Source organism: Scleropages formosus, chromosome 7, assembly GCF_900964775.1.
Source record: "Scleropages formosus chromosome 7, fSclFor1.1, whole genome shotgun sequence".
In the NCBI taxonomy this organism is placed as follows: Eukaryota; Metazoa; Chordata; class Actinopteri; order Osteoglossiformes; family Osteoglossidae; genus Scleropages; species Scleropages formosus.
This window is the reverse complement of record NC_041812.1, coordinates 13,490,284-13,557,665: the sequence shown is the minus strand read 5'-3', so window position 1 is coordinate 13,557,665 and position 67,382 is coordinate 13,490,284. Positions and strand designations below refer to the sequence as shown.

General features: G+C 46.6%; 3 protein-coding genes across 3 annotated transcripts; all 3 read left to right on the top strand.

Moving 5' to 3' along the window:
- The first annotated feature begins 3,679 nt into the window (after window positions 1-3,679).
- On the top strand, window positions 3,680-5,253 carry LOC114910968 (5-beta-cholestane-3-alpha,7-alpha-diol 12-alpha-hydroxylase-like). Its single transcript, XM_029253654.1, has one exon. The coding sequence runs from the start codon at window positions 3,703-3,705 to the stop codon at window positions 5,236-5,238; it is 1,536 nt and encodes a 511-aa protein (XP_029109487.1). The 5' UTR covers window positions 3,680-3,702; the 3' UTR covers window positions 5,239-5,253.
- A 21,731-nt stretch (window positions 5,254-26,984) lies between these two features.
- On the top strand, window positions 26,985-46,092 carry LOC114910986 (5-beta-cholestane-3-alpha,7-alpha-diol 12-alpha-hydroxylase-like). Its single transcript, XM_029253808.1, has 2 exons — window positions 26,985-28,536; window positions 45,947-46,092. The coding sequence occupies exons 1-2, from the start codon at window positions 27,008-27,010 to the stop codon at window positions 45,951-45,953; spliced, it is 1,536 nt and encodes a 511-aa protein (XP_029109641.1). The 5' UTR covers window positions 26,985-27,007; the 3' UTR covers window positions 45,954-46,092.
- On the top strand, window positions 44,379-46,092 carry LOC108937621 (5-beta-cholestane-3-alpha,7-alpha-diol 12-alpha-hydroxylase-like). Its single transcript, XM_018757647.2, has one exon. It carries the CDS (start codon window positions 44,418-44,420, stop codon window positions 45,951-45,953), a length of 1,536 nt encoding a protein of 511 aa, XP_018613163.2. The 5' UTR covers window positions 44,379-44,417; the 3' UTR covers window positions 45,954-46,092.
- Window positions 46,093-67,382: the final 21,290 nt, after the last annotated feature.

The window sequence follows — 67,382 nt, the reverse complement described above, 5'->3', positions numbered from 1 at the left end:
GAGAGGTTTAATGCAGGTAGCCAGAACAGCAGACAGGGGGGAGTTGCAGTAGTCCAGGCAGGACATCATCATGACCTGGACCAGGGTGTGGAGAGTGGTAGTGACAGATTTAACATTTTAGGATACTCTTAACTTTTATTAAATTAACACCTTTATGAAAGGTGCCTTCCTGTGTTACGTAACTCTACATTGATTTATCCATTTAAGGTAATTTTCGCTGTATCAGTTCAGTATAAGTACCTTGATCAAGGCCATTATGCAACAAGGGGCATTCAGAAAGTTCAGATTTCAGATTGGAAGCAGCTGTGCTACTCAGAAGAAGTTAAAAGTACATTTTAAGTTGTTGAGCTGTGTTTTGCTTTATGGAAAATAACAGAAAAAACTGTTTTCCTAACAGAAGGATATGACTCTGAGAAATTCCTTCCTATCAGAGAGACACCGACCTTCAGGAAAAGAAAATAAGCAACAGTGAAGAGACCCAAACTAACACGCAATGAATCCGAGCCATGTATTCATTATTCTTGTGCTGCTTATCTGTGGCCAAAAGTGGAGAAAAAGCAAGTGTTTTTCAACCAGTGTTTCTTTCAATCCACCAGGGGCTTTCTCTTTTGCCCTTCTCATGTCCACCTGGTGATTAACAGTGGATTGCCTGGAGGCAGAGCAAAGTTGTAAAGGCAAAAATTACTTCAGCTTCAAAAGGGCATATCAGGACAGATGAAGAAAAAACTTTGACATGTTATTAATCTGAATAAAGGCACAGTTACCCTTCACACCACTATTACTGGAAAACGGGCTCCAAGTCCAGGACTTGCCCTCACCCACCCGATGCTGTTAACATACAGAGGGGCAAAATGTGGAGAAAAACCCAATGTAACTAGTTACATTTTAAATATTGTGTTTAGATCGCGGGGGCGCGGTGGCGCGGTGGGCTGGACCGGGTCCTGCTCTCTGGTGGGTCCGGGGTTCGAGTCCTGCTTGGGGTGCCTTGCGACGGACTGGCGTCCCATCCTGGGTGTGTCCCCTCCCTCTCCGGCCTTACGCCCTGTGTTGCCGGGTAGGCTCCGGTTCCCCGTGACCCCGTATGGGATGAGCGGTTCTGAAAATGTGTGTGTGTGTGTGTGTGTTTAGATCGCGGGGGCGCGGTGGCGCGGTGGGCTGGACCGGGTCCTGCTCTCTGGTGGGTCCGGGGTTCGAGTCCTGCTTGGGGTGCCTTGCGACGGACTGGCGTCCCATCCTGGGTGTGTCCCCTCCCCTTCTGGCCTTACGCCCTGTGTTGCCGGGTAGGCTCCGGTTCCCCACGACCCTGTATGGGACAAGCGGTTCTGAAAATGTGTGTGTGTGTGTGTGTGTGTGTGTTTAGATCGCGGGGGCGCGGTGGCGCGGTGGGCTGGACCGGGTCCTGCTCTCTGGTGGGTCCGGGGTTCGAGTCCTGCTTGGGGTGCCTTGCGACGGACTGGCGTCCCATCCTGGGTGTGTCCCCTCCCCTTCTGGCCTTACGCCCTGTGTTGCCGGGTAGGCTCCGGTTCCCCGTGACCCCGTATGGGATGAGCGGTTCTGAAAATGTGTGTGTGTGTGTGTGTGTGTGTGTGTGTGTGTGTGTATTTCAGGATAAGTACCTTGATCAAGGGTACTGCAGAAAGAGGTTGGATTCAGTCCCATGTCCTTTGTTTGTAAGGTGACAGCATTAAGCACTATGCTGCTTCTGCTGCTCTCTTTCATGCTGGCATCTGCATTGCAACCAGTCCTTCCTCTGCATGACCATAGGAAGTGGTGGTTGGTTGGGTGAGATCTCCTGTGAGGAAGCAATGGAAATTCATGAGATAGTTTAGAGGGAATGCTGGGTTCAAAGTTTGCAGCTCGGGAACTAGTATCATTATGCCCAGAAAAGCAGCAGAGATAGAGAACCAACCACAACTAACAGTGTTTCTGGCTGCTCCTTTCTTCCTCCTCAGATCTTTCACTATGTGAATTCTCACTGGCGTAGAAATGCATCTTGAACATTCCCAGATGTTGTGAAGGAAACACCCTACTGTCTGGCTGCTGAGAAACCAAAACAGAAATTTCCTGAGATTCTAAAAAAAGCAAAATGTAACTGGCTTGTGTCATTCCATCTAATTTGCTGGAGAGCTGTAAGATATTTGGTCATGTTTCCCAAAAAGAAAAAAAAATTAAACATAAAATTCTGTAATAAACTGCCAAGTGTTAAGGCTGATTTGGATGTCACGTCCAACCAAATATACACCTGGAAAAGAAATGTACACCTGGCACAAACATGGAGGCTGACTGAGGAAGAGCCCTACTGTAACAGTCATGAGCAAGTTGCCCAAGAACTTTAGTAAAATTAATGGCCTTGCCCAGCCGGAACCTGGACTACATAAATGCAACTATCACTGTAATGCATGAGTTCCCGTTAGGCTGAAAGGGAGAGTACAGGGATGTAGTAATGGGCCTGGTTTATCTCAGCTCATGCTACACAAGAAATTCATATGTCTCTACTACGCACTGGCCTGCTGCCCCAGAGCCAGCTCACACACATTACTGTCAGATGGCATCACTGCTTCTGGTAAAACCTGCAAAACACAGAGCTCAGATCATTGCATGTACTCACTGAGAATAAGAGTAAAATGGGGAATATTACATAGCATGTTAAATTGTTTCCTCTTTAGCTCATTTTGTGCTAACAAATCCACACCGAGATGGCTCTTCCCAAGTCAAGTCAAGGCAAGTCAGAACAGTACACAAGACTACATAAAGAGCAAATTCACAGCAGTGTGAAACAAGTGCAAGACAATAAATATACAGAACAGAACAGTAGATACACAGGACAATAAATTCACAGGACATGGGCTGTAAACTGTAAACCATTTTGTAGTGTGAAAGTAACATGCACCATGCTATATGCATTCATATTATATTCTCCAACCTTCAGTGGCGGATTTAGGCATGGGCGACATGGGCAAACGCCCAGGGCAGCATCTTACCGGGGGCAGCACGGGGTGCCCAGGGGAAAAAAAAAAAAAAGAAAAGAATGTGCGATCAGGTTTTTACTGCTTATTTGGACGTCACGTCTGCGCAGACCGTTCGGCGTATGACATCAAAGTTCTGCGGGAGCGTCTCACAAGCAGACTGCACCTCCATATGCTTTCGAATCGCTCTTGTAGTAGTTTTATATCATACGCGGCTCTGATTGTGCAGCACAGGAACATAGTCGAACACACACCTGTACTCTTAATAAGAAATACAAGAAGGACGGGCAGGGTTAGTTGACATCACCTCAGGGCATCCAATTGCAACACCTGAGGTAACATCTGCAAGGAGAGCAGGAGGGGAGGGGGAGCGAGCGAGAGAGGTTTTTTTGGGGGGAGAAGGGGGGCGCTGAGCAGGGGGTTCTCCCAGGGCATCATAGATATTTCAGCATTTCCAAGTTACTTATTAGCTACAGATATGACCAGTAACTTGGAAATGTCCTTTTATTGGGAGATGCTGTGCAGAGTCCTCTGATAGCTGTTATGTTAAAACCATGAAAAACAGAAAACTCTCAGAGGGGAGGGCTGTGGGTTGGTTTCACAGGATAATTTTTAATCTGTTACAAATCATCTCCGCACTATTGGAGCGTTTCATGCCAAGCAGGTGGAGTAAAGTTGTTAAATAAACAGGAGAAATTTGAACTGGAGTGGTATTGGTGACACAAGGTGAAGGAAGATGCACGTTCTGTTGCCAGTCCTTCTTGCCATCTTGGCATGCTTGCTTGGGGGACTGTACCTCCTGGGGGCCTTTCGCAGGCGTCGCCCCGGAGAGCCGCCGCTGGACAAAGGGCCCATGCCTTGGCTCGGACATGTGCTGGAATTCCGGAGGGACACCTCCAAGTTTCTCCAGAGGATGAAAAAGAAACATGGGGACATTTTCACTGTGCAGCTGGGAGGCTTTTACTTCACATTCATCATGGACCCCCTGTCCTTTGGAGCAGTAGTTAAGGAGTCCAGAGGAAAACTGGACTTTTTCAAGTTTGCAGAGCAGCTGGTGGCGAGGGTGTTTGGCTACATGGCCATGGAGAATGAACATAAGCACATGCAGCTGTCCAGCAACAAGCATCTGATGGGAGACGGCCTGGTGGTCATGACTCAGGCTATGATGGGAAACCTGCAGAACTTGATGCTATACAGCTTGGGCCAGGGTGACAACCAGAAGACCTGGAAGGAAGAGGCACTGTTCAACTACTGCTACAACATTTTGTTCCGGGCTGGTTACTTGACTCTCTTCGGCAACGAGGTTGCTTGCTCCTCAAAAAGTCCAGAGAAAGCTGAAGAGCTTGACAGGGTGACCTCCAATGAGCTCTTCTATAAGTTCCAGAAGTATGACAAGCTTTTCCCTGATTTGGCCTATGGGGTCTTACCCCCAAGAGAGAAGATGGAAGCTGAGAGGCTGAAGAGGTTGTTCTGGGACAAATTTTCTGTTGAGAACGTTAATAAAAGAGAGAACGTCAGTGGATGGATTTTGGAACATCAGCAGTTCAGGGAAGAGAATGGAGTGGAGAAGTCCATGCAGGACCGGTTCATGTTCCTACTGCTCTGGGCCTCACAGAGTAATACAGGCCCTACAGCCTTCTGGCTTCTTCTGTACCTCATGAAGCACCCAGAAGCTATGAGAGCTGTCCAGAAGGAGGTGGAGGAGGTGCTGAGGGCCACAGAGCAGACGGTGAAGCCAGGAGGCCCCCTCATTAACCTGACTCGTGACATGCTGCTCCAGACCCCTGTCCTTGACGGTGTTGTTGAGGAAACCTTGAGACTGACAACTGCCCCAGTTCTTACTAGAGCCGTTGTGGAGGACATGATCTTGAAGATGGCTGATGGACGCGAGTACAAAGTCCGCCAGGGTGACCGCGTCTCCCTTTTCCCCTATGTCGCTGTCCATATTGACCCAGATGTCCACCCTGATCCACTCACTTTCAAGTACGACCGCTTCCTCACACCAGAAGGGACCAGGAAAACAGACTTCTATAAGAATGGCAAGAAGGTGAAGTACTACAGCATGCCCTGGGGTGCCGGGGTGTCCATGTGTCCAGGCCGCTTCTTTGCCACCGGTGAGGTGAAGCAGTTTGTGTTTCTCATGCTGTCATACTTTGAGTTTGAGCTGACGGATCCAGAAGAGAAGATTCCATCGATTAATTGCAGGCGCTGGGGGTTCGGATCCATGCACCCAACAAGAAATGTCCAGTTCAGATACAGGTTGAGGTTCTAATTCTAAAGACAATGCCAGAACTCATGTTGAATATGGATTAATTTGTGATCATTATTTTCTTTAGTGCCACATGCAAACTTTGTTTAGGCCATTTCCCATTATGCAAAATCTTTCAAAGCACAATAAACATGTGAAATAGATATTTTGTGTTTTGTATGGTAAAAGATGTCCATGTAGCTTTTTCACTGATTGCTGAGAATTTATTAATTGCAAGTGACCTCAAAGAAACACACACACACACACACACACACACACATTTTCAGAGCCGCTCATCCCATACGGGGCTACGGGGAACCGGAGCCTACCCGGCAACACAGGGTGTAAGGCCGGAGGGGGAGGGGACACACCCAGGACGGGACGCCAGTCCGTCGCAAGGTACCCCAAGCGGAACTCGAACCCCAGACCCACCAGACCCACCAGACAGCAGGACTGTGGCCCAACCCACTGCGCCACCGCACCCCCCCTCAAAAAAACATTTGAAGGAAAATGCACTGAGAATAACTAAAGTCAGTTTTAATGCTAAAGTAAGTGCCTTATTAGAGCGAGATTAGTGCTTCTTGTTTCATTTGAAGAGTGCAATGCAGAGACAACCACTTGTAACACATTTTAGTATATGTTCAAATTCATTGTGCCATGCAAATATTAAATTTCCTAGAATGAAAGCTTGTCAGAAATGTCCATGTTATGCAAATTCTAGCTCTAACTTCCATAGCACAACTGTATAGTAAAGGCAACTGTTGGGAAATATGTTATTATTAAATTTCATTTTTGTTATGCTCTTGAAATTAATCAGCACAACCACCCTGTCAGCATACAAGTACTGTATGTATGCTGTGCCCTTTTGATCCTAGTGTCATGTTTCCAACTGGGAAGTGAGTCGTCAGACCCAAGTGCAGAGCTGAGGCATCCTTGATTGGGGTCAAGTTGTGGTCAGGAATACAGGCGGGGGTCACCGAGGAGGGATCGTTGTTAACAGGAGAACGACCGGTACATCGCTAGAGCCGGGTTGTCATGGAAACAGCAGGGGCTGGTACCCTAACACGCACTGAAATGGGGAACAGCCAGTGAACACATGAGGCAGGGTGTTATGTGCACATTCGGACCGTGGTAAAAATCTCACCTACTACTGTGGCTTCTCTGTGCAGTAGCTTCGCAAGAACCTGCTGATATCCTGTTGGAGCTGTTTCACTTGCCCATTCGCCTGCAGATGGTACCCCGACATTAGGTTCATGGATACTCCCAGCTTCTGCCAGAACGCTTTTCGTAGCTGGGAGGTGAACTGTGGCCCCCGGTCAGACACTATGTTTTCAGGGAACCCAAAGAGGCGAAACACATCGAAAAATAAGAGCTCCACAGTTTCTAGTGCTATTGGGAGCCTGGGGAGGGGTACCAGACAGCAAGCCTTGGAAAACCTATCCACAATGGTCGTTACAGTGGTCTTACCATCCGAGGCAGGAAGGTCCACTAGGAAGTCCAAAGCGATGTGGGACCAGGGATGGTTGGGCACTGGCAGGGGTTCCAGTAGCCTGGTCGGCTTCTGGGTTGACGGCTTGGCTTGGACGCATACCCGGCACTCCTGGACACAGTCCTGGGGGTCTTTGGGTAGAGATGGCCACCAAAAGTGCTTCTGGAGGAGGGCTTGGGTTTTGCTATACCCAGGGTGCCCTGCTGTGGGATGGTCATGAGCCCACTGCAGGATGGTCGCTCGCATACTGGGGGTAGGTGCTGTTTCCCCACGGGTTTACCTCAGGGTTCTGGTTCTGTAGCTTGGGCCTGAGCGAGCTCTCGGCAGAACTTCCACTGTACCGGAGCCACGAAGCAGGTCAGAGGAAGGATGAACTTCGGGTCCTGTTTGATTGGCTCCCGTTCGTGCATGCACGAGAGGGCATCAGCCTTGGTATTTTTACTGTCAGGCCGATACGTGACGATGAAATTGAAACAGGTTAAAAAGAGAGCCTACCTGGTTTGTTGAGGGTTGAGGCGTCTCGCTGTCTGCAGGTATGTTGCGTGCCCTCGAGCCAGTGCCTCCACTCCTCGAGGGCCAGTTTTACAGCCAGAAGTTCTCTATTCCCAATGTCATAGTTTCTCTTGGCCTGGGACATCTTCTTCGAGAAGAAGACGCAAGGGTGCAACTTAGGTGGATCCCCCTGGTGTTGGGACAGTACATCTCTGACCCCGGTTTCCGAGGCATCTACTTCCACCACAAACGGCGCTTCCGGATCTGGATGGCACAGGATCGGAGCCGTCATGAACCGGGTCTTGAGGGCCTTGAAGGTGCGATGTGCCTCCTCTCTCCAGGGGAGCCTGGCTTTCTTGGTAGAGGTTAGCGCAGTCAAAGGGGCAGCCAGAGTACTAAAGGGGTGAATGAACCAGCAGTAAAAATTGGCAAACCCAAGGAAGCTCTGTAGGGCCTTTACAGTGGTTAGCCGCTGCCATTGGGGAACAGCCCTTACCTTCTCTGGGTCCATAGCCACTCCCTCTTTGCTGAGGACGAATCCCAGGAAGGATACCTGCGCCTGGTGGAATTGGCACTTCTCCCCCTTGACAAAGAGACGATGTTGCAACAGTCACTGTAGAACCTGTCGGACCAGGGCCACATGCTGTTCTTGAGATGGGGAATAGATAAGAATGTCGTCAAGATACACCAACACCCCGTGATTGACGAGGTCCCCAAGGATGTGGTTCACAAATGCCTGGAAGACACTTGGAGCATTAGCAAGACCGAAAGGCATAACTAGGTTGTAGCATGCCAGGGCAGTCTGAAGGGGGGGTGGAGTCGGGGATGGAACGACAGCAGCTGAACTTAATCAATGCCTCTATTTCTTTTCCTGCCTCGACCAGTGAGGAGAGAGAGTGACTAAGGAGCTGACACCAGAGACGACCCGAGACGTGAGAGAGAGAGAGAGAGAGAGAGAGAGAGAGAGAGAGAGAGAGAGAGAGCGAGAGAGAGAGAGAGAGAGAGAGCATGACCCCGATCACCCCCATGAAATAGCAATTCTCTGTAGCCCCGTTTCCCCCCCCTCCCCTTTTGTCTGTTGACCCTCAGAATGTTGACTAAACCCAGCCCTCTCTAGCAACCCTGGTGACTGTGCCGGCAGTTCTTTCTTACATAGGTATTCATAGTGGCCCAGGGTAGTGCTAAAAGCCATCTTCCACTCATCCCCCTTGCGGATTTTTACCAGGTTGTAGGCACTGCATAGGTCCAACTTGGTGAACCACTGTGCTCAGTGGACATGTTCCAGGGTGGCTGTGATGAGGGGCAAGGGATGAGAGTATTTCACGGTTATGCGGTTCAAAACACGGTAATCTATACAGGGGCGGAGGCCCCCGTCTTTCTTCTCGATAAAAAAGAACCCAGTGGCTGCCGGTGAGGTGGACGGGTGAATGATCCCAGCCACAAGGGCTTCCGAGATGTACTGTTGCATCGCCTGTTGTTCGGGTATGGAAAGCGGGTATACCCGCCCCCGAGGAGGTGTTGGTCCTGGGAGAAGGTCTAAGACACAATCCTAGGGCCGATGTGGAGGGAGCACCACTGCCTGCACCTTACTGAAAATTTCAGTCAGGTCTTGATATTCAGGGGGTATAGGTACCTGCGGGGGAGAGTCAGAACACTCGACCGAAGTGGCCCTGCATGGCAGCCTCAAACAGGTCCTCTTGCACTGCAGGCCCTAGGACACCAATTCTTCCGTCCCCCACTGGAAGACTGGGTCATGCAGGGCCAGCCAGGGAAACTCGAGGATCACCTGGTCTCGGGACCCACGATAAGGCAAAACTACAACCTCTCCTTGTGGCAGGTCACTACCCCCAGGTGGAGGGATTCAGTATGGGAGTTGACAAATCCTCAGCCCAGGGGCTGTCCATCCAGTGCACTCACCCTCATCCGGGTCTTGCATGGGCCCGTGGGCACGCAATGTGTTGTCGCGAACCCTGTGTCCATGAAACGCCCGCCCGCCCCAGAGTCCACCAATGCTTGGGTCTCCACCGAGTGCTTCCCCCAGGATATAACCACAAGAACAGTGAGACGGTTACATTGAAGCACACCACTAACCTGGGGCCTGGGGCAGATTGGGCAATCAATCAGGAGGTGCCCTGGGTTTCCGCAGTAAAGACACAAGCGGCTTCAAGAGTCTTCGCTGCCATTCTTCTGCAGTGAGGCGGCCATGCCCCGGCTGCGTGGGTCGAGGTTTTTTCCGCGATGGGGAACATGTCACCAGAACGCGTCTCAGGTGGGGCTCGCGGTCCTGGGTGAGGTTGTCAAGTGTGACGGCAGTCTTGATAAACTGGTCCAGCATCCACCTCTTTCCCCAGAACGCGAGCTTCTTTTATAACCTGGGGTTCAGTCTGCGCCAAAAGCAGGCGAGCTGGGCAGTCCTAAATTCCGCCGCATAGTCGGCGGCCGAGTAGTCGCCTTGCTCCAGGTCCAGTAGGTGCTCGCTGGCAACCTGGTCGCAGTTCGGGAGCCCAAACACTGCCTGGAAGTGGGCTTTGAAGTCCTTGTAAGAGTCCTGGAAACAGCTCCCTCTGGCAGCGGTGGCCCAGTCCAGATCCCGGCCCATCAGGAGGGAGATCAGGAAGGCCACATGGCTCCGGTCTGAGTGGTACACCTGTGGCAGGCTGCCGAAGACAGCCCGCACATCAGGATGGGGTGCCATCATACCTCGCCCGGGTGGCCAGGCAGGGCTCATGTTCGGGAGGTGGTGCTGGTGCGATGGCTGCTGCGGGGTTCTGGTCCTCTGGGGCCGGGCTGGCTCTTGCAATCCGCCCCTGTATCTGCAGTGCGTTCACCAGGTCCTGGAAATCGCAGGTCAGGCGGCTGAGAGCCTGTTCGTGTGCTCCCAGCAGCTCTGTCTGCGAGGGAAGCGCACGCTGGTAGTGCGCATGCTCTGCTGGGTCTGTGTTTGAGGCGGAGCCATCTGTCATGTTTCGAACTGGGAAGTGAGTCGTCAGACCCAAGTGCAGAGTTGAGGTGTCCTTGAACGGGGGCAATCCAAAAGTTGTGGTGAGGAACATGGGGAGTGTGGTGGCATAGTGGGTTTGACTGGGTCCTGCTCTGCAGTGGATCTGGAGTTTGAGTCCTGCTGGGGGTGCCCTGGGACGGACTGGCATCCCAGCCTGGATGTGTCTCTGGCCCTATGCCCTGTGTTGCTGGGTTAGGCCCCATGACCCCATATAGGACAAGCAGTTTCAGATGATGTGTGTATGGCCAGGAATACAAGCGGGGGTCACCGAGGAGCAATCATCATTAACAGGAGAATCCAAAACAGTAAGTCAAAGCATAAGCTAAAAGGTAAGGGACATGAGGAGGGAAACAGGGTACAACCCACCTTTTCCAGATCCACTTCACCTAAGATCTCTCCAGCTCATACAGGGTGTAGCTGTTCACGCATCGTAACTCCAGAAGCATCCCCAGATACAACCTTCATTCAGCCATTACTCTGGTATTGTACTGCTCATTTGTGTATCTTATAATATTTAATTTAAAAAAAAAGTTAAAAAATAAATTAATAAAAAATTGGTGTGAATATCGGGATTTGTCTATCCTGTGTTTTATGCACCTACTTGAACAATGAACCTCGGTGCAGCAAGTGGTGGGGAACAAACTAGGTTTGCTTGAGATTTTCATGTGCGTAGCTATGTCTGCTTCTCTCAATGTAATGCATAAATTGTACTTTTACTGAGATGTACATTGCTTTGGACAAAAGCTTCTGCTAAATGAATAAATGTAAATGTAAATGTACAGGAGAAAGGGCGAGGAGTGGAAACAAGGACAGGAAGGTCAGGAGAAGAACAGAAGTCTTAGAGAGATGCAAGCGAGTAGTAAGGCTGAACGTGGTTTTCTGTTTGACTTCGCACCGCGCCTCCCTTTTATGTTCTGGTCCCCTGATCCGCAGCAGGTGTTTCTCTTTGCGCCGAGCCAGAGGGCACGACACCTAGAGATTAACAAACCAGCTTTTTAATGTTTGATAACCAGTTTTTTTGCTGTGAACAAACAGACCACGGTTGAGCAAAAACTGAAATATTTTTAAATAACTTTTTGTGTGTGCCTGAAGTGGCACAAGTAAGATGTTGCCAAGTGGGTTTCTTTTATCACCAGGTCAGCATTTAGTGCTTATAATTTAACTAAAATTGCAATAAAAAAACTACAGGGGCTAACAATTTAGGGCAGCAGTTAGTGGTCATGGTTCATTTTTCCCTACAGCTAACCCTTCACTATTGTCACGCAGAACAAAAGATGCGGGGATGGCTGGACCCAAGTGCGGGATCGTTCGGCAGTAACCAAGGGGTTTGGTCAGTTCTTGCTGTCATGGAAGGGCGATGAGTTGGTCGATCAGCGGTGAGAATGCGAGCAAGGATCCGTGGATGTAGTCAGGAGACGATGCGAATGGTCTGAAGCCAGGAAACGAAGAACTGGTGCTAGGACTGAAGGAGGTCGGGACATGAGCGAAAAAGGGGAACAGTTGTCTCAGGGACATTCTGTGAGAGTGAAGGGGCTGAGGAGGGTCTTTTAAAGGCGAATGCTCTGATTGCCGTCCGGTGCTTCATTGGCGTCGGGTGCTGTTGGTTGTGGTGTGGGCATGGACGTGGACGTTGCAACTATTGGTTCTGTCCTGCTGCAGGTGGCCAGTATCTCGTCTTGCTTGTGCTGATGAGCTTCTGCTGTGATTGATACCCCAAAAGGAACTTTGAGCCATCATTTTCTCAACATGAGGTCCATGATGTTGTTTTATAGCTGCTCTCCATATACAGTCTGCATTAAAAACAAATCCATTTCAAGCTCCTGCTCTTGTGAACACTCTTGCATTTGGAAGCTTGTATAATTTCAATACACCTTATGCTGGCATGATGCAGTTTGCCCTGAGCAAATCTTTTTTACGATACTCCACCTTCATCTCTAAGATCATCAACTCCTCGCTCTCCTCTGGCTGTTTCCCAGCTGCCTTCAAAACCGCTCTAATTTCACCTCTGTTAAAAAACACTCTCTCTGGATCCCAATCTGGTTGAAAATTACAGACCGGTCTCTCTCCTCTCCTTCCTGTCTAAAATCCTACAGTGGGTAGCCTGTGATCGCCTGTCTGATTTCCTCACCCAGAACCATCTCCTCGATGGTTATCAGTCTGGTTTCAAAATTAGTCACTCCACTGAGATGGCCCTTCTGGTGGTGTCTGATGCTCTCCAAGCCGCTAGAGCTGCCTCCCTCTCCTCGGTCCTCATCCTCCTCGATCTGTCTGCGGCATTTGACACAGTCAACCACTGGATTCTACTCTCTCCTCTCTTAACCAGCTTGGGATCAAAGGTGTGGCACTAAGATGGTTTGAGTCCTACTTATCTGACAGATCATATCAAGTGGTCTGGCAGAGCTCTCATTCTTCTCCTCTGCCTCTCTCAACCAGGGTCCCACAGGGCTTGGTATTGGGTCCTCTTCTTTTCTCGATCTACAGCTCCTCCCTTGGTCCAGTCGTAGCCATGGATTCAAATACCACTGCTATGCTGATGATACTCAGTTCTTCCTCTCCTTTTCACCTGGTGCGTCAGACATCTCCGCACGCATTGCTGCCTGCCTGTCTGACATCTCTTCATGGATGCCTGATCACCACCTCCAACTCAACCTTCCTCAAACAGAGATTCTTTACCTCCCAGCTGGCCCATCCTCCTATCACAATCTATCGATCAAACTGGACAACTCACTCACCTCGCCTATCTCCTTGGCTAAGAGTCTAGGAGTAACAATAGACTCGAGTCTGTCTTTCTCTCAGCACATCAAAGCCACAACCCGGTCCTGCAGATACATCCTGCATAATATTCGTAGGATCCATCCCTACCTCACAATTGACTCTGTCCAACTACTTGTCCAGGCAATGATGACTTCCTGTCTGGACTACTGCAACTCTCTCCCATGTGGCCTTCCTGCTACTGCCATCAAACCTCTGCAGCTTCAACAAAATGCTGCTGCATGAGTTGTGTTTGATTTGCCAAAGCGTTCCCACGTATCTCTTCTTCTCATTACTCTGCACTGGCTTCCTATAGCTGCCTGAATCAAATTCAAGACCCTGGTTATTGTCTACAAATGCATCAACAGATAAAGCCTTTTATCAGCCACTACTTCGGCATTGTATTTGCTTGCTTGTCTATCTTAATATAATTTTTTTTTAAAAAAATGGTAGGAGGGTATCAGGATTTGTCAATCCTGTGTTTTATACACCTACTTGAACGATGAACCTCGGTGCAGCAAGTGGTAGGTAACAAACTAGGTTTACTTGAGTCACATGTCTGCAGGTATGTCTCTTTCTCTTAAGGTAATGCATAAATTGTACCTGTGCTAAGATGTATGTCGCTTTGGACGAAAGCGTCTGCTAAATGAATATATGTAACGCACCAGGTGAAAAGGAGAGGAAGAGCTGGGTATCATCAGCATAGCAGCAATATTTGAATCCATGGGAGGCTATGACCGGACTGAGGGAGAAGGTGTAGATGGATAAAAGAAGAGGACCCAATACCAAGCCCTGTGGAACACCGGTTGAGAGAGGCAGAGGAGGAGAACGAGAGCTCCGCCAGAACACTTGATAGGATCTGTCAGAGGTAGGACTCAAACCATCTTAGTGCTGCACCTTTGATCCCAAGCTGGTTAAGAGAGGAGAGTAGAAAATTCAAAACCCTGGTTACTGTGTACAAATGCATCAATAGAACTGCTCCCAGCTATTTACAAGACTTAATCAACAGCTACACCCCAGCCAGGCCCCTTCGCTCGTCTACTTCTGCTCACTTGGTGGTCCCGCACACGAAAGGTAAAGCTCGGAGGTTCTCGGTTCTGGGTCCGTTGTGGTGGAATGACCTTCCCCTGTCATTCAGTGGGCAGTCCTTAAAGGTGTGACCTTACACAAAGTTTTAGAGGTGATACCTTCAAACAAAGCATCAAAGGCAAGGAAGCCTTCATAGGAATCAATCCCCAACTGCTAGCTACCCCAAACTTCCTTATCACCAAATGGTTTGACCACCATCTAGTAACAAGAACTGGGATATGTCAGCATTCTCACACAGTTTCATTTAGATGCAAATAATCACAAGTAATCACTGTCATCACATTAACAGACCCATTCAACTGTATATTGATCTAATCTTCCAACAGATGTTGTCTTGAATGCCCATAAGCAATGTGTATTACCCTGATGTTTTCATATGATAATATGGGATAGACAGACGATCAATTGATCTTAAAGTTACCCTAGATTGTGGATTCCTACAAGTTCTAACAGCTGCTTCTACCACACAAATATACATTCAACATGTCATCCAAAAATATTTGGATTTATTTGGGAGTGTCAGATGAATTTCAAAGCCAGGAATGCAAAGAAATTTTCTTTGATACTGTAACGACCCCACATTACTGTTTTTGGAGAGAAACTCCTAAATGTAAATGGTTGCATATGGGGAATAATGTGAAATGTGGGTGTGCAACCACTGGGGGCACTTCTGGGGAAAATGATGGGGTGACTGTGTCTACGAGTCTCTTAAGAGAGAGCCTGGGGATGCTAAGCAAGCTGGGAAGGCTAGCTGTAGGCAGAGGTCCTGAAGGAAACAAGGTCCTCAGACCAAAAGCATTATTTCTCTAGTGCTGATGTTCAAATAAATTGCTTGCAATGAAGCGAGCCCAGCAATAGTGCTGACCACTGTGTGTTAACATGTTCCTTCTTCCTCCCTGTAGGCCATCAGGAAGGGCTAGCAATGAGCCTGGTGCAGTCAAACCCAGGCCCGTTGGCTTCCTGGCTCAAAAGTTCATCATGTTGTTCTCCGATGCCATTTATTGCACTGCAGGGTGTTTCTGTGCACCTTGCATGCCTGCTGCTCACACAGAGACATTTCACCTGTGTGTCCTTTATCTGTACAGTACAGTGTGGTCCTGTGCATTATTATTTCTATGATTATTTGTTTTTTTGGCTGACACTGATATCCCACTTATACAGTTGTGTATTTTGCTGAAATAATTCCAGGTAAGTGAAATTAATCCAGCAACATTCTAATGGAACGGAAAGGCCTGAAGCACTAACTACTCGCTGATCTCTGTAATTCATGCTGTAAACATACAGTCATTTCCTTCCCCATGAAAAAAAAATTAAAATGGCCTGTGTGTGTTTCCAAAAACTTGGTTTATCTAGTCATTTAGAATTACCCTGGCCCCTCGCGTTGCAAATGGTCAAGTTAACAATGTTTAATCGGATTTTCTTCACTTGTCTGTTTTGTAATTAGTTTATTGCCCAGCAAACATCATTGGTGTTTCCATCTCCAGGCATTTGTTGGCAGTAAAGCAAACACAAACAAATCAGAAGTTTTGGATATGTTATGCTCACACTTGCACTGTTTACAGCACACGTCTGCTGTTCCTAAGTGTTTACAATCAGTAAGGAGATGAGAAATGTTGGTTTTTATTATGTGTAAAAAGAGTCAACGGTGAGTATTAAAGAGGAATCAGAGTAGACAGCTTATTTCTGTTTTCTGTCATTTTTAAGGTTGGCGCAAAGATAGAAAATGTAAAAAAAAAGTAATTCATATTGCTTCCAGGAGAGGGAGACAGCAACCAATTCTTAAGTCTTTCCACCCTTTCCAGCTAAAACAGCCAGCTCTCCAAGTTATGTCGTTACATACATTTCTAGTTTAACATTCATAATCTTAATCATCTTAAAACAGATTTACAAAAATCTGCAGTCCATACCAAGTCATTCGGAGAGTTTCACAAAACCACTCACTAAAATCTTAGTGTCGGCGTCAGTATAATTCAGACAGATAGAGGACGTTTCGTCAAATCGCTACTAGGTTGAACATGAAGAGGGAGAGTCATTCGGTCTGTAATAGAAACATCCGTCCTGAGCGAACAAGTATTTTCCAAAAGCGGTGAACTTACATAAAAAGAGGCGCTAGTCTGAAGAGCTCTTATATCAAACCTATTGTCAGGCCCCCAACAATGAGCAAAGCAGCAACACCTGCCGACAATCAAGGGGACGCAGGATAAAAGGAGGTCTGCATCCACACACAGATGTGGATTCTTGCAATTGCCTCGTGCTTTGCAGGATCAGTGGCCTTGCCAGGTTCCTGGCCGTTTGCTTGTTTTTCCTTGACCACGACTTAGATTGCCCCATTTATGATGTTTGCGTGTCTCAGACCTTTGCCTGTCCCTGATCTTGAGTTCACCTTGTTCCCGGAACCTGATTACCTGAATAAAGACTCACCTGCGCTGGGGTCCTCCACTTGCCTGTACCCAGTGTTCCTCCCTGACACCTATATTGTTCTTGCTTTGTAATTCTGTTTCAAGCGTATGCATCTGTAGCACGCTGTTGATAAGAACAGGCAATAATTTTGACATTGACCTTGTACATGATCTTCCATTGATTGTAGGTATTTGACTCAGCAGGTTTGCTGGTCAAATCAAGGTCCTGTTCTTATGGAAACTGTGCTATATATTCAGTACTTAGAGATACTGCAAAATTTTTGACTTATCTCTTTAAATATTCCTTATTAACCCTTTCCAGGCAGCCATTGGAAATTAGCATTAGATAGTAATTATTTTTCAACTGTCAGTATTAATACTGGCCTGAAAAGGTTAAACGACACATGTCTATGATGAGGTATTCAGTATGTATGTATACAATTCTAATGGGTATATGTTTCCAGAAGTGCAAGTTAAGAAATGTGATTTATTGAACGGTATAAAGATCCCTTGTCATTCTCAATAAACTGAATTGTTTGTTTTACAATATTGCTTTTCCCCCATTTTTGAGCTTTTGGAATCGACTTGACGGTTTAAGACTCTGTGTGTGTGTGTGTATACTTTCTTTCTTTAACAACATACAAAGCTCTTATTGTAATACTGTAACTTTTTGCAAAAGGAATGCTTGGAAATCTTAATTTTAAGGAATTTTTGGAATTGAACAGTTTTAGAAATACATGGGGACACTTTGAAAGGTCAAAGACAATTCATACCAGCAGTATTTTGTATGAAGGGGGGCGCGGTGGCGCAGTGGCGCAGTGGGTTGGACCGGGTCCTGCTCTTCAGTGGGTCTGTTGTTCGAGTCCCGCTTGGGGTGCCTTGCGACGGACTGGCGTCCCGTCCTGGGTGTGTCCCCTCCCCCTCCGGCCTTACGCCCTGTGTTACCGGGTAGGCTCCGTGACCCCGTATGGGACAAGCGGTTCTGAAAATGTGTGTGTGTGTATTTTGTATGAGCTGGAGAGGTTTAATGCAGGTAGCCAGAACAGCAGACAGGGGGGAGTTGCAGTAGTCCAGGCAGGACATCATCATGACCTGGACCAGGGTGTGGAGAGTGGTAGTGACAGATTTAACATTTTAGGATACTCTTAACTTTTATTAAATTAACACCTTTATGAAAGGTGCCTTCCTGTGTTACGTAACTCTACATTGATTTATCCATTTAAGGTAATTTTCGCTGTATCAGTTCAGTATAAGTACCTTGATCAAGGCCATTATGCAACAAGGGGCATTCAGAAAGTTCAGATTTCAGATTGGAAGCAGCTGTGCTACTCAGAAGAAGTTAAAAGTACATTTTAAGTTGTTGAGCTGTGTTTTGCTTTATGGAAAATAACAGAAAAAACTGTTTTCCTAACAGAAGGATATGACTCTGAGAAATTCCTTCCTATCAGAGAGACACCGACCTTCAGGAAAAGAAAATAAGCAACAGTGAAGAGACCCAAACTAACACGCAATGAATCCGAGCCATGTATTCATTATTCTTGTGCTGCTTATCTGTGGCCAAAAGTGGAGAAAAAGCAAGTGTTTTTCAACCAGTGTTTCTTTTAATCCACCAGGGGCTTTCTCTTTTGCCCTTCTCATGTCCACCTGGTGATTAACAGTGGATTGCCTGGAGGCAGAGCAAAGTTGTAAAGGCAAAAATTACTTCAGCTTCAAAAGGGCATATCAGGACAGATGAAGAAAAAACTTTGACATGTTATTAATCTGAATAAAGGCACAGTTACCCTTCACACCACTATTACTGGAAAACGGGCTCCAAGTCCAGGACTTGCCCTCACCCACCCGATGCTGTTAACATACAGAGGGGCAAAATGTGGAGAAAAACCCAATGTAACTAGTTACATTTTAAATATTGTGTTTAGATCGCGGGGGCGCGGGGGCGCGGTGGCGCGGTGGGCTGGACCGGGTCCTGCTCTCTGGTGGGTCCGGGGTTCGAGTCCTGCTTGGGGTGCCTTGCGACGGACTGGCGTCCCATCCTGGGTGTGTCCCCTCCCTCTCCGGCCTTACGCCCTGTGTTGCCGGGTAGGCTCCGGTTCCCCGTGACCCCGTATGGGATGAGCGGTTCTGAAAATGTGTGTGTGTGTGTGTGTGTGTGTGTGTGTGTGTGTGTGTGTGTGTGTGTGTGTGTGTGTATTTCAGGATAAGTACCTTGATCAAGGGTACTGCAGAAAGAGGTTGGATTCAGTCCCATGTCCTTTGTTTGTAAGGTGACAGCATTAAGCACTATGCTGCTTCTGCTGCTCTCTTTCATGCTGGCATCTGCATTGCAACCAGTCCTTCCTCTGCATGACCATAGGAAGTGGTGGTTGGTTGGGTGAGATCTCCTGTGAGGAAGCAATGGAAATTCATGAGATAGTTTAGAGGGAATGCTGGGTTCAAAGTTTGCAGCTCGGGAACTAGTATCATTATGCCCAGAAAAGCAGCAGAGATAGAGAACCAACCACAACTAACAGTGTTTCTGGCTGCTCCTTTCTTCCTCCTCAGATCTTTCACTATGTGAATTCTCACTGGCGTAGAAATGCATCTTGAACATTCCCAGATGTTGTGAAGGAAACACCCTACTGTCTGGCTGCTGAGAAACCAAAACAGAAATTTCCTGAGATTCTAAAAAAAGCAAAATGTAACTGGCTTGTGTCATTCCATCTAATTTGCTGGAGAGCTGTAAGATATTTGGTCATGTTTCCCAAAAAGAAAAAAAAATTAAACATAAAATTCTGTAATAAACTGCCAAGTGTTAAGGCTGATTTGGATGTCACGTCCAACCAAATATACACCTGGAAAAGAAATATGTGTTGCATCTGTTTTTGGTTCTCTAAGCGCTTTGAAATATCTGTTTTCAAAACTCTGGTCAAAGGATGTGCACCCTGACACATACAGGTCACTTACTACAGCTCAGAAAGAGTCTCAAGGTGTGTAGATTCTCAGTTTGGTCTCCAATGAGCTCCCTCTGTCCCTCACGCCTCCTCCCTGGGTGGCTGGGAAGGGAGCAGATAGAGATCAGGAGAGGTGAAGTTGAGTGAATGATCAAAGGGCCATCAGTCATAAAGACCATGTGTGATTTTCAGCCTATGCTCATGACAGACAGTGTGAGAAGAAAGAGGGAGGGAGATGAGTCAGTCAGCATGAAGAGAAAATTGTTCATAACCATCTTCTTATCTTCAAGCCTATATGATCCCTCGTAGTTCACCCACAGATGTAGCTGGGTGTGTCTGAGTTTTATTTCAGGGAAAAATATCTACAGAAACCACAAATCTGCAATGGAGCTATTTTGGTCAAGGTTCAAATTTCAGCAGCCAGCTTGGATACCATCCAGCACAGGCAGTACACCTATGCCACACTTTACCCTATGCTATCAATGGACATTTTTTCAACGTAGACTCTGGGGTTGAGTAATGCAGGAACCTTAACCACCAGATCTAGCACTGAAAATTGATTATGGATTTCAGAATTAGATTTCCTGAAGCAGGTCATTCAAGAATTTTGCCACCTTTATTAATGTAACTCATGGTCTAATTTTTTGTTCTGGAGAGTCTGTAGTACACTGCACTGTTCCTGAGACTGAGCAACAACTTCCAAGCCACAGCTAAATTTCCAGCAGTACAGCTCATTTTCTCTGCTCCATTGTCATGTCCGAAAAGAACAGAACTCCAAGATGAGTAAACCACACAGCAAAACTACATCTGGGCCTCATTTGTGATGCAGTTTGTTGGGAATTTGCAGAGAAGACCAGGAGACCTGGAAGTATCTTCAGCAGGATTCTTTACTGCAGATGAGAGCATCAGTTTACAACATCAGAACGTGCTGTTTCGCGCTGTAGTCATCAAGTCTAACTAAGGGAGACATACATTGTAGTTTTATAGACATTCAGTGGGCAGTCCTTAAAGGTGTGACCTTACACAAAGTTTTAGAGGTGATACCTTCAAACAAAGCATCAAAGGCAAGGAAGCCTTCATAGGAATCAATCCCCAACTGCTAGCTACCCCAAACTTCCTTATCACCAAATGGTTTGACCACCATCTAGTAACAAGAACTGGGATATGTCAGCATTCTCACACAGTTTCATTTAGATGCAAATAATCACAAGTAATCACTGTCATCACATTAACAGACCCATTCAACTGTATATTGATCTAATCTTCCAACAGATGTTGTCTTGAATGCCCATAAGCAATGTGTATTACCCTGATGTTTTCATATGATAATATGGGATAGACAGACGATCAATTGATCTTAAAGTTACCCTAGATTGTGGATTCCTACAAGTTCTAACAGCTGCTTCTACCACACAAATATACATTCAACATGTCATCCAAAAATATTTGGATTTATTTGGGAGTGTCAGATGAATTTCAAAGCCAGGAATGCAAAGAAATTTTCTTTGATACTGTAACGACCCCACATTACTGTTTTTGGAGAGAAACTCCTAAATGTAAATGGTTGCATATGGGGAATAATGTGAAATGTGGGTGTGCAACCACTGGGGGCACTTCTGGGGAAAATGATGGGGTGACTGTGTCTACGAGTCTCTTAAGAGAGAGCCTGGGGATGCTAAGCAAGCTGGGAAGGCTAGCTGTAGGCAGAGGTCCTGAAGGAAACAAGGTCCTCAGACCAAAAGCATTATTTCTCTAGTGCTGATGTTCAAATAAATTGCTTGCAATGAAGCGAGCCCAGCAATAGTGCTGACCACTGTGTGTTAACATGTTCCTTCTTCCTCCCTGTAGGCCATCAGGAAGGGCTAGCAATGAGCCTGGTGCAGTCAAACCCAGGCCCGTTGGCTTCCTGGCTCAAAAGTTCATCATGTTGTTCTCCGATGCCATTTATTGCACTGCAGGGTGTTTCTGTGCACCTTGCATGCCTGCTGCTCACACAGAGACATTTCACCTGTGTGTCCTTTATCTGTACAGTACAGTGTGGTCCTGTGCATTATTATTTCTATGATTATTTGTTTTTTTGGCTGACACTGATATCCCACTTATACAGTTGTGTATTTTGCTGAAATAATTCCAGGTAAGTGAAATTAATCCAGCAACATTCTAATGGAACGGAAAGGCCTGAAGCACTAACTACTCGCTGATCTCTGTAATTCATGCTGTAAACATACAGTCATTTCCTTCCCCATGAAAAAAAAATTAAAATGGCCTGTGTGTGTTTCCGAAAACTTGGTTTATCTAGTCATTTAGAATTACCCTGGCCCCTCGCGTTGCAAATGGTCAAGTTAACAATGTTTAATCGGATTTTCTTCACTTGTCTGTTTTGTAATTAGTTTATTGCCCAGCAAACATCATTGGTGTTTCCATCTCCAGGCATTTGTTGGCAGTAAAGCAAACACAAACAAATCAGAAGTTTTGGATATGTTATGCTCACACTTGCACTGTTTACAGCACACGTCTGCTGTTCCTAAGTGTTTACAATCAGTAAGGAGATGAGAAATGTTGGTTTTTATTATGTGTAAAAAGAGTCAACGGTGAGTATTAAAGAGGAATCAGAGTAGACAGCTTATTTCTGTTTTCTGTCATTTTTAAGGTTGGCGCAAAGATAGAAAATGTAAAAAAAAAGTAATTCATATTGCTTCCAGGAGAGGGAGACAGCAACCAATTCTTAAGTCTTTCCACCCTTTCCAGCTAAAACAGCCAGCTCTCCAAGTTATGTCGTTACATACATTTCTAGTTTAACATTCATAATCTTAATCATCTTAAAACAGATTTACAAAAATCTGCAGTCCATACCAAGTCATTCGGAGAGTTTCACAAAACCACTCACTAAAATCTTAGTGTCGGCGTCAGTATAATTCAGACAGATAGAGGACGTTTCGTCAAATCGCTACTAGGTTGAACATGAAGAGGGAGAGTCATTCGGTCTGTAATAGAAACATCCGTCCTGAGCGAACAAGTATTTTCCAAAAGCGGTGAACTTACATAAAAAGAGGCGCTAGTCTGAAGAGCTCTAATATCAAACCTATTGTCAGGCCCCCAACAATGAGCAAAGCAGCAACACCTGCCGACAATCAAGGGGACGCAGGATAAAAGGAGGTCTGCATCCACACACAGATGTGGATTCTTGCAATTGCCTCGTGCTTTGCAGGATCAGTGGCCTTGCCAGGTTCCTGACCGTTTGCTTGTTTTTCTTGACCACGACTTAGATTGCCCCATTTATGATGTTTGCGTGTCTCAGACCTTTGCCTGTCCCTGATCTTGAGTTCACCTTGTTCCCGGAACCTGATTACCTGAATAAAGACTCACCTGCGCTGGGGTCCTCCACTTGCCTGTACCCAGTGTTCCTCCCTGACACCTATATTGTTCTTGCTTTGTAATTCTGTTTCGAGCATATGCATCTGTAGCACGCTGTTGATAAGAACAGGCAATAATTTTGACATTGACCTTGTACATGATCTTCCATTGATTGTAGGTATTTGACTCAGCAGGTTTGCTGGTCAAATCAAGGTCCTGTTCTTATGGAAACTGTGCTATATATTCAGTACTTAGAGATACTGCAAAATTTTTGACTTATCTCTTTAAATATTCCTTATTAACCCTTTCCAGGCAGCCATTGGAAATTAGCATTAGATAGTAATTATTTTTCAACTGTCAGTATTAATACTGGCCTGAAAAGGTTAAACGACACATGTCTATGATGAGGTATTCAGTATGTATGTATACAATTCTAATGGGTATATGTTTCCAGAAGTGCAAGTTAAGAAATGTGATTTATTGAACGGTATAAAGATCCCTTGTCATTCTCAATAAACTGAATTGTTTGTTTTACAATATTGCTTTTCCCCCATTTTTGAGCTTTTGGAATCGACTTGACGGTTTAAGACTCTGTGTGTGTGTGTGTATACTTTCTTTCTTTAACAACATACAAAGCTCTTATTGTAATACTGTAACTTTTTGCAAAAGGAATGCTTGGAAATCTTAATTTTAAGGAATTTTTGGAATTGAACAGTTTTAGAAATACATGGGGACACTTTGAAAGGTCAAAGACAATTCATACCGCAGTATTTTGTATGAAGGGGGGCGCGGTGGCGCAGTGGCGCAGTGGGTTGGACCGGGTCCTGCTCTTCAGTGGGTCTGTTGTTCGAGTCCCGCTTGGGGTGCCTTGCGACGGACTGGCGTCCCGTCCTGGGTGTGTCCCCTCCCCCTCCGGCCTTACGCCCTGTGTTACCGGGTAGGCTCCGTGACCCCGTATGGGACAAGCGGTTCTGAAAATGTGTGTGTGTGTATTTTGTATGAGCTGGAGAGGTTTAATGCAGGTAGCCAGAACAGCAGACAGGGGGGAGTTGCAGTAGTCCAGGCAGGACATCATCATGACCTGGACCAGGGTGTGGAGAGTGGTAGTGACAGATTTAACATTTTAGGATACTCTTAACTTTTATTAAATTAACACCTTTATGAAAGGTGCCTTCCTGTGTTACGTAACTCTACATTGATTTATCCATTTAAGGTAATTTTCGCTGTATCAGTTCAGTATAAGTACCTTGATCAAGGCCATTATGCAACAAGGGGCATTCAGAAAGTTCAGATTTCAGATTGGAAGCAGCTGTGCTACTCAGAAGAAGTTAAAAGTACATTTTAAGTTGTTGAGCTGTGTTTTGCTTTATGGAAAATAACAGAAAAAACTGTTTTCCTAACAGAAGGATATGACTCTGAGAAATTCCTTCCTATCAGAGAGACACCGACCTTCAGGAAAAGAAAATAAGCAACAGTGAAGAGACCCAAACTAACACGCAATGAATCCGAGCCATGTATTCATTATTCTTGTGCTGCTTATCTGTGGCCAAAAGTGGAGAAAAAGCAAGTGTTTTTCAACCAGTGTTTCTTTTAATCCACCAGGGGCTTTCTCTTTTGCCCTTCTCATGTCCACCTGGTGATTAACAGTGGATTGCCTGGAGGCAGAGCAAAGTTGTAAAGGCAAAAATTACTTCAGCTTCAAAAGGGCATATCAGGACAGATGAAGAAAAAACTTTGACATGTTATTAATCTGAATAAAGGCACAGTTACCCTTCACACCACTATTACTGGAAAACGGGCTCCAAGTCCAGGACTTGCCCTCACCCACCCGATGCTGTTAACATACAGAGGGGCAAAATGTGGAGAAAAACCCAATGTAACTAGTTACATTTTAAATATTGTGTTTAGATCGCGGGGGCGCGGTGGCGCGGTGGGCTGGACCGGGTCCTGCTCTCTGGTGGGTCCGGGGTTCGAGTCCTGCTTGGGGTGCCTTGCGACGGACTGGCGTCCCATCCTGGGTGTGTCCCCTCCCTCTCCGGCCTTACGCCCTGTGTTGCCGGGTAGGCTCCGGTTCCCCGTGACCCCGTATGGGATGAGCGGTTCTGAAAATGTGTGTGTGTGTGTGTGTGTGTGTGTGTGTGTGTGTGTGTGTGTGTGTGTGTGTGTGTGTGTGTGTGTGTGTGTGTATTTCAGGATAAGTACCTTGATCAAGGGTACTGCAGAAAGAGGTTGGATTCAGTCCCATGTCCTTTGTTTGTAAGGTGACAGCATTAAGCACTATGCTGCTTCTGCTGCTCTCTTTCATGCTGGCATCTGCATTGCAACCAGTCCTTCCTCTGCATGACCATAGGAAGTGGTGGTTGGTTGGGTGAGATCTCCTGTGAGGAAGCAATGGAAATTCATGAGATAGTTTAGAGGGAATGCTGGGTTCAAAGTTTGCAGCTCGGGAACTAGTATCATTATGCCCAGAAAAGCAGCAGAGATAGAGAACCAACCACAACTAACAGTGTTTCTGGCTGCTCCTTTCTTCCTCCTCAGATCTTTCACTATGTGAATTCTCACTGGCGTAGAAATGCATCTTGAACATTCCCAGATGTTGTGAAGGAAACACCCTACTGTCTGGCTGCTGAGAAACCAAAACAGAAATTTCCTGAGATTCTAAAAAAAGCAAAATGTAACTGGCTTGTGTCATTCCATCTAATTTGCTGGAGAGCTGTAAGATATTTGGTCATGTTTCCCAAAAAGAAAAAAAAATTAAACATAAAATTCTGTAATAAACTGCCAAGTGTTAAGGCTGATTTGGATGTCACGTCCAACCAAATATACACCTGGAAAAGAAATGTACACCTGGCACAAACATGGAGGCTGACTGAGGAAGAGCCCTACTGTAACAGTCATGAGCAAGTTGCCCAAGAACTTTAGTAAAATTAATGGCCTTGCCCAGCCGGAACCTGGACTACATAAATGCAACTATCACTGTAATGCATGAGTTCCCGTTAGGCTGAAAGGGAGAGTACAGGGATGTAGTAATGGGCCTGGTTTATCTCAGCTCATGCTACACAAGAAATTCATATGTCTCTACTACGCACTGGCCTGCTGCCCCAGAGCCAGCTCACACACATTACTGTCAGATGGCATCACTGCTTCTGGTAAAACCTGCAAAACACAGAGCTCAGATCATTGCATGTACTCACTGAGAATAAGAGTAAAATGGGGAATATTACATAGCATGTTAAATTGTTTCCTCTTTAGCTCATTTTGTGCTAACAAATCCACACCGAGATGGCTCTTCCCAAGTCAAGTCAAGGCAAGTCAGAACAGTACACAAGACTACATAAAGAGCAAATTCACAGCAGTGTGAAACAAGTGCAAGACAATAAATATACAGAACAGAACAGTAGATACACAGGACAATAAATTCACAGGACATGGGCTGTAAACTGTAAACCATTTTGTAGTGTGAAAGTAACATGCACCATGCTATATGCATTCATATTATATTCTCCAACCTTCAGTGGCGGATTTAGGCATGGGCGACATGGGCAAACGCCCAGGGCAGCATCTTACCGGGGGCAGCACGGGGTGCCCAGGGGAAAAAAAAAAAAAAGAAAAGAATGTGCGATCAGGTTTTTACTGCTTATTTGGACGTCACGTCTGCGCAGACCGTTCGGCGTATGACATCAAAGTTCTGCGGGAGCGTCTCACAAGCAGACTGCACCTCCATATGCTTTCGAATCGCTCTTGTAGTAGTTTTATATCATACGCGGCTCTGATTGTGCAGCACAGGAACATAGTCGAACACACACCTGTACTCTTAATAAGAAATACAAGAAGGACGGGCAGGGTTAGTTGACATCACCTCAGGGCATCCAATTGCAACACCTGAGGTAACATCTGCAAGGAGAGCAGGAGGGGAGGGGGAGCGAGCGAGAGAGGTTTTTTTGGGGGGAGAAGGGGGGCGCTGAGCAGGGGGTTCTCCCAGGGCATCATAGATATTTCAGCATTTCCAAGTTACTTATTAGCTACAGATATGACCAGTAACTTGGAAATGTCCTTTTATTGGGAGATGCTGTGCAGAGTCCTCTGATAGCTGTTATGTTAAAACCATGAAAAACAGAAAACTCTCAGAGGGGAGGGCTGTGGGTTGGTTTCACAGGATAATTTTTAATCTGTTACAAATCATCTCCGCACTATTGGAGCGTTTCATGCCAAGCAGGTGGAGTAAAGTTGTTAAATAAACAGGAGAAATTTGAACTGGAGTGGTATTGGTGACACAAGGTGAAGGAAGATGCACGTTCTGTTGCCAGTCCTTCTTGCCATCTTGGCATGCTTGCTTGGGGGACTGTACCTCCTGGGGGCCTTTCGCAGGCGTCGCCCCGGAGAGCCGCCGCTGGACAAAGGGCCCATGCCTTGGCTCGGACATGTGCTGGAATTCCGGAGGGACACCTCCAAGTTTCTCCAGAGGATGAAAAAGAAACATGGGGACATTTTCACTGTGCAGCTGGGAGGCTTTTACTTCACATTCATCATGGACCCCCTGTCCTTTGGAGCAGTAGTTAAGGAGTCCAGAGGAAAACTGGACTTTTTCAAGTTTGCAGAGCAGCTGGTGGCGAGGGTGTTTGGCTACATGGCCATGGAGAATGAACATAAGCACATGCAGCTGTCCAGCAACAAGCATCTGATGGGAGACGGCCTGGTGGTCATGACTCAGGCTATGATGGGAAACCTGCAGAACTTGATGCTATACAGCTTGGGCCAGGGTGACAACCAGAAGACCTGGAAGGAAGAGGCACTGTTCAACTACTGCTACAACATTTTGTTCCGGGCTGGTTACTTGACTCTCTTCGGCAACGAGGTTGCTTGCTCCTCAAAAAGTCCAGAGAAAGCTGAAGAGCTTGACAGGGTGACCTCCAATGAGCTCTTCTATAAGTTCCAGAAGTATGACAAGCTTTTCCCTGATTTGGCCTATGGGGTCTTACCCCCAAGAGAGAAGATGGAAGCTGAGAGGCTGAAGAGGTTGTTCTGGGACAAATTTTCTGTTGAGAACGTTAATAAAAGAGAGAACGTCAGTGGATGGATTTTGGAACATCAGCAGTTCAGGGAAGAGAATGGAGTGGAGAAGTCCATGCAGGACCGGTTCATGTTCCTACTGCTCTGGGCCTCACAGAGTAATACAGGCCCTACAGCCTTCTGGCTTCTTCTGTACCTCATGAAGCACCCAGAAGCTATGAGAGCTGTCCAGAAGGAGGTGGAGGAGGTGCTGAGGGCCACAGAGCAGACGGTGAAGCCAGGAGGCCCCCTCATTAACCTGACTCGTGACATGCTGCTCCAGACCCCTGTCCTTGACGGTGTTGTTGAGGAAACCTTGAGACTGACAACTGCCCCAGTTCTTACTAGAGCCGTTGTGGAGGACATGATCTTGAAGATGGCTGATGGACGCGAGTACAAAGTCCGCCAGGGTGACCGCGTCTCCCTTTTCCCCTATGTCGCTGTCCATATTGACCCAGATGTCCACCCTGATCCACTCACTTTCAAGTACGACCGCTTCCTCACACCAGAAGGGACCAGGAAAACAGACTTCTATAAGAATGGCAAGAAGGTGAAGTACTACAGCATGCCCTGGGGTGCCGGGGTGTCCATGTGTCCAGGCCGCTTCTTTGCCACCGGTGAGGTGAAGCAGTTTGTGTTTCTCATGCTGTCATACTTTGAGTTTGAGCTGACGGATCCAGAAGAGAAGATTCCATCGATTAATTGCAGGCGCTGGGGGTTCGGATCCATGCACCCAACAAGAAATGTCCAGTTCAGATACAGGTTGAGGTTCTAATTCTAAAGACAATGCCAGAACTCATGTTGAATATGGATTAATTTGTGATCATTATTTTCTTTAGTGCCACATGCAAACTTTGTTTAGGCCATTTCCCATTATGCAAAATCTTTCAAAGCACAATAAACATGTGAAATAGATATTTTGTGTTTTGTATGGTAAAAGATGTCCATGTAGCTTTTTCACTGATTGCTGAGAATTTATTAATTGCAAGTGACCTCAAAGAAACACACACACACACACACACACACACACACACACACACACACACACACACACACATTTTCAGAGCCGCTCATCCCATACGGGGCTACGGGGAACCGGAGCCTACCCGGCAACACAGGGTGTAAGGCCGGAGGGGGAGGGGACACACCCAGGACGGGACGCCAGTCCGTCGCAAGGTACCCCAAGCGGAACTCGAACCCCAGACCCACCAGACAGCAGGACTGTGGCCCAACCCACTGCGCCACCGCACCCCCCCTCAAAAAAACATTTGAAGGAAAATGCACTGAGAATAACTAAAGTCAGTTTTAATGCTAAAGTAAGTGCCTTATTAGAGCGAGATTAGTGCTTCTTGTTTCATTTGAAGAGTGCAATGCAGAGACAACCACTTGTAACACACACACACACACACACACACACACACACATTTTCAGAACCGTGTGTCCTTTACAGGGTCACGGGGAACCGGAGCCTACCCGGCAACACAGGGCGTAAGGCCGGAGGGGGAGGGGACACACCCAGGACGGGACGCCAGTCCACCGCAAGCGGGACTCGAACCCCAGACCCACCGGAGAGCAAGACTGTGGTCCAACCCACTGCGCCACCGCGCCCCCCTCACTTGTAACACATTTTAGTATATGTTCAAATTCATTGTGCCATGCAAATATTAAATTTCCTAGAATGAAAGCTTGTCAGAAATGTCCATGTTATGCAAATTCTAGCTCTAACTTCCATAGCACAACTGTATAGTAAAGGCAACTGTTGGGAAATATGTTATTATTAAATTTCATTTTTGTTATGCTCTTGAAATTAATCAGCACAACCACCCTGTCAGCATACAAGTACTGTATGTATGCTGTGCCCTTTTGATCCTAGTGTCATGTTTCCAACTGGGAAGTGAGTCGTCAGACCCAAGTGCAGAGCTGAGGCATCCTTGATTGGGGTCAAGTTGTGGTCAGGAATACAGGCGGGGGTCACCGAGGAGGGATCGTTGTTAACAGGAGAACGACCGGTACATCGCTAGAGCCGGGTTGTCATGGAAACAGCAGGGGCTGGTACCCTAACACGCACTGAAATGGGGAACAGCCAGTGAACACATGAGGCAGGGTGTTATGTGCACATTCGGACCGTGGTAAAAATCTCACCTACTACTGTGGCTTCTCTGTGCAGTAGCTTCGCAAGAACCTGCTGATATCCTGTTGGAGCTGTTTCACTTGCCCATTCGCCTGCAGATGGTACCCCGACATTAGGTTCATGGATACTCCCAGCTTCTGCCAGAACGCTTTTCGTAGCTGGGAGGTGAACTGTGGCCCCCGGTCAGACACTATGTTTTCAGGGAACCCAAAGAGGCGAAACACATCGAAAAATAAGAGCTCCACAGTTTCTAGTGCTATTGGGAGCCTGGGGAGGGGTACCAGACAGCAAGCCTTGGAAAACCTATCCACAATGGTCGTTACAGTGGTCTTACCATCCGAGGCAGGAAGGTCCACTAGGAAGTCCAAAGCGATGTGGGACCAGGGATGGTTGGGCACTGGCAGGGGTTCCAGTAGCCTGGTCGGCTTCTGGGTTGACGGCTTGGCTTGGACGCATACCCGGCACTCCTGGACACAGTCCTGGGGGTCTTTGGGTAGAGATGGCCACCAAAAGTGCTTCTGGAGGAGGGCTTGGGTTTTGCTATACCCAGGGTGCCCTGCTGTGGGATGGTCATGAGCCCACTGCAGGATGGTCGCTCGCATACTGGGGGTAGGTGCTGTTTCCCCACGGGTTTACCTCAGGGTTCTGGTTCTGTAGCTTGGGCCTGAGCGAGCTCTCGGCAGAACTTCCACTGTACCGGAGCCACGAAGCAGGTCAGAGGAAGGATGAACTTCGGGTCCTGTTTGATTGGCTCCCGTTCGTGCATGCACGAGAGGGCATCAGCCTTGGTATTTTTACTGTCAGGCCGATACGTGACGATGAAATTGAAACAGGTTAAAAAGAGAGCCTACCTGGTTTGTTGAGGGTTGAGGCGTCTCGCTGTCTGCAGGTATGTTGCGTGCCCTCGAGCCAGTGCCTCCACTCCTCGAGGGCCAGTTTTACAGCCAGAAGTTCTCTATTCCCAATGTCATAGTTTCTCTTGGCCTGGGACATCTTCTTCGAGAAGAAGACGCAAGGGTGCAACTTAGGTGGATCCCCCTGGTGTTGGGACAGTACATCTCTGACCCCGGTTTCCGAGGCATCTACTTCCACCACAAACGGCGCTTCCGGATCTGGATGGCACAGGATCGGAGCCGTCATGAACCGGGTCTTGAGGGCCTTGAAGGTGCGATGTGCCTCCTCTCTCCAGGGGAGCCTGGCTTTCTTGGTAGAGGTTAGCGCAGTCAAAGGGGCAGCCAGAGTACTAAAGGGGTGAATGAACCAGCAGTAAAAATTGGCAAACCCAAGGAAGCTCTGTAGGGCCTTTACAGTGGTTAGCCGCTGCCATTGGGGAACAGCCCTTACCTTCTCTGGGTCCATAGCCACTCCCTCTTTGCTGAGGACGAATCCCAGGAAGGATACCTGCGCCTGGTGGAATTGGCACTTCTCCCCCTTGACAAAGAGACGATGTTGCAACAGTCACTGTAGAACCTGTCGGACCAGGGCCACATGCTGTTCTTGAGATGGGGAATAGATAAGAATGTCGTCAAGATACACCAACACCCCGTGATTGACGAGGTCCCCAAGGATGTGGTTCACAAATGCCTGGAAGACACTTGGAGCATTAGCAAGACCGAAAGGCATAACTAGGTTGTAGCATGCCAGGGCAGTCTGAAGGGGGGGTGGAGTCGGGGATGGAACGACAGCAGCTGAACTTAATCAATGCCTCTATTTCTTTTCCTGCCTCGACCAGTGAGGAGAGAGAGTGACTAAGGAGCTGACACCAGAGACGACCCGAGACGTGAGAGAGAGAGAGAGAGAGAGAGAGAGAGAGAGAGAGAGAGAGCATGACCCCGATCACCCCCATGAAATAGCAATTCTCTGTAGCCCCGTTTCCCCCCCCTCCCCTTTTGTCTGTTGACCCTCAGAATGTTGACTAAACCCAGCCCTCTCTAGCAACCCTGGTGACTGTGCCGGCAGTTCTTTCTTACATAGGTATTCATAGTGGCCCAGGGTAGTGCTAAAAGCCATCTTCCACTCATCCCCCTTGCGGATTTTTACCAGGTTGTAGGCACTGCATAGGTCCAACTTGGTGAACCACTGTGCTCAGTGGACATGTTCCAGGGTGGCTGTGATGAGGGGCAAGGGATGAGAGTATTTCACGGTTATGCGGTTCAAAACACGGTAATCTATACAGGGGCGGAGGCCCCCGTCTTTCTTCTCGATAAAAAAGAACCCAGTGGCTGCCGGTGAGGTGGACGGGTGAATGATCCCAGCCACAAGGGCTTCCGAGATGTACTGTTGCATCGCCTGTTGTTCGGGTATGGAAAGCGGGTATACCCGCCCCCGAGGAGGTGTTGGTCCTGGGAGAAGGTCTAAGACACAATCCTAGGGCCGATGTGGAGGGAGCACCACTGCCTGCACCTTACTGAAAATTTCAGTCAGGTCTTGATATTCAGGGGGTATAGGTACCTGCGGGGGAGAGTCAGAACACTCGACCGAAGTGGCCCTGCATGGCAGCCTCAAACAGGTCCTCTTGCACTGCAGGCCCTAGGACACCAATTCTTCCGTCCCCCACTGGAAGACTGGGTCATGCAGGGCCAGCCAGGGAAACTCGAGGATCACCTGGTCTCGGGACCCACGATAAGGCAAAACTACAACCTCTCCTTGTGGCAGGTCACTACCCCCAGGTGGAGGGATTCAGTATGGGAGTTGACAAATCCTCAGCCCAGGGGCTGTCCATCCAGTGCACTCACCCTCATCCGGGTCTTGCATGGGCCCGTGGGCACGCAATGTGTTGTCGCGAACCCTGTGTCCATGAAACGCCCGCCCGCCCCAGAGTCCACCAATGCTTGGGTCTCCACCGAGTGCTTCCCCCAGGATATAACCACAAGAACAGTGAGACGGTTACATTGAAGCACACCACTAACCTGGGGCCTGGGGCAGATTGGGCAATCAATCAGGAGGTGCCCTGGGTTTCCGCAGTAAAGACACAAGCGGCTTCAAGAGTCTTCGCTGCCATTCTTCTGCAGTGAGGCGGCCATGCCCCGGCTGCGTGGGTCCGCGATGGGGAACATGTCACCAGAACGCGTCTCAGGTGGGGCTCGCGGTCCTGGGTGAGGTTGTCAAGTGTGACGGCAGTCTTGATAAACTGGTCCAGCATCCACCTCTTTCCCCAGAACGCGAGCTTCTTTTATAACCTGGGGTTCAGTCTGCGCCAAAAGCAGGCGAGCTGGGCAGTCCTAAATTCCGCCGCATAGTCGGCGGCCGAGTAGTCGCCTTGCTCCAGGTCCAGTAGGTGCTCGCTGGCAACCTGGTCGCAGTTCGGGAGCCCAAACACTGCCTGGAAGTGGGCTTTGAAGTCCTTGTAAGAGTCCTGGAAACAGCTCCCTCTGGCAGCGGTGGCCCAGTCCAGAGCCCGGCCCATCAGGAGGGAGATCAGGAAGGCCACATGGCTCCGGTCTGAGTGGTACACCTGTGGCAGGCTGCCGAAGACAGCCCGCACATCAGGATGGGGTGCCATCATACCTCGCCCGGGTGGCCAGGCAGGGCTCATGTTCGGGAGGTGGTGCTGGTGCGATGGCTGCTGCGGGGTTCTGGTCCTCTGGGGCCGGGCTGGCTCTTGCAATCCGCCCCTGTATCTGCAGTGCGTTCACCAGGTCCTGGAAATCGCAGGTCAGGCGGCTGAGAGCCTGTTCGTGTGCTCCCAGCAGCTCTGTCTGCGAGGGAAGCGCACGCTGGTAGTGCGCATGCTCTGCTGGGTCTGTGTTTGAGGCGGAGCCATCTGTCATGTTTCGAACTGGGAAGTGAGTCGTCAGACCCAAGTGCAGAGTTGAGGTGTCCTTGAACGGGGGCAATCCAAAAGTTGTGGTGAGGAACATGGGGAGTGTGGTGGCATAGTGGGTTTGACTGGGTCCTGCTCTGCAGTGGATCTGGAGTTTGAGTCCTGCTGGGGGTGCCCTGGGACGGACTGGCATCCCAGCCTGGATGTGTCTCTGGCCCTATGCCCTGTGTTGCTGGGTTAGGCCCCATGACCCCATATAGGACAAGCAGTTTCAGATGATGTGTGTATGGCCAGGAATACAAGCGGGGGTCACCGAGGAGCAATCATCATTAACAGGAGAATCCAAAACAGTAAGTCAAAGCATAAGCTAAAAGGTAAGGGACATGAGGAGGGAAACAGGGTACAACCCACCTTTTCCAGATCCACTTCACCTAAGATCTCTCCAGCTCATACAGGGTGTAGCTGTTCACGCATCGTAACTCCAGAAGCATCCCCAGATACAACCTTCATTCAGCCATTACTCTGGTATTGTACTGCTCATTTGTGTATCTTATAATATTTAATTTAAAAAAAAAAGTTAAAAAATAAATTAATAAAAAATTGGTGTGAATATCGGGATTTGTCTATCCTGTGTTTTATGCACCTACTTGAACAATGAACCTCGGTGCAGCAAGTGGTGGGGAACAAACTAGGTTTGCTTGAGATTTTCATGTGCGTAGCTATGTCTGCTTCTCTCAATGTAATGCATAAATTGTACTTTTACTGAGATGTACATTGCTTTGGACAAAAGCTTCTGCTAAATGAATAAATGTAAATGTAAATGTACAGGAGAAAGGGCGAGGAGTGGAAACAAGGACAGGAAGGTCAGGAGAAGAACAGAAGTCTTAGAGAGATGCAAGCGAGTAGTAAGGCTGAACGTGGTTTTCTGTTTGACTTCGCACCGCGCCTCCCTTTTATGTTCTGGTCCCCTGATCCGCAGCAGGTGTTTCTCTTTGCGCCGAGCCAGAGGGCACGACACCTAGAGATTAACAAACCAGCTTTTTAATGTTTGATAACCAGTTTTTTTGCTGTGAACAAACAGACCACGGTTGAGCAAAAACTGAAATATTTTTAAATAACTTTTTGTGTGTGCCTGAAGTGGCACAAGTAAGATGTTGCCAAGTGGGTTTCTTTTATCACCAGGTCAGCATTTAGTGCTTATAATTTAACTAAAATTGCAATAAAAAAACTACAGGGGCTAACAATTTAGGGCAGCAGTTAGTGGTCATGGTTCATTTTTCCCTACAGCTAACCCTTCACTATTGTCACGCAGAACAAAAGATGCGGGGATGGCTGGACCCAAGTGCGGGATCGTTCGGCAGTAACCAAGGGGTTTGGTCAGTTCTTGCTGTCATGGAAGGGCGATGAGTTGGTCGATCAGCGGTGAGAATGCGAGCAAGGATCCGTGGATGTAGTCAGGAGACGATGCGAATGGTCTGAAGCCAGGAAACGAAGAACTGGTGCTAGGACTGAAGGAGGTCGGGACATGAGCGAAAAAGGGGAACAGTTGTCTCAGGGACATTCTGTGAGAGTGAAGGGGCTGAGGAGGGTCTTTTAAAGGCGAATGCTCTGATTGCCGTCCGGTGCTTCATTGGCGTCGGGTGCTGTTGGTTGTGGTGTGGGCATGGACGTGGACGTTGCAACTATTGGTTCTGTCCTGCTGCAGGTGGCCAGTATCTCGTCTTGCTTGTGCTGATGAGCTTCTGCTGTGATTGATACTCCAAAAGGAACTTTGAGCCATCATTTTCTCAACATGAGGTCCATGATGTTGTTTTATAGCTGCTCTCCATATACAGTCTGCATTAAAAACAAATCCATTTCAAGCTCCTGCTCTTGTGAACACTCTTGCATTTGGAAGCTTGTATAATTTCAATACACCTTATGCTGGCATGATGCAGTTTGCCCTGAGCAAATCTTTTTTACGATACTCCACCTTCATCTCTAAGATCATCAACTCCTCGCTCTCCTCTGGCTGTTTCCCAGCTGCCTTCAAAACCGCTCTAATTTCACCTCTGTTAAAAAACACTCTCTCTGGATCCCAATCTGGTTGAAAATTACAGACCGGTCTCTCTCCTCTCCTTCCTGTCTAAAATCCTACAGTGGGTAGCCTGTGATCGCCTGTCTGATTTCCTCACCCAGAACCATCTCCTCGATGGTTATCAGTCTGGTTTCAAAATTAGTCACTCCACTGAGATGGCCCTTCTGGTGGTGTCTGATGCTCTCCAAGCCGCTAGAGCTGCCTCCCTCTCCTCGGTCCTCATCCTCCTCGATCTGTCTGCGGCATTTGACACAGTCAACCACTGGATTCTACTCTCTCCTCTCTTAACCAGCTTGGGATCAAAGGTGTGGCACTAAGATGGTTTGAGTCCTACTTATCTGACAGATCATATCAAGTGGTCTGGCAGAGCTCTCATTCTTCTCCTCTGCCTCTCTCAACCAGGGTCCCACAGGGCTTGGTATTGGGTCCTCTTCTTTTCTCGATCTACAGCTCCTCCCTTGGTCCAGTCGTAGCCATGGATTCAAATACCACTGCTATGCTGATGATACTCAGTTCTTCCTCTCCTTTTCACCTGGTGCGTCAGACATCTCCGCACGCATTGCTGCCTGCCTGTCTGACATCTCTTCATGGATGCCTGATCACCACCTCCAACTCAACCTTCCTCAAACAGAGATTCTTTACCTCCCAGCTGGCCCATCCTCCTATCACAATCTATCGATCAAACTGGACAACTCACTCACCTCGCCTATCTCCTTGGCTAAGAGTCTAGGAGTAACAATAGACTCGAGTCTGTCTTTCTCTCAGCACATCAAAGCCACAACCCGGTCCTGCAGATACATCCTGCATAATATTCGTAGGATCCATCCCCACCTCACAATTGACTCTGTCCAACTACTTGTCCAGGCAATGATGACTTCCTGTCTGGACTACTGCAACTCTCTCCCATGTGGCCTTCCTGCTACTGCCATCAAACCTCTGCAGCTTCAACAAAATGCTGCTGCATGAGTTGTGTTTGATTTGCCAAAGCGTTCCCACGTATCTCTTCTTCTCATTACTCTGCACTGGCTTCCTATAGCTGCCTGAATCAAATTCAAGACCCTGGTTATTGTCTACAAATGCATCAACAGATAAAGCCTTTTATCAGCCACTACTTCGGCATTGTATTTGCTTGCTTGTCTATCTTAATATAATTTTTTTTTTAAAAAAATGGTAGGAGGGTATCAGGATTTGTCAATCCTGTGTTTTATACACCTACTTGAACGATGAACCTCGGTGCAGCAAGTGGTAGGTAACAAACTAGGTTTACTTGAGTCACATGTCTGCAGGTATGTCTCTTTCTCTTAAGGTAATGCATAAATTGTACCTGTGCTAAGATGTATGTCGCTTTGGACGAAAGCGTCTGCTAAATGAATATATGTAACGCACCAGGTGAAAAGGAGAGGAAGAGCTGGGTATCATCAGCATAGCAGCAATATTTGAATCCATGGGAGGCTATGACCGGACTGAGGGAGAAGGTGTAGATGGATAAAAGAAGAGGACCCAATACCAAGCCCTGTGGAACACCGGTTGAGAGAGGCAGAGGAGGAGAACGAGAGCTCCGCCAGAACACTTGATAGGATCTGTCAGAGGTAGGACTCAAACCATCTTAGTGCTGCACCTTTGATCCCAAGCTGGTTAAGAGAGGAGAGTAGAAAATTCAAAACCCTGGTTACTGTGTACAAATGCATCAATAGAACTGCTCCCAGCTATTTACAAGACTTAATCAACAGCTACACCCCAGCCAGGCCCCTTCGCTCGTCTACTTCTGCTCACTTGGTGGTCCCGCACACGAAAGGTAAAGCTCGGAGGTTCTCGGTTCTGGGTCCGTTGTGGTGGAATGACCTTCCCCTGTCACTCAGAACTGCGGAAACTCTGTCTATATTCAAGAAGGGTCTGAAAACTCAACTTTTTTAGATCCACTGCACCCAAGATCTCTCCAATTCATTTACGGTGAAACTGTTCACACATCGGAACTCTATAAGCATCCCCTGATACAACCTTTATTCAGCCACTACTCTGGAAGAGGTGCTGAGGGCCACAGAGCAGACAGTGAAACCAGGGAGCCCCCTCATTAACCTGACCCTTGACATGCTCCTCCAGACCCCTGTTCTTGACAGCGCTGTTGAGGAGACCCTGCGACTGATAGTTGCCCCAGTTCTTACTAGAGCCGTTGTGGAGGACATGACCTTGAAGATGGCTGACGGACGTGAGAACAAAGTCCACCAGGGTGACCGCGTCTCCCGTTTCCCCTACATTGTTGTCCAAACTGACTGATGGGGTCTCCATGTGTCCAGGTCGCTTCTTTGCCACCAAAGCAGTTTGTGTTTCTCATGCTGTCATACTTTGAGTTTGAGCTGAAGGATCCTGAAGAGAAGATTCCATCAACTGATTGCAGGCACTGGGGGTTCGGGTCCATGCAGCCAATAAAAGATGTCCAGTTCAGGTAGAGGTTGAGGTTCTAATCCTAGGGACAATAGCAGAATTCATAATGAATATGGATTCATTTGTGATCATTACTTTCTGTAGTGCCATATGCAAACTTTGCCATGCACCCAACAAGAGATGTACAGTTCACATACAAGTTGAGGTTCAAATTATAAAAGCTATTCTTGAATGTCATTAATTGGTTTGATCCAAATGATGATTCTATCCTTCTTCATACCTCGTACTTTGTTCTGCTTTGAATTTGTTTTAAATGCTTAAATGAAAATGGAAACATTACTGGTGGGGCTCTAACAAAGGGGTTTTCAAACTTTTTAATCCCAAGGACCCCCAGATATGATGATTCCATACAGGGGACCCCCTTATCTAAAATATAAAGGCAACTATATATTTTCATGTGTAAAGACTTTTATATAATGTAAAGACATATTGCAATTCATATTACAATAAACACACATCTGAAATGTTTTGTCATTTGTGAAAATGTAAATAAGTGTTCAACCACTGTGGGGACTTATGGGGAATATAATAGGGTGCCCGTGTTTGCCAGTGGAAAAGGAAGAAAGCCTGAGGAGTGCCAAGCAGGCTGGGAAGGCTGGTGTGAGGTGCAGATCCTTGCTGAAGAGGGGTTCTTGGACCGAGAGCATTATTGCCCTGTGCGCTGTTGTTCAAATAAACATTCACAATGAATGCGGCCTGTGCATCCTTTGTCATATCTGAACCCAGAACGCTGCCCACCGCAGTATATAGCACGGCTACACTAGACAAAAACAGGACGGCACAAGATTTCATGACGCTACTCAAAATGGCGGGGAATTTAAAACGTATGAGTTGTTTATTCCAGGATGCACTGGAAGGAGGACAATCCTGTAGACGTGTGATATAGTGAATTATAAGTGTGCTCAGCCCAAGACAAGAAAGGAGACCACTGATGCTGTCTCTGGCTACAGTAGCTGCGGAGGAATCGACCCAAGTCCTGGTTTAACTGCTTTACATAGCCGTTTGCCTGGGGGTGATACCCTGAGGTAAGGCTGACTGAAACCCCCAGCTTGTGCCACAAGGCCTTCCACACTCTGGACGAGAACTGCGGGCCCCAGTTGGACACTGTCTTCCAGTACACCATAAAGGTAAAAGACATGGTGGAACAAGGTCTTTGCCGCTTCCAGTGCCACAGGGAGTCATGGCAAGGGAACTAGACAGCATGCCTTAGAGAAGCAGTCAATCAGGACCAAAATGACAGTGTTACCTTCGGAAAAGGATAGGTCGGTCAGGAATTCCACCGCCACATAGGACCATTGTCTGGAGGGCACCGGGAGTGGTTCCAACAACCCGGCGGACTTCTGGTTTCAGGTCTTGGCTTGGGTACAAGCACTGCAAGCCTCCACATATTCTTGTACATCCTTGCAGGAGGAAGGGCGTCAGAAGCTACCTTGCGCTAGGGAGAGGGCTCAGTGGTTGCCTACGTGCCGTGCGAATGGTGAGTCATACACCCACTGGAGCACCGGTGCCTTCAACCGTGCGGGTACGTATTCTATTTGGGGCGGCTTGTTGGCTGGTCCTGGCTCCCCCTGTTAGGCTATCTAGAGGTCCTGCAGGAACTGCCACTGGACAGGAGCGACGAAGCAGGTGGTCTGTAAAACTGGTTCGGGGGGCACTGTGATCGCGTCTCTGTCATAAATCCTGGACGATGCTTCTGTCTTTATGTTCTTAGTCCCGGGCAGGTATGACACTGTGAACTTGAACTGAGTTAAAAAAAAGTGCCCAGCAGGCTTAGCGAGGGGTTAAATTAGCAGACTGTCCTTAAGTATAGTGGGCCCTGTGGTCGGTCAACACTAGGAACGGGTGAGTGACCCCCTCCAGCCAATTCCGCCATTCCTCCAGGGCTAGTTTGATTGCTAGAAGTTCCCGTTTGCCTATATAATAGTTACGCTCAGCAGGCAACAGCTTACGCAAAAAAATAACACAGGGGAAGAGTTTTGGTAAATCCCTTGTCTCTGGGACAGTACCGTCCCGACTCCGACCAACGAGGCGTCAACCTCCACGACAAATAAAAGAGTGGGATCAGGATGTCGCAGAATCAGAGTGGTGGTGGTGGTGAAGTACGCTTTCAGGACTCAGAAGGCTTCTATGGCCTCAGGGGACCAGGCGAGCTGGGTTCCCTTACCCCATAGCAGGGACATGAGAGAAGCAGCCACAGAACTAAAACCCCGGATAAACCACCAGTAGAAATTAGCAGAGCGTTGCAGAGCTTTCATCCTGGCTGGCCGGGGCCAATCTACGATGGCCTGAACTTTCTTAGGGTCGATGGAAACCCCATCGGGGCTCAGGATAAACCCAAGGAAAGACATCCGTGTCTGGTGGAAAAGACATTTCTCCCCTTTTACGAACAGGTTATTGGCCAACAACCGCTACAGCACCAGCCAAACATGCTGCTCCCAAGTTTTGGAGTAGATCAAATCTTGTCTAGGAAGACCAGCAAACATCTGTTCACCAAATCCCCCAATACATCACTGACAAAGGCCTGAAAAACCAAGGGCACTTTCGGAAGACCAAAAGGTATGACTGTGTATTCATGGTGACCCAGGGAAGTGCTAAATGCTCTTTTCCACTCGACTCCTTCCCTTATCCAGATGAGAATGTATGTGCTTCGCAGGTCCACTTTCGTGAATATCTATGCACCATGGACCTGCTCCAGTGCTGCCATGATGAGGGGCAAGGGATGTGGATACTTAACAATGACCTCATTTAGACCCCTATAATCAATACAGGAACGCAATTCCCCATCCTTTTTCCCGATAAAGAAGAACCCAGCTGAGACTGGTGAGGTTGAGGGCCGAATAATGCTAGAGGCCTAGGCCTCTGCGACACAGTCTTCCATGGCTTTCTGCTCTGGAAGCAACAACAGATAAATCTTGCCCCAAGGTAGGGAGGTCCCCCTCAGGGGATCTATTGTACAACTCCACAGCCAATGCAGGGGCAGGGTGGAAGCCTGGCTTTTACAAAAGATCTCCATGAGGTCATGGTACTCCTCTGGTACCTCAGGGGGGCTTAGCCGCATCCAGACTTTCTAAGAGGGTGGCTCTGCATGGAAGGGACAAACAGATCTCGAGGCACTCCGGTTTCCGGGGCACTGCCTTGTGGACAAAAATATTCAGGACAAGGCAATACTCTCAAGTCGGGGACAAGCATGGTTTAATGCGAGGTGCAAACAGGGTCCAAGGGCAGAATCCGAAGATGTAGTCTATGACAAAAAAGTGAGGTTCAAGGCCATTGGAAGCAGGGACAAGGAGACGGGTGAAGGAACAAGAAGCAAAGAACTCGGAGGAGGCCAGGTAAGGTGCTGAGGGATCGCTGTGGAAACTGGATGGATGGTTGTCTCTAAGAGATTCCACAATGGGGAAGGAGCTAGGGATGGTTTTTATAGATGAATGCTTGATTGCTGGCAGGTGCTTAATCGGAGTCAGGTGCTGCTGGTTGCGGTGCGTGTGTGGTCGTGACACAAATTTTTTAATTGTGAGCCATTCTTGGGACAAGACATCAAAATGCAGGGTTTCTACAGATTAAACTTTAACCTTCTGCATAGTAATTTTTTATCATTAAATATACAGGATTAAGACTGATTCCTATTTAATGCCCCTTCTTGCTGTCGTCCAAGTTGCAGATGTTTTGTGTCAATAGGACAAAATTCTATGATTTTTATTACCATATGCAAGCTTTGTTAAGGCTGTTTCCTATTTTGTAAAATCCCATCGTACAAAATTCTGGAAAAGCTTTAAAAGTACATATGAAGTATACATTTTGGTGTTTTGCATGGTAAAAAACCAATGTATATGTAGCTTTGGCATTGACTCTTTACAATTTATTAATTGCAGGTGAATTCAAATGAATATTTTAAGAAAAATTTACTGAGAATAATTAAATAGTCAGCTTTAATGGTAAAGTGAGTGCCTTATTGAAGAGTGAGATTAGTACTTCTTGTTTCATTTGTAAAGTACAGCACAGAAATGAGTACTTGTAACACATATTACATTTGCCCCTCCAGACTTGCGAATTTGACATTTGCAGTTTCAGTTATTTGTGAGTTAGCAGTGAATACTTAAGTGGGAATATTTTTGGAGCAGGCAACATGTAAGCCAAATATATAAACAATTATGAAAATGCTTTCTATCACATGAACTCATATAAATATAAATATTAGTGTTATTTAATATTTGTTAGTGCAAGTGCATACTATATCTTCCATATCAAAATCCCCCCCCCCCCCCCTCCCCGACAGCTAACAAGGATATCTTTGACTATTGGTTCTGTTCCGACTGAGGGTGGCCAGTGTCTTGTCATGCTTGTGCTGGTGGACTTCTGCTGTGACTGATACCCCCAAAAGGGAATCTGAGCCATCATTTTCTCAATATGAGGTCCATTGTGTTGTTTTATAGCTACTCTCTTCCTCCAGTTTGCATTAAAAAGAAATCCATTTCAAGCACCTGCTCTTGCAAACACTCTTGCCTTTGGAAACTTATACAATTTCTGTACATCTTATGCTGGCATGATGTAGTTTTCCCTGAGCAGATCTTCATTAAGTTGCTTTGGGTAAATGAGGATCCTCTTTTCTTTCAGATTGATTGCTATAACACTGTTGCTGGTCAACTACATTTACATCTATTCACTTAGCAGATGCTTTTCTCCAAAGCAACTTACAATGGATACTGTGTAATGTTACTAGCACACACACCTTATTCACCAAGGTGACTTACACTGCTAAATACACTACTTACAAAGGGGCACTCATCCATACATCAGTGAAACACACTCTCTCTCTGTCACTCACACACTATGAGGGAACCTGAACAGCATGTCTTTGGACTGTGGGAGGAAACCGGAGCACTCGGAGAAAACCCACACAGACACAGGGAGAGCATGCAAACTCCACACAGACTGAGCAGGGATCAAACCCACGTTCTCTCACACCACCCAGGTGCTGTGAGACAGCAGTGCCACTCGCTGTGCCACCGTGTTGCCCTTTTTTTAAACCGCAGTTCTTCACTTTATTTACATTTAACTACTCTAGGGGGTGCGGTGGCGCAGTGGGTTGGACCGCAGTCCTGCTCTCCGGTGGGTCTGGGGTTCGAGTCCCGCTTGGGGTGCCTTGTGATGGACTGGCGTCCCGTCCTGGGTGTGTCCCCTTCCCCCTCCGGCCTTACGCCCTGTGTTGCCGGGTAGGCTCCGGTTCCCCGTGACCCCGTACGGGACAAGCGGTTCTGAAAATGTGTGTGTGTGTGTGTGTGTGTACTCTACAGGCTCTGTCAGATGGCAGTATCAGTGTGTCCCTCTGCCCTGTACTCTCCGTTGTCTCAGGGTGAGTGAGATTTCACAACTAGAGAGCGGTGGTTCAGGGCTTTAAATCTTGCTGGTCTTGTTTGTGCTCAGGAGTTTTTGTTAGGAGAGCAGTGGAGGATGTAACACTTATATTGTTTGTCCTTAACTTTTGCGCACAACTTGTTTATGCTACATGCTGCATATTTTAGGGCTCAGTTGCTTTTCAAAAGAGGTTTTCAAACAGTCACTGGAAACAAAGATATTAGGTACTTCAAGAACATCGTTATCTCACTGTCACGTCCCCCGCAGCCGGCACATCGGCGACACCTGCCGTTTCCTAATGGGAACGGCAATAAAGAGGGAAGCCGAGGAAGCCCAGACGCGGAACCTTGTTTTACCTCCCCTCCTAGTTTCCCTTCGAGCCATGCTTTAGCGAACCTACTCCGACATCGACCTTTTACCTGTGTGTTCCTGACCAGGTTCTTTGCCTAACCTTTTGTACTACGTTTGCTGATCGCCTGACCCACGCCTGTCCCTCGACTTTGCTTTTTGGATTCTGATTTGGCTTCATTAAACATTGGTGTACGAGAACTCTGCACTTGAGTCCGTCCTCGCTACGCGCAACCATGACATTCACGCTCCACTTGGTATTCTTCAAGCTATGAAAGTTTTGGGTAACGCAATTGCAGTACAGGAATTTTCAGCATAAAAGATTATCTAACCACTACAAAGAAAGAACCTTACGAAATGGTGTTTGGGAAACTCTGATCTTCAGAAAGAGGCTGGCCGGGAGGCTCAGGCGAACTGTGCTATTTCGAAAGCATCAAATGAACACAAAGAGTGGGAGGAGCTTTGCAACTGTGTAGGCATAAAGAGTCTGAACTGGAGCTTAGACTGGTTTTAGTGACACAAGGTGAAGGAAGATGCACATTCTGTTGCCAGTCCTTCTTGCCATCTTGGCATGCTTGCTTGGGGGACTGTACCTCCTGGGGGCCTTTCGCAGGCGTCGCCCCGGAGAGCCGCCGCTGGACAAAGGGCCCATGCCTTGGCTCGGACATGTGCTGGAATTCCGGAGGGACACCTCCAAGTTTCTCCAGAGGATGAAAAAGAAACATGGGGACATTTTCACTGTGCAGCTGGGAGGCTTTTACTTCACATTCATCATGGACCCCCTGTCCTTTGGAGCAGTAGTTAAGGAGTCCAGAGGAAAACTGGACTTTTCCAAGTTTGCAAAGCAGCTGGTGGCGAGGGTGTTTGGCTACATGACCACGCAGAATGAACATAAGCACATGCAGCTGTCCAGCAACAAGCATCTGATGGGAGACGGCCTGGTGGTCATGACTCAGGCTATGATGGGAAACCTGCAGAACTTGATGCTATACAGCTTGGGCCAGGGTGACAACCAGAAGACCTGGAAGGAAGAGGCACTGTTCAACTACTGCTACAACATTTTGTTCCGGGCTGGTTACTTGACTCTCTTCGGCAACGAGGTTGCTTGCTCCTCAAAAAGTCCAGAGAAAGCTGAAGAGCTTGACAGGGTGACCTCCAATGAGCTCTTCTATAAGTTCCAGAAGTATGACAAGCTTTTCCCTGATTTGGCCTATGGGGTCTTACCCCCAAGAGAGAAGATGGAAGCTGAGAGGCTGAAGAGGTTGTTCTGGGACAAATTTTCTGTTGAGAACGTTAATAAAAGAGAGAACGTCAGTGGATGGATTTTGGAACATCAGCAGTTCAGGGAAGAGAATGGAGTGGAGAAGTCCATGCAGGACCGGTTCATGTTCGTACTCCTCTGGGCCTCACAGAGTAATACAGGCCCTACAGCCTTCTGGCTTCTTCTGTACCTCATGAAGCACCCAGAAGCTATGAGAGCTGTCCAGAAGGAGGTGGAGGAGGTGCTGAGGGCCACAGAGCAGACGGTGAAGCCAGGAGGCCCCCTCATTAACCTGACTCGTGACATGCTGCTCCAGACCCCTGTCCTTGACGGTGTTGTTGAGGAAACCTTGAGACTGACAACTGCCCCAGTTCTTACTAGAGCCGTTGTGGAGGACATGATCTTGAAGATGGCTGATGGACGCGAGTACAAAGTCCGCCAGGGTGACCGCGTCTCCCTTTTCCCCTATGTCGCTGTCCATATTGACCCAGATGTCCACCCTGATCCACTCACTTTCAAGTACGACCGCTTCCTCACACCAGAAGGGACCAGGAAAACAGACTTCTATAAGAATGGCAAGAAGGTGAAGTACTACAGCATGCCCTGGGGGGCCGGGGTGTCCATGTGTCCAGGCCGCTTCTTTGCCACCGGTGAGGTGAAGCAGTTTGTGTTTCTCATGCTGTCATACTTTGAGTTTGAGCTGACGGATCCAGAAGAGAAGATTCCATCGATTAATTGCAGGCGCTGGGGGTTCGGATCCATGCACCCAACAAGAAATGTCCAGTTCAGATACAGGTTGAGGTTCTAATTATAAAAGATATTCTTGAATGCTGGTAATTAGTTTGATCACAATGATGATTCTATCCTTCTTCATCCCTCATACTTTGTTTTGCTTTGAATTTGTTTCTAATGCTTTATGCTAATAAATGCTTTAATTAAAATGCAAATGCTCCCTGCAGGTTTAACTTTTCATCTACCAGTGCCTTGATACTATGAAAAAAAGTACCACTTTCAGTTAATGTAAATATTTTTCAGTTTTTCAGATATACAAAAAAACACTACAGAAGCTACAGAAAGAAAATTGCAACAGCACTGAAACAGCATTTCAGATGTGAATTTATTGTAATATGAATTGCAATGGCATGGATGAGCCTGGTGGGTCCTACACAGTTTGTCAAAGTGTGATTTCATTTTAGCGAGAGACAGACGCATGTCACTTTTGACCTCCAGACGGGCCCGGTGCTTGGACTGAAGTACTTTTAGTGCTAAAAATCCAGCTTCACACAAGTAGGTTGTGGCAAAAGGTAAAAGACACTTTATTTTCTTCTCAGACGAAACAGGGTAGTCCTTTTGCTGGAGATTCTATTCAGTGCGCTCTCATGTTGGTGAAGTATCGATCACATGACCTTTGTACGTGATGTGTTCTGATGAAGCACGTATGTAAATAAATGTTTTTCTCTTCCGGTTTAAGACAACCCACGGTGCGAGCGTGCACTTTGTTACCTACCTACACACACATTTTCAGAACCGCTTGTCCCTTACGGGATCACGGAGCCCACCCCGTAACACGTAAGGCACCCCAAGCGGGACTCGAACCCCAGACCTACCGGAGAGTAGGACTGCGCCGCAGTCTGCCGTCCAACCCACTGCACCCCCTTTTGTTACCTCCCTTAAGTATAATTAATTTACCACTTCTTTAACGCAGAGATGGGGTCTCAACAGGTTATGGGCTCAGGAGAGAAGTTGGTAACAGATGGAGTAGACTGTGTTTCGACGGAGATGAAAAGAATTACGAACTTTGGGAGACAAAGTTTTTGGGGCACCTGCGGTGCGTTTGCTGGGACTGAAAGAGACCATATATTATTGGCGGTCCCCACACCGACCGAGCGATAGAGAAAGCGCGGACGAAGACGAGATTGACGACTGTGACTGATAAAAATGAAGAAGCCTATGCGGAATTGATTCAGTTTTTGGATGATAAAAGTCTTTCCCCCTTGTATGAGAGAAGCCGCAGATGGAAAAAAAAGGCGCTGCAGAATCATGCTGAGGCGGGGCTACTATGCAGGTTACGGTAAAGGGAAGCCGCGAATTATTAACCTGTACACAGAATTAACATTAAACATCCCTTCAGAAAACTGCAAATGAAGTGTTACGGATTACATTATTCGGGTAGAAACGGCCATTACAGCTCCGAGGAATGCTGAGGAGACGCTCAGTGACGGGACTGTTGATTGCAATATTCTTTAAAGGTTTGCCAGAAATCGTTTAACCCATTCGCAGTTCATGTAACACAGAGTGATGAAACTATGACTTTTGCAGAATTTAAGACAAAGCTCAGAAGTTTTGAAAACACTGAAAAGTATGCTAGGTCAAATAACAACGTTATGAAAGCGAGTGGTGCAGCTTCTGAGATAAGAGGGAGAGAGAGAAACGCAGACCCTGATAATATTACATAGTTGCGGTCAAAGGACATAAAGCCCGGAGATCATGTCCAAATGAACGTTGTAAAAGTCAAACACAGTGGTGTAGCTATTGCAAAAGCTCAACACACAAAGACGCATCTTGCAGACGCAAAAGAAGAGACAACGTAAAACAAGCGACAGATCAGATGGACCGCAGATAAACATGCATTTGTCTTCAAAACGTGTGATTATGAACTAGACGGGCTGAAACATAAAAGGGCTAATGGTTGACACGGGAGCAACATCACACATAATTACCGACGTCGGAAAGTTAAGAAATTTGACGATACTAACTTTCCAAACGGGCAAACATTTCATTGAGCTTTCGGACGGGACAAGAGAAGAGCGAGTGGCGTTGGGCTGAAGAGAGGTGACGCGGAGATATGTTTGATTGACAGTGAAGGTAAGCAAGTGAGCACAACGCTAAAGAAAGCACTGTACATTCCTTCATATCCACAAGACATATTCTCTGTTAAAGCAGCGACTGCCAACGGGGCTTCTGTTCGTTTTCGACAAGGACATGACGAGCTCATCCGCAAGGATGGCACGACATTTGAAATAAAAGAGTATAACAGACTGTACTATCAACATAGATAAGGAGGAGATTATTGTAACTGCTGTTACGACATTCAAACTTGGCACGAAATCCTCGGCCACTGCAACTATGATGATGTTTCCAAGTTGCCAGATATTGTGAAAGGAATGTAAATCAAAGGAAAGATTGACAAGTCCAAACTGCACTGTGAAGTCTGCACGCAAGGCAAATTTGTGCAAAGCAGGAACAGAGAACCCGATGCACGTGCCAAAGTCCCACTTGAACTTGTGCACACAGACTTGACTGGTCCTATTCAACCAGAGGCTAAAGGCGGTCACAGGTAAACACTTGTATTTGTTGATGATTTCTCAGGCACAATATTTGTTTACTTCCTGAAAGCTAAAAGTAACACTGTAAAGGCTATGGAAAAATTCCTAGCAGACACTGCTCCTTATGGTACTGTAAAGTGCATTAGGTCAGATAATGGCACTGAATTCACAGCAACAGAGTTTCGGTCATTGCTAAGCAAAAATCGCATTAAACATGAGACCTCTGCACCATATTCACCCCACCAAAACGGTACTGCTGAAAGAAGTTGGCGAACATTGTTTGAAATGGCCAGATGCATGCTCATTGAGAATAAATTACCAAAAGAGTTATGGACTTATGCTGTGATGACTGCTGCAGTAATTCGCAACAGATACATTAATAACAGAGTGAAGCAGACTCCATACTACATGTTGACAGGAAGAAAACCGGATCTTTCAAAGATGAGAGTTTTTGGATCAATGTGCTATGCATATAAACACGACAAAAAGAAGCTAGATTCACGTTGTGAGAAGGGAATATTTGTTGGGTATGACAAGAATAGCCCTTCGTACCTAGTGTATTACACAGACACTGGAAAAGTCCTTAAACACAGGCTTGTCAAATTCTTCAAGAAATGTGCTGTCGAGCAGCAAACTCAAACTGACCCACAAATACCAGATGAGGATGTTCATGGGGGAAGTTGTTTGCCATCTAAGGTAACAACAAACATCACTGAACAGAGTTCAGGGAAGTCTCAAGATAGTGGAGATGAAACATATTCAAAATGATGATCAGACTGAAAATATTCAGATTAGATGCAACCCCAAAAGTAACAGGAGAGCTCCCTGATACTTATCTGACTACGTAACTTATATTGAAGATGATGATCAGATACTTACTAATATTGACTACTGTTACAGAATGTGTAATGTACCACAAACCTTCAAGGAAGCCATGAGTTCAACCAAATCAGGTCTGGATTAAAGCCATGGAAGAAGAGATGGATTCTCTAACAGAAAATGGAACTTTTACATTGATGGCTCTACCCGAAGGCAAACATGCAGTGGGGGGTAGATGGGTCTATGCAATCAAGAACAATGCAGATAACAATGAAACGTATAAGGCTAGATATGTTGCTAAGGGTTATAGTCAAGTAATGGGAAGAGACTATAAGGAAACTTTTTCTCCGACAGCAAATATCACATCAGTTTGTGTTTTGATGCAAATAGCAGCACAGTATGACCTTGTTCTACATCAGATGGATGTGAAGACGGCTTACTTACATGCTCCAATTGATTGTGAGATCTATGTGGAACAGCCAGAAGGTTTTGAGGTAAAATCAGATACTGGTGAAAAACTTGTCTGTAAACTGAACAAGTCATTGTATGGTCTGAAACAGTCAGGTAGAAACTGGAATAAGGTACTGCATGATTACCTGAGTGAAAATAACTTTATGCAAAATCCTGTAGACTCTTTTGTCTACAGCAAACAAACTGAAAAAGGGAGAGTGATGCTGATAATCTGGGTTGATGATCTGATTATTGCTTCTAGTACCAACGAGTTACTAAATGATGTGAAAAGGATGCTGACAGCTAAATTCAAGATGAAAGACCTTGGTAAATTGAAACATTTCCTAGGCATTGATTTTGAGCAAATGGATGGAGTTGTAAAAATTAGTCAAAAAGGGTACATCTTAAAAATACTGAAAGGTTCAACATGTCGAATTGTAAGTCCAGGTCGACCCCATGTGAACAAAAGCTAGAGTATAACGGTGATGGAAACTCTGTAAACCACACAAAGTATCGTGAAGCAGTAGGTAGTTTGATTTATCTAATGACATGTACTAGACCAGATCTTAGTTGGGTTGTCAGTAAATTGTCTCAATCTATGTCAAAACCAAATGAGCAACGCTGGTGTACAGTGAAGCATGTGATGAGGTATTTGAAAGATACACTAAACCAAGAACTGACGTACAAGAAGAGTAACGAGAAGCTGAAACTTACAGCATACAGCGATGCTGACTGGGCATCAGATCCAAATGACAGACGAAGTACGACTGGATACTGTTTTAGTCTAACCAAAAATGGTTCCCTCATTTCTTGGAAGTCAAAGAAGCAGCCTACAGTTGCTTTGTCAACATGCGAAGCGTAATATATGGCACTGGCTGCGACCACACAAGAAAGTCTGTACCTTGTACAGCTGATGAATGGACTGGAAAATGGATGTCAGTATGCACCGGTAAAAATCTTTGAGAATAACCAAGGTGCAGTTGCTCTTTCCAAAAACCCTGTTTCTCGACAAAGATGTAAACACGTTGACGTTAGGTACCACTTTATTCGATCAGTAATCAGTGATGGTAAAATAACAACTGAGTACTGTCCAACAACAGAAATGGTTGCAGATGTGATGACTAAACCAATGACAAAGTATAAGAAAGAAAAGTTTGAAAGCTTTATGTTTGGGGCATAAATGTTGTTGATACAGGGATGTAATTGTGTGTTGTATTGTAAATAGGCCTGTAGAGAATGAGAGCAAGTGGGTGTGTTGGAGATTCTATTCAGTGTGCTCTCATGTTGAAGTATCGATCACATGACCTTTGTACGTGATGTGTTCTGATGAAGCACATATGTAAATAAATGTTCTTCTCTTCCGGTTTACGAAAACCGACGGTGTGAGCGTGTACTTTGTTACCTCCGTTAAGTATAATTAATTTACCACTTCTCTAACACAGAGATGGCTGCGCCAACACCTTTCTCACAGACATCCAAAACTCTGACAGAGGAAGGCAGGGGAACTTTGTTTTCATCTTTCCCTCATTTGTCAAATCAATTACTTGCTCTCGGGCTGCTAGGTCCAAATGAGTGCCAACCCCTGGTGCAAATGGGTTTCTAACAAAGTCGAGGTGGGTGTTGCTCAAATCAGAAAACTATTTTCTAAAATTGCCCTGAAGATGTGACAGGTGAGACTGGAGTATGGGCATGATGTTGTCAGCAGTGGAGGAGATTCACTCCTGACTATAGAGAGGACATATTTCTGTAACTCCCCCTTTCAGTTTGCTTTCGCCCCGAGATAATATTTCCAGGAATGCGTGCAACTTATCTCCTGCATTCAGTATGTAAACATTGTGTCCTTGTATGCTCTGACTGAGGAAGTTCAGATGCTGGAAAAAATCTGCCATGTATGACAACTTCAGTGTCCATGAGTCATCTTCAAAACAGCTAGAAAGCTCTGACTTTTCACCAGAGAGAAACTCTCTCATCTCTTTGCGCAGCGCATAGACGCGACTTAACAGCCCCGCGGGAAAGCGTACCTCTGAGTGGAGCAGCAAGCCCTGGTAATCAGCACCCATTTCTTTACAGAGTAAACCGAATAGATTTGATGTGATTTTACATAGTTCACAGCTTTAACTACATCCCTCAGCACATGATGCAAATCACGATCGATGCGTTTGGTCACAAGAGCCTCACGGTGAAGCATACAGTATGTGGCAACAGGGTTGGGGGCTTTCTCTTTGATCAGAGTAACAACACCGCTGCGCTTACCAGTTGTAGCGGCAGCACCATCGGTACACACTCCAAACACACCGAGACCAGTCCATTGAATTGACCTTCATCAGTTGATCCATCATATTAAATACGTCCAGCCCTGTGGTTCTGCCTTCAAGGGGTATACAAAAAAGAAGTTCCACAATAAATTTGTCCTGACCGCAGAAACAAATACAGACCATAAGCTGTGCTTGATTTGCAACATCAGTACTTTCATACAAACTGCAGCGCAAATTATTCACTGGCTTCCACTTGTTCTAAAAGCCATAAAGCAATATCATTGGCCACGTCACCTATGCATCTGCTCACTGTATTGGCTTACTTTTTTCCCACTGTATTGTATCTACTTTTCGTGCCACTTCCTCTCCAAATAACGCCGTGACAATGTCTTTAGTAGCTGGTAATAATAATGCTTCGCTAGTCATGTGCGGCTTCTTAAACCAGCTCCATGTGGAGCGATGCCAAATATGATGCCTTTAAACTCCCCTCAGGGAGCGCTGCTTGCTGCCAAAAAGTATTGGTCTGCCGGGCCAAACACAACTCCTGGTGTTTGAAATAGTCAGTGGACCTTCCTGCCTCACTGGGATGTTTCTGCTGTAGATGGTATTTGAGTTTGGATGATTTCATGCAGTCATCGGAGGGAATCTCTTGACAGAAAACACACTGGGTTCTCTCGCCACCCTGCTTTAACATACGGGTAAAACCAAACATAATGTAAGATTTGCCCTCTTTTCCAGTTTTTTGTTTAGCATTCGCCAAGTCAGATTGACACAAACTGCTTGGGGGAGCAGGATTCTTCAAAAATCTTTCCATCGTTTGTAGAGCATGTACTGAGCTGCTAATTGCTCCGTTCACCTTACTGTAAGTGCAAAACATAAAGAGCACAAAACCTTTACGTGATAAACACAGTACATGGAACCATTGTTAGAAATTGTCACGTCCCCCGCAGCCGGCACATCGGCGACACCTGCCGTTTCCTAATGGGAACGACAATAAAGAGGGAAGCCCAGGAAGCTCCGATGCGGAATCTTGTTTTTCTTTCTTTGTTTCCGTTCAGGGGGGCGCGGGGGCGCGGTGGCGCAGTGGGTTGGGCCGGGCCGCTGTCCTGCTCTCCGGTGGGTCTGGGGTTCGAGTCCCGCTTGGGGTGCCTTGTGGCAGACTGGCGTCCCGTCCTGGGTGTGTTCCCCTCCCCCTCTGGCCTTACGCCCTGTGTTGCCGGGTAGGCTCCGTGACCCCGTGAGGGACAAGCGGTTCTGAAAATGTGTGTGTGTGTGTGTGTGTGTGTGTTTCCGTTCGAGCCGTACTACAGTGAACCTACTCCGACATCGACCTTTGCCTGTGTATTCCCGACCAGGTTCTTTGCCTAGTCCTCTGTACCATGTTTACTGATCGCCTGACGCACGCCTGTCCCTCGACTTTGCTTTTTGGATTCTGATTTGGCTTTATTAAACATCGGTGCACGACATCTCTGCGCTTGAGTCCGTCCTTGCTACTCGCAACCATGACAGAAATCACAAAACTATATGCATATTCAGTTATTTAGGTAGAAAAGTAAATTATGTAAAAAATTATTTTACTGTAATTTTTTTTTTCTGTTAAGTTTTCCATGGACCCCCCTAGCTCCCACTTTTGGTGCGTGGACCCTAGTTTGAAAACCCCTGCATACATACAGTTTCTATATAATGTAGGGTAAATATATTTTGCATTTGTGTGAATGCAGGCTATATTAAATGTTTGAATAAAAAGATGAACTGTGAATACTGTGCTAAATATAGTTATATTTGACTACTTATAGCCTTAACTGCAAAGGAGGTTTAGTTGGTCATCTCTGGTTTCTCTTAAAGTTTTTCTCCAAGATTTGCTCTTCTTGCCACAGCAAAACAAGCATGTTCACCAGGAACACAATAAAAGTGGTAAAACAGGTTTGGCCAGCTTTAAATACTTTCTGTGTATTTTTTAAGGTTAAAAAAAAAGACCAGGTACAAATGTTATCATGCATCTCAACGACACGCTGATATATAGATCATCTCGGCAAAGAATGGGGAGACACATGGCCAACATAAAAAATACAACAAAAATGTAAAGCACCACTGTAAGATTACACACACAGCATTCCTGAACAGCTCCATCTTAAATCATGCCTGAAATTTTTCCAGTGTGGCGCCAGTGTCTTTCAAGTAGTTGTGGGAAATGTGTTTCGACCATGTTCCGCCCATGTTCCGCCCTAGGGTTGCCAATCGTGCCGCGTATACGGAATCGTTAAGGGATAGTTCCGTATTAACCATATTTTAACCTTTTCACACCCAGAGACATTTAAAAGTATTTATTACATATATTTATTGCATACATAAACTTTTGCAGTTTGCATAAAAGTGTTAAAAAATTAGGGAAACAAATCGCAAAAACGGACACGAAACAGAGCTGTGCTGCATGTGAATCCCGACAGTCACTGAGCGTTGCTACGTTACTCAGTCACTCGCCTAAACGCAGAATTGGACTGACTGTTTTCAAGTCCTTTTTGATAAGTCTCGCGAGAAGTGAGAGGTACTCATGGAAAAAAGGAGGATCTAAGAAGAAGGGAAAAAAAGGGACTTTCTGTTTGCACTTTAATCCGTCGGAATAGTGCAGTTTTGTTTGTGCTGTTCATAAAAATGTGTCAAGTGCAGTCTACTGTCAGTTGTGCTTATAGATAAGTTAGGCTTTCACTTTTTTGAATTTGTGTGTGTTTATTAAAGTTAAAAAAATCACTCAAAAGGACTGCGAGCCTGTTCCTCAGACAGTTGTGTAACAGTTATAAATCGCCTAGGCAGACAGACGCTGATATATGTGTAATTGTTTGTGAGACTTTAGCATGACATTAAAATTAATTTATTTTTTACAACTGACATGTATGTCAGTGAGTTAAAATCAAATTAAATTTGTCTCAGATGCATTTTAGCATTCAATTAAGTCAAGTAGAGACTTCTTTTTTTTAACACATATATTAGCTACAAAGGAATTCTGAGTGTCCCTTATACTGTCCTTTTTTCCCTATAAAGAACTCGGCGAAAGTGTCCATTATTTTCTTCTGCAGGGGTTGGCAACTCTAATGGACAGTTCAGTTGATGCAGTTAAAAAAAGGCTCAGTCAGTGTGCGTTCCTGGAAAAGCCCCTTCGCTATTCGTTCCAAGGAAATCTAAGGCCTTGTATTGACTTCAGGAGTAGTTTCCTAACGTAACACACACTTTGGAAAATTTAATGAAAAAAAGCAAAATATGAGAGAAGAATGTGAACTGTTTGCGGTCTGGTCATGGACATTATTCAGGCTATAGAAAACGCTTACTGAAAAACGAACGGGACTAACACAGCAGCGCCACACGGCGGACAGATTTAGAACTTCACTGTACCGCTGATCACATTACACTGCGGTTTAAAAAAAAAAAACTGTAACGACCCCGCGTTACTGTTTTAGGAGGGAAACTCCTAAACGTAAATAGTTGCATTGTGGGGAATAATGTTAAATGTGGGTGTGCAACCACTGGCTCCGTGGAGCCTAACCCAGCAACAGGGCGCAAATGATGGGGTGACTGTGCCTACGTGTGTTGGGAGAGAACCGGGGGCGCTAAGCAGGGTGAGAAAGTGGGCTGTAGACGAAGGTCCTAGAAGAAAGGGGGTCCTCGGACCGAGAGTATTATTTCTCTGGTGCTGGTATTTTAATAAATCGTTTGGGATGAACGCTGCCATTGCGTTCTCCTTCGACCCATCTAAACCCAGGGCACTGCGCACCACAATACATTCGAATTCAGTATTTGTACTGCCGTGAGAGCAGTGCCCTCTGGTGGCGCAGTTTGGAAGTTGGATTTAATCGGATATTTATCTACAGTTCAGGACCCGAAGATGATTAGAATTATGGTTTATTGCTTCTTAGCCGTTCAGATTACCTTTTCTCCGAAGCTGCGTACAGTGATGTGTCTCCGTCTTAAGGAGGTTAATGTACTGTATCACTCTCTCACACACACACACACACACACACACACACACACACACACTTTCAGAACCGCTTGTCCTATTCGGGGTCGCGGGGAGCCAGAACCTAACTTGGCAACACAGGGCGTAAGGCTGGAGGGGGAGGGGACACACCCAGGACAGGACGCCAGTCCATCGCAAGGCACCCCAAGCGGGACTCGAACCCCAGACCCACCAGAAAGCGGGACTCGAATCCCAGACCCACCAGAAAGCGGGACTCGAACCCCAGACCCACCAGAGAGCAGGACCCGGTCCAACCCATTGCGCCACTGCGTCCCCCCTGTACTGTATCACGTTAATTAGATTTTACAAGGAAAAGGGATTATGTGGGATATTATCAACAGTGAGGATTGCGCGCACACATACGCAGAGAGAGAATGCGCCGCGGATAAGGCAAACTTGCTTGAATGCACCACTAGCGTCCGGACGGGAGTCCGATACGGACACGCGTGCTGTTACGGACGGAAAGTATAATGACCTCACGTGCAGAGTGAATTTATATGTGCACTGTGCAAACTGTAAAGTAGCGGGTAGAGGTGAAACAATGAATGAACGCAGGACAAGGAGACACACAATGTTCGCACAAAGGTGAGAAGTAAAACGCGAAATCTGTGAGTAGGACTCCAACACGGAGGTGTGACGAAATACCGGACTGGAACGCTGGACCTGGACTGGAGAACAAGAGGCAGGAGGAGGCAGGAGTAGACAGGACGGGCACTCGGGGCTGGAACATAAACACCTGTGGGACAAAGTGAGGAACCAGGGAACTAATGATCGCTAATAGAAACGCTGATGAACACTCCACAATCTGTCCTCGGCCGCTTTGCTCCTTTTACACCGCAGCAGCTACCAGTTTATGAACAGGTGCATATAATATGGGTCGGGGTTCGCGACACTGAGTGGCGCCTCCTCTGCCCTGTATCATGGTTATTGCCCCTGTGGGTTGTGACAGCTCTTTAGCTTGTTTGGTCTGATGACGTGATGGAATTCCAGGGTTCGAAGGCCGTGACGTCACGCCACCGGGCTGCGGGAGCGCGCGCAATGGACAGTGAAGTGCAGTTGGAGCACGTGCTTTTATTGCGATGCGCTCTGGAGACAATCGTGGTCATCGGCTGAGCGGCTTTGCACCGCTGGGGACAGTCCAGCTGTGAGTACAGTAAAATTCACCTTGTTTCTCCTGATGATGGGAACTGAAAGGCGGTAGCCTGCGTGTTTCGTCTTAAAACATTATGCGAGGACGAGGAGTTCACGAGGAAATCAGTGACAGAGTTGCATCTTTTTATGCTCAATAAGACCGTTGAGTTCAACGGCATAAAAACGATTGTCCAGTTAGTTTTTAAGCCGGGGGGAGTATAACAGGTCCTATGGAGCTCGTGCGTGACCTGAAGGGGTTTGGTTCGAATCCCACATTGATGGCCAAGGTGTGTGTGTGTGTGTGTGTGTGTGTGTGTGTGTGTGTGTGTGTGTGTGTGTGTGTGTGTGTGTGTGTGGGGGTGGGGCTGTTGTCTTCGTGCTCTCATTGTCGGTCCTCAGTAGTGTGCGGCTCCGAGCTCCTGTCCTGCTTCTCTGTGCCCCCCTGCAGTAGCTCTGATTTTTTTTTTTTTCCCACACTGGTGAAAAAAGTATTTCCTTGCTGAGTGTCTTTCAGGTGCTGAATGAGTAGCAATGACATGAAGAAGTTGTGCGTTCATTCAGGGCAAAGGAGAAACGTTTATTAGGAGACTTTGACTTAGATTATTCTTATTACACTTTTTGCACCTATTTTGTTTCGGACAACTGGCGAGATTTTATTCAGGGCTAGTTATTTAAAAAATAGTCTGTTCTTCGCCATATTATGTAGGCAGGAGGGGGCGCAGTGATTAGGGCTGTTGCTTTGCAGTCAAAAGACCCAGGTTCAAATCCCATCTCCTGCTGTAGTTCCCTTGCTGAAGGTACTTATCCTTGACTGATTCAGTAAAAATTACCCTGTTCTGTAAATGATCAGTCTAAGTAGCTTAATGCTGTAAATCTTTTTTGGAGAAAAGTGTCAGGGAAAAAAGAAATTATTATTATTATGTTTACATATGATTGCTTTTGTTAGGACCTCATTGTAGTATCAGCAGTGCCCAACGCAGTTGTAACTTCCCATTTGTGTCAAAGCAGTCAGGACGTCCGCAGTGATGAGGTCTTTCTGTAGGTTATCGGCTGAAGTGGACCATATCGCTGTGTCCGGGAAGGAGGCCCAGTCAGTAAGCGCTGTGGTTGCGACCCCACTCATGGACGTGCTGAGAGAGTCACGAGGCCCGGGCCGTCGGGGAGCGGTGGCGATGAATGAAAGGCTGCTGTGATCAATGGGGTGAACGCAGTGCTGCGGTCAGGGAGGTGCTCGGCACTGCGGTCCAACAATGGCCCCATTGGACACACAGCCAGGGTGCTCCGCCTGTACTTGGTGGTGAGGGGTCTTCTGCAGCAAGAAAGTGGCCCATTGTGTCCCCATCCCACTGCAGGGCCCCACGTGCCGAAACCGTCTCGGGACCTCAGGAGCGGCCAAAGAGACGAGCTGCGCCGCGCGTTTCTCTGCGGGAAGGTGGGTACCTGCACTTGATAGGTTTGCATCCCAGTGCATCTGCAGAGGGCTCGCTGTGGAACACAAGCTGAAATGGGGGTTTCTGGGTCGTCGCCGGTATATTTACTGTTTTTGAGCATTATCATGAATCATGTCACATCTGGTGGTCAGCTTACAAGTGCACTGGTCATGAGTGGCATCGTCATGCTGTCCGCTTGATGGTAGAGCACTGGGAGACAGCAGTGGATGCAGTGGTTAGTGGTTAGACTGCAAAACAGCAGTCTAAAGGACTCGCCTTTGAACCCTACACCAATACCCCGATCAAGGTACATTTGAACTGATACAGTAGAAATTTCACTGCTGTATAATTGGGGACATCAGTGTAAGTAGCTTAATGCTGTACGCCACTTTGGAGAAAAGTGTCACTTAAGTTTCATTTAATAAAACTTTATTTATTTAATAACTTGCAGGAAAATGTGCATAATGATAAGCGTTGAGTACTACTATAGTATGTGTGACTTTTACCGCAGTTTTACTGTATTAGCACTAAATTCAGCGGCTGCTTTTTCTGATGGATCTGTGAGCCAGTGGAAACTTACTGGCACACTAGTGTGTTCACCGTGGTACATCTTCAGAGTCTGCCTTTCTCTGAACCAGCTATTTAGCCATTTCTCCTTTTTCTTAGATTGCACATTAATCTACGCAGACTTGTATTCATATCATGTCATAGGTAATTTGCATGTTCCTATCCACATCAAAGTTATGCAGTAAAATTTACCGAAACATAATTCTTACTCAGCAGTAGCACTCATATGGCTCACATGATTTGGCAAATTATGTTTCTAACCAATATACATAAATGAGCAAATACACATATTGTCAGAACCGCTTGTCCCATACGGGGTCACGGGGAACCGGAGCCTAACCCGGCAACACAGGGCGTAAGGCTGGAGGGGGAGGGGGGACACCCAGGACGGGACGCCAGTCCGTCGCAAGGCACCCCAAGCGGGACTCGAACCCCAGACCCACCGGAGAGCAGGACTGCGGTCCAACCCACTGCGCCACCGCACCCTCTGAATGAGCAAATAATATATTTATTTATTCGTATCTGAAACATTTACTGAAAGTGTTTACCTGCACATTCCATGTGGGTCCTTTATCTCCTTGCATGTAACAAAAAATCCACACACACACACACACTGTTCCATCTTTGTTCTGCTGAGTGATGTACTGTGCTCAAATTCATGATTCTCCTCTCGGATGGAAGAGGTGTGTTGGTCGCAGCAGCAACGAGCACCTTTATGGTGTGTGAAGCTCCATCATGCTCACTCAGCCAGTGGCCTGCACAGCCATCCATGTCACCGGTCAGTCATCAGCCATCATCCATCACCCATTACCATATCATCCGTAATCCATCATTGCAGGAAGGGAGGTGCTGCCTCATTTATATATTTAGATTCCATTAGACGTCATGTGCTTCCATGTAAAGGCAATACTTCTTTAAAGGTCACTGAACTGGTCTTTTAATTTACCCAGTGGAGTCTCTTTTGACTTCTTTTATTTTTGTTTTATTATTTAAACACAAGACGCATCGCCGTAGCTCTGTCGCTGTGTTTGTTTCCTTCTTTGAACACTGTGAGACGTTTGTCCGTGAAATCAAAGTAATTGCATCCGTCCCGCATCGGGCTGCCAAGAAAGAGCGGAACAAAGAGGATTACTCATCATGCACATTTACCCTTATGACTTTAAAACACACACACACTGAACAAAATGAAAGAAAGAGGCCCATCCCAGTACACGGTAAAAGTGTGGTATGCAGTGTAAACGTGCGAAGGCTCAATCCAGTGGTTCTACATTGAGCAGGCAGTTCTTCTGCATGCGAAGGACATGGATGGAGCCCGTGTTTATGGCCTCGTCTGTGATGACAGCTGCTTCGCTGCCATTCTGAAGCCGCACAGATAGCATTGGTCATTCGTCACCTCCGCTGTACCACAATCCCCGTCAAGGCTAGAAAATATTATTTTTAATATAACTGGGACATTGAACTCAAGCCTATAAAGTAGTAGCAGTGGTAGTAATAGGAGCAGTAGTTTGATTTATACTCATTATGCTGGATGTGACAAATTTTCACATTCGCTCAGTGTCTCACAGCTGTATATATAGAGCGTAGTCATACACAATACAGCAGTAAATCACTGCAAGCAGCTTTGGAGAAAAGCATCACATCAGTATATACATATATGAAAAAATAAAATATGATTTTAATTTGTCTTTTCAAAAACAGAAATCTCAGATGTTTTCAGACAGAACAATCCAGCTGATACCATAACTGATTCACTTTTCATACCCAACATGAGTTGAGGTGCAACTGAAGGCTGCGAGAGGATCACCTGATGCCGTCCTCCTGCCTGCTACCTTACTGGAGCGCCTCCTGCAGCACGGGTGGGGAAGGGCAACCTCAGCAGGCACAGTGCGTTATTGCTTGTGCTCCCACAGCACTGTTCCGCACACAGTTGTCAAGCACCAGGTCCAGCAGGGCTCTGACTGGGAGACACAGGAAGCTGCACCCGGGGTTTTACTGACCATAAGCTCAACAGCCCTTTAGAGTCACGGGGGGTCAGAGGGTGACGCCCTGGTTAGGGCCATTACTTTGTGTTCTGAAGGTTGTTGGCTTCAGTACCATGGACAGCTTGTAGCATTGTGCATAGAGCTGCTGCCTTTAGACCCAAAGGTTACAGGTTTGGCTCCCACCCTCAGTTGTAGGACACTTGTGCAAGGTACTAATCCCTAACCAGTACAGTAAATGTTACTCATTTGTTAAAATGGGTGAGACATTGTAACATTGCTTATGAAATGTAATAAACTGCCTTGATGAAAGATGTCAGCTAAATAAATGAAAGCACACGCACACACAGTCTGAAACCGCTTCTCTCAAGCAGGGGTCGTGGCTCCGTGGAGCCTAGCCCAGCAACACAGGGTGCAAGGCTGGAGGGGGAGGGGGACACAGCCAGGACGGGACGACAGTCCATCACAAGGCAGCCCAAGCAGGACTCGAACCCCAGACCCGCCGGAGGGCAGGCACAGGCCAAACCTGCTGTGCCACCACGCCCCCCTCTAAATAAATAAAAGGAACAATGATAGTAACAGTTATTTAGTTTGTAATGTATACAGCATCAAGTCTGTATGGAGAGATTCACTGAGTGTTTGCATGTTTACAGCAACAGGGATCGCTTTAGGGAACAGCCTGCTGTAAAAAATAAGATTATGTAAATAGCGTGGCCTTTTGATGGCCATGGGTGCGAGCGTCTGTTCTGCAGATATGGCTTTTTTTTTTCCAGAATGTAAAGAACAGCTGAGTTCACCGCAAGCGAATGAGACTTTGCGTGGCGCCTGAGCCACGCTGCAGTGAAAAGCTGCGTATGGCTCTCTCGATACATAGAGCGAGGTGTGCGCTCACTTATCACATATCACAGCAGAATGAAAGGGAAAGTGGGTTGCGGGCATATCCTATGTACTGGACATTCCACACAACATTTCACCGTTTTCGTTGAGCAGTGCAGGACAGTTGTGGTATATTTAACTGGCATATTTCAGTAAAATGACGGTTGAGTGAGGAGCCCTAGGCATGGTTCTGATGGGTATCAAGAAGGCTGGAGGTTCAGCGACACTGGGGCCCTACTGTGGTACCCTCAGGAGATGCGCTTACCGCATGTATTTTTGTAGGAACTACTCGAGGAACAGTACGGCGATAACATCCATGACGTAAAATGCAGCACTTTGTGCTCTTGGGGGAATTGTTTGCTGCTGTCACACATGTGTTTTGGTCAGACAGGTAAGTAAGAAAGCAGCGGAAAGAGAAACGTCATCCACATTGTTTATGGCTGTATTTACGTTTACTAGCTTTGTTTACGGCTCCCTTCCCATGAGGCTGGGCTCCAGGTGGGTGTGTTTGAGGGAGATGTCACTCATGTGGAACATTATTGATGGACTGTATGTATGTTCCTGAAAAGGAGGCAGAGCAGTATCTGCTGTCCTCAGGCCCTTGTCCATTTCCACACATATTTACCTAAGGCAGGTGGCGGCATGCAGCCAGTCTCATGCCCCCTTCGGATTCCTTTGTGAATTTTTTGAAGTGAAGTGCAAGTTCCGCAGGACATTGGCCAGCCACGCGAGGACCTGTGCCCATGACACCTTTCCATCTTCTCCTGCCGTTTTCTCCGTCCATCCCGCAAACCGTGGAAGATCTGTTGGAATCTAGTCAGTCAGGTTCATGAGAGACTGCGGAAGCTAAGCTGTCAAGATCTGCTTTCTGCGCTCACGGGATCTCGTCTCCACAGCAAAGTTGTTGCAGACGGGCTTGGCTGTGTGGAGATCGGCACAGCACATTGAGTCGCTCTGTTGGAAAACGCACAGCTTACCACAGTAGCCTGGAGAAACAACTGATTTTTTTTTTTTTTTTTTAAAAACTGTACTAATGTCAACAGTTTAAGAACTCGCTGTATTATGTTGATTTTTCCTGAGTCTGCGGTATAAATAAATGCGGCATAGTCACTGCTTTGCCATGCAGTCTTGCATGTCTCACTGTAATGAAAGCCCATTCGTTCTTGGAAGGGTTAGAAAAATATGCGTTTTGCATTTAAAAAGCAAAAATGATGAAATGATGAAAATGCTTGATCTTTTTTTTGGTCGTTTCTGTTGCTTTCCGACATGTTTTTCCAGGTAATTATGAATCTCGTTCCTGTGCTATTAGTGCGGGTAGTGGTCTGTACTGCGGAGAGTTGTGATTACAGCAGCTGACAGCTGACAGACAGAGTTAACTTTGTGTCCAGTAACACAGGACTGTTTGGCCCCAGACACTTCCATTAACTTCTCCGACAGACGTACTGAAAGCACAGCTGCTGGATTTCCACGCTTGCATTAATGCACAAAATACCGTGGATGTGTTCTGGACAATCCAGGTAGCAAGTAAAGAATGATTAAGGAATTGAATGCATTACGTTAGTTCTATTTCAATACGTTGCGTCGTTAACAAAATGTCAAAAGTTTATACACAGACAGGAAAAGGAAACCTGATCAGTTTCTTTTTGAATCACAAAAAGTTTGAAGAAAATTAAAACATTTAACTGAAATGCCATGCCTCGGTGTGTTAATGTTTATTTAGTTCTATGTACCCAGTCATATATTTTTATTTATTTTAAACTGGAAATTTCTCGGTGGAATAACTCTTCTTTCCCTTTTCTCACAAGTTGTGTACAAAGTGAGAGGGAAAGGAGTATGAGCTTGTAGCCTCGCTGTGAGCTAAAACCTCAGTAGCTGCACACTCATCCGCACAAGTCAACGCACTCGAGTTTCACTATGAGTCCGGTGTTGCCTGAATCCTGTGGCCGTGGGAGCCAGTTGCCAGGGCGATGCCGGCACTGTGTCCCGAAGCCCACATTCTCCGTCGCTTCAGTGCACTTCAGCCCCCATCGGAGTGGTGCCAGGCCACCGATCCCCAGGGAGGGACACGCCTGCAATGAGAGCAGTGTGAACAAATGAGAGCGGACTGTCTCAGCTCGAAGGCTTCCCGTTCGGTTTGTGTGGCGCTCCATGGCCTAAAGGGGCCCGCCCGGTCAGGCAGTGACTGGTAGCTGCCTGCTCGCCTGTCGCTGCGCCTCCTGGGGGACAGCATGTTGGGCTTGCACGCCCCACAAGACCCGTTATGCAAACCCTGACTTCCACGACCCCAGTCTGCTCCCATCAGCTCGCTTCTTCAGATGAACTTGGAGTTGACACTGGCAGGGGTGCACTGGGCCTACCCATCTGTGGACAAGCTGTCTCTCGTCCATCCGCTGAAGTCCCTTCACCAGTTCCATCATACAAAACACAAGTGAAAACTTCCAAATTATAAACGATTGTATTATTTGTTCAGGTTTGGTGAGGAAAACGTGAGTTTTTATAAATATGTACTCATGAGCAGAGTCCCTAAAGCACGTTGAGCAAACATGGTCCAAAAATGGGCATGGGCAAGTGTCCTTGTCCGCATGTGACGTTAACCACGCAACGACTGTACTTGCCTGTGTGTGTGTGTGTGTGTGTATTATTTGTTATTACTTAGTATGGTGTGACATGTTTTTGTTTTCATGAATATGAGATTTTAGCTGTTGCTCATAACTCAAACTGATAGCTGGACTAATACCTGCTTGAGATTTGCAAAAATTATTGTTGCTTGCGGTTTAACATTTTTATTTTTTGAAGACCAGGATGTGTAAGGCCTCAACCTCATTTCTAGGAATTTCATAGACAACTCAGAATGAAATATCAAAAGAGAGAGCTTTTCTGCCTTTCCTTCTGTAAAATGCTACCAGAATACACTCTGTATTTCAGTTAATGTTGCAGTGGTGCAGATCTAATATTTGGTCTTCTCAGGTATCCCACTTATAATGTGGCAAAGATTTAGTAATACAACCAAGACATTCGGCTTTTAGGTGTCAACATTTGTCATTAGGTTTTTTTGAACATTTGTGGCTGCATTTGACCTCTTGATGTGCAGTATAAGAGATGCATGTGGGTGGTCTTCATTTGAAGAGGATGGAGAGCAGAACATGAGAACTGAGTGGAGATTGGAGCCCTGTTGGAAGCCACTATTCCCTTGAGGGATCGCACATGGTCACAATGCTGATCCCTGTGGGCTTGAGCTGGGGAAACATTTGGAGTTTCATGGCAACTCAAGGCCCCACCGGGGGAGTCTGCAGAGCCAAACACATTCTGCCACATGAGTGGGGTTTGTCTGGACGTGCTATTTGCAGAGACCATCCTCATTTTGGGCCCAGCTGGCCTTCTTGCCTGTCACGTTATCCCATGCTGCCAACGACAGCAAAATTGTGTTTATTTTCACCATGACCCCTCGTTGACCGATCTGTCAGTCTGTGTGTGTAATAGACAAATGGACGTTCCCTGCTATTCCAGCTTTCGGGATTGCTAAGGCCTCATCAGCTCAAGTTTTGTGTTTGCATGCTGAACTTAACCAAATTCAAAGGGGAATCATAGTTCTTGCCACTTTTACAGTTATTCATTTAGCTGAGGCATTTTTCCAAAGCAACTTATGTAGTTAAGCTACCTACAGTATAGCTGGGTAATTTTTACTGGAGTAATTTAGGGTAAGTACCTCGCTCAAGGGTCCTACAGCTGTATCTGAGAGTCAACCCTGCAACCTTTGGGCACTAAGGCAACAGCACTAGCCACAATGCTACCAGCTGCCCATACTTTTAGCCTTTGAAGTTGCAGGCCACATATTTACAGGTGACCAACAAGAATTTCACACTTTGAGTGATAAAATTCTTATCTTCTTTTATTTGTCATTCTGTTGTTTGCCTGATCGGCTCATTTATAGGAATTTATAGGCATAACTTGGGAGGGGGGCAGGGAGGTGGCGCCAGACACTGTTCGAAGAAGCCTACCCAATGTTTGTGTGTAACTCCAGTGAGTACTAATATTATTTTTTTGGTTGCCCAACATGTGAATAGTCATTATGCCAGCAGATTAATATACTTGAAAGAAAATAATTATTATATATTAAGTTTTTTTACATGTTACGTTACAGCATTTAAAAGGGTCAGCTGTTAGCATAGTGGTTATAGCTGCTGCCTTTAAACCCACAGTGGTCCCAGGTTTGGCTTCCAGCTCCAGTTGTTGTACCTTGGAGCAAGACACTTACCCTGAAAATGCTCCAGTAAAATTATCCAGCTGTTTAAATGGATAAATAGACGCAAGTAGCTTGACGCTGCAAGTCGCTTGGAGAAAAGCATCGGCTGAAGAAACATAACAAAGTGTAAAAAACAATCGCTGCTGGCATAATTAGCATCACCACAATGAAGCAAAGTTCAAAAGAGAGTGGTGTGGAAAAGCAAATGACAAAGTAAAATGGTTAGTGAAAGAGGAACAAGTACAATTGGCTTCCCACCATTCTGCAAATATTTAAAAAAACATGGAGTGACAAGTTCTTGAATAAGAAAATACAGGTCACATCCCTAGAGTGGAGGTGGGAGCAGAGGGCTTTTTATAGGATAATACACATTTCCATTTAATCTCTACACGAGATCAGAATTCCTGAAAGACACGAAGCACACGTGTTGCACTTGATGACCACATGGCGGTTTTGTCCCATTATGACCCTAAAAGGCTTCTGGACCATGCAGTGAATATACATATAAAAGTTCTTAGCAACATATCAGTGCAATTTGCTTTTACATAGTCGTTTTTCTGTGATGTCATGTGCTCACGATTGCACCGAAAGGCACGCATTTCTAAAAGAGGCATTTTTCTGAAGACGTTACTTTGCCACTTCCATGAGGTGCCTGCGTGGTAGGAATCCCTCCCTGCTTCTCGTGCAGCTGAAATCATGCCCTTTTGAAGGAACAAAAGCTATTTTTATGGAGAAATAAATTGCAGTTCTTGTAGTCTTGTTGACATGGACCTGGCCTTACAAGCACGGTCCCATTTGTTTCCATGGTGGCCGCGGGAAGTGTCAAGTTAAAATGCAAGTTGAAAGACATCATGCGTGTTTAGTTTAGGGCATACGGAGGGGGGTGGGGTGAACGTGAGGGTTGTAACATAGATCTTGGTTTCAATTGCCGGCCTGATGGAGAGTCGTCGGTGTAAACAGCGCGCGGTGAGGCCAGACGGATGGGAGTGCGCTGCGGCACACGGCCCAGCAGCAGATCCACCCCCTGGCTGTGCTTCGCGACAGAACACGTAAATATTTGGACACGCTATATGACTGAGCATACCTGCGGACTACACATCAGGCAATCTGCTCTCCTTGTCGGCCGTGCTTCGACCTTCTAATACCACCATT

Excerpts from the sequence above, each read along its gene's own strand:
- LOC114910968 (XM_029253654.1), top strand. The coding sequence starts at position 3,703 with ATGCACGTTCTGTTGCCAGTCCTTCTTGCCATCTTGGCATGCTTGCTT.
- LOC114910986 (XM_029253808.1), top strand. The coding sequence starts at position 27,008 with ATGCACGTTCTGTTGCCAGTCCTTCTTGCCATCTTGGCATGCTTGCTT.
- LOC108937621 (XM_018757647.2), top strand. The coding sequence starts at position 44,418 with ATGCACATTCTGTTGCCAGTCCTTCTTGCCATCTTGGCATGCTTGCTT.